Below are 72,089 nucleotides of genomic sequence, written 5' to 3'. Positions count from 1 at the left end.
ACCTATCAAGGGAATGATGAATTCTGACAAATATATTCACTTATTGGAAACCAGAATCGTACCCCAGCTGCAAAAATCATTTACAGATGGCAGAGGTGTGTTCCAACAAGACCTGGCACCATGCCATACGTCTCGAAAAACTACAGAATTCTTCAACAAGAAGAATATTCAGGTACTCCCCTGGCCAGGCAACTCACCCGACATCAACCCCATTGAGAACTTGTGGTCAATTTGCAAAAGAAGAATGCAAAAAAAATGGATTGTTCTACAAAGGAGAAGATGATTTCTGCCCTCATTGGTGTATGGTTTCGCGATGAAGAAATGAAGAATATTTGTGGGAAATTAGTGGAATCCATGCCAAATCGTCTCAGAGCTGTTATTAGGAACAAGGGAGGCCACATAGATTACTGAGGTATGTCTTAGATCCTTTTTTTTTTATCCCGTTTGAGTGTTTTTGCATAAGTAATTACGTTGTTCGGATTAATTTGCACGCTACTGTATATATATGTATATTTATATTTCAATTCATATTGTACCTGAGTTTTTGAATGTACTTTACTCCCAGAAAAGTATGCATTTCATATGCTAGGAAGATGAGCTGACAACAAGGTGGAAGTTTTCTTGGAAAATCATGAAACTTAATAAGGCTTCCGCATTGTGTTTCAACTTCCGATAGAGGTAGAATAGGTCACTGTCCTCATATTTCCATCTCTTCCTGAAGTGTTTGTGCAAAGGTTTTCCCTATTCTACCTGGTTTACAGTTAGAAAATAACAGTACTATTGTGCTTTTAAGTAAGCAATTTCCGAGAGAGAAATATTGTCGGAATTTTTAGTATGAGTTTGTATTAACAAAATAATAATTAATATCAACTACAACCGATTAATTTAATCGACTCCATTATTCGATTAAATATTTTTGATCGATTAATCTTACAACAGAAATTGATCGATTAATCGATTAAATCCCACAACACTAGATGATATTATCATTATGATTAGTGTGTAAAGATGAATTTGGGAAGAAGTATATTGCAATATTTTCCAAAAGAAGGAAAGAAAAATATAAAAGAGCATCAAATTAGTCGACATTGGAGATCAAACTCTGATCATTCAAAATACAAAAACAATGATGATTGACTACTCCATATATATAGTGATTCACGAGGATTTACAGTCCCTTACGGAACTTATTTCCGAAGACATTCTGAGAAAAAAAAAAAAAGTCATATAAACATTTGTCCTATTCTCAATATTTTCAGAGTTACGCTAATTTGAAGTTGTTAGTAAAATACCATTATTATTGAGTTTTAAGGGTAAAAGGATATTATTAATAGAGAATGAACTATTCAGGAGTATCATTTCTTTAATATTACAGACCGATTATTTAGCCCTGACAGCTCAGCGACGCGAAAGAGGGGAAGTAATAGGAGTAGTGGGGAGAGCTGCGGAGTAGATATAAGAGCGAGCGGTCGGTAAAGGAATGAAGTACAGCTTAATTGTAATTGTAAAAAAAAAGCATTACAAATGGAGAATGAACTATTCAGGAGTATCATTTCTTTAATTACAGACCGATTATTTAGTCCTGACAGCTCAGCGACGCGAAAGAGGGGCAGTAATAGGAGTAGTAGGGAGAGCTCCGGTAAAGGAATGTAGTACAACTTGTACTAGAAACATACTACTTTACTGCACGCATGACGTCCGATCGCTCCAAAGGGAAGCGAGTGACTAATTCAAACATCCCTCGGCGTAACTAAATGGACTCTCCTGACCCAGGCGCACAACTCCGGCGACTGTCAGGACTAAATAATCGTACTGTAGTTAATATTTTGAAGTTAAAAATGTGTTGTGAATTCCATAGTTGCTTCATATAGAATTTTTTTTTTCGACTTTTAACTACAAAATTACATTTTCTTTCGCATTTATCACAGCAATTGTTACAAATCACACCACTCTTGTAAATTCTTAAGACTGTACATTAGGATGCATAATTAAACTCTAGGGGCCATATTCATAGACGTTCTTAGCACGGGATTCCGGTGGATAATCAGCGAACTAACATTTTACGTATTCATAAACTAGTGTTAGCGATATGATATGATATGAATCCTGTACAAGTAATCACTCGATAGCCAGGGCTAGTTTAGCACGCTCGTAGCGCGGGCTAGCGAAATGTCTATGCATAGCACCCTAAAGAATCAAGTTCCTAAAGTCGTATGATATGTAACATTTTTTTTGTGGTGAGTGCGTAAGAATGATGTAATTTTTAGTTAAAAATTGAAAAACAAAATCTGTACAAAGCAATTAACAACACATTTTTAGCTTCAGAACACTAGCCACTTAAAGAAATGAAACTTCCGAATAATTGATTCTCTATTTGTAATATTTTTTTACCCTTAAAATTAAAGAAAAAAGGTATTTTACTATCAACTTCAAATTAGTGTAACTCTGAAAATATTGAGATTAGTACAAATGTTTATATGCCTTTTTTGCTCAGAATGTCTTCGGAAATGAGCTCCGTATGTGATGGTAAATCCTCGTGAGTCACCCTGTAAGTTCAAATCGTCAATCGCGATCATTAATGAATCTGTCTGTTTACATGCACACTGCACTTCATGCTTCCACCCCGCACCACCACTTCTCCGCTGTGTTGACGTCTGAACAGTCAGTAGGCTACTTGTTCACTGCTGAGGTATATGGCAGCTTACGATGTCGCTCTCCAAACCAAGAAGAAATGTTTTTTTTTTTTTTTTTATATAACGACACACTCAACTGCGCCGGTGTGCCGGAATTTTGTCCCGCAGAAGTTCTTTTACATGCCAGTAAATCTACTGACATGAGCCTGTCGCATTTGTTGTTGTTGTTTAGTCAACTGTCCAAAGACAGGTCTGAACCTCACAAGTGGTATCAAGGCACTATTATGAGGCAACTAGGCCAGGAGGTAATGGGATAGTGTTCACTTCATTTTCCCGCTCCATTGCACATATCATCTACTGCCAAAACTCTGCTGTAGGAGGTTACTAAACCTTACCATTGCGCTGGAGGCGGAGTCTTCCTCTATTAATCTGAACCATTTTCGCTCTGATTGACAAGTCATCTGATGCATCACTGCTGTCACTAAAACTTCTAATGAAATTATTCTGTCAGTTTCACTGTCTATTACATTAACACTACAAAAATATTGTTCTTAGTTATTTTTAACGTGATCTACACATTTCTTCCACTTGTATTTTCCATATTCTGCGTAAAGGCGGAGACAGAATCGTTCCTTTACGTTAAATGGGATTTTTGTTACGAAAATCCAATTAAAAAACTGGGGACAACTGATTGAACATTTTAGTCTGGCCCTTAAGTAAATGAAACCAATAAAAAAAAATGCTTATTTTAAAGCACTGTTGGGTTTTGAAGATAAACAATGTTTATGTCCGCGCGCTCTACGTGATGGACCGTGAGCAGTCAGACATAAACTTTTAATAAGTGATAATATCTTGTAGATTCATTCTATTAACATGGGGTTTTTTCAACATAAAGTATAATGTATTTAGACGATTTCATACACTGCAACTACCCACTTATCTTTTCAAGGAAAAAAGTTATCGTTGATTGATTTTCTACTTCAAAAACATATTTCCCCATACTACAATAGTACAAAACAAACCTCAATTAAGATGTCTTACATTTGTTATATTACGGCGACTCAAACATTCTTAAAATTCTCCAAACAATACTCTTCAACATGCTTTTTTTCCTTATTAGAATCTGATTACTACTTTTTGAGTTATTATTAAGTATATAAAATGCGAAAATATTCTACTTCATTGAAAGTCTACGTGAGTAACGCCTTCTCCCGTTATTGGTTGACAATTAGGAAGGAGGTGGTGAATAGTGTATTGTGTCACTCTTTAAGATTGATGCATGCGCAGATCAACGGAGTTTTGTAAGTTGTTCCCCTATAGCTACATAGGCTATTACGCTAGTCAGACTTCAGATGCATACAAAGAATTGTTCTTTTTCTGGCACATATCGTCAAGTGACATGTACTGCCTGATAATGATGTACATGTCAGCCAGAACCTCAATCAGAGGGAACTGTCGCATTTAAAGACAATTAAATACCATCGACTTGGGCCGGGATCGAACCTGCAACCTTGAGCACAGAAATTCAGTACTATTCCGACTGAGCCATCCGGGCCGACAAGAGGAAATTTCACGCACAGTGGGAAGAAGAGTGGGAACTCTTCTCCCGTTCACCATTCCTTCCTGTGCATCCTTCAGTAAGCAGTTTCTTCTCAGCCAGTGACCCAACCAATTTCTTTTCCTCTTCTTGATCAGTTTCAACATCATTCTTCCTTCATCCACTCTTTCCAACACAGCTTCCTTTCTTATTCTGTCTATCCACTTCACACGTTCCATTCTTTTCCATAGCCACATTTCAAATGATTCTATTCGCTTCTCTTCACTTCGTCGTAATGTCCATGTTTCTACACCATACAATGCCACACACTATACAAAGCATTTCACTAGTCTCTTCCTTAGTTCTTTTTCCAGAGGTCCGCAGAAGATGCTCCTTTTTCTGTTAAAAGCTTCCTTGGCCATTGCTATCCTCCTTTTGACTTCCTGGCAGCAGCTCATGTTACTGCTTTTACTACACCCCCAGGTATTTGAAGCTGTGCACTTGCTCTACTGTCTCATTTAGGATTCGCAAGTTTATCTCCTGTATTTTTATTTGCATTTATCTTCATCCCATAGGCTACTGTTCACAGCTGTCATTTAGCTCCAGTAGCATATCCTTTAGTATCATTTCTTCTTCTGCTAACAACGCCATATCATCAGAAAATCTTGTGCACTTTATTCTTCTTCCTCCTACTATCACTCCTCCCATGTTCTGAAAACACTTCTTTACTAAATCCTCCAAGTAGATGTTGAACAGGGTAGGTGATAAAATACACATTCCTTGAAGTACTCCTCTCCCAATTTCAGTTCCTTCTGATATTTCTTGTTGTTATTATTATTATTATTATTATTATTATTATTATTATTATTTTACTAATCGTGGGTGCTTGATCGTTTGTCGTTATCCCATATGAAGCCAGCTGTGTAACCAGACCAGAGTGTTGCCTAGGGTGCGCCGTAGGAGGCTGGTCTACGCTACACCAGCGATGAGATGAGGTGATTATGGAGATTGGTTGGGATGCCACGGGGGAACCGGAGCTCCCGGAAAAAAAAACTCCTGTGTTACCTGGACCACGGGTTTGCTCAACACAAGTTATAAACCGATGGTTCGCCGGGAATCGAACCCTGGTCCACAGGATTATAAGTCCAACGTTCTAGCCATTAGACCACCGTGGCGGATTATTATTATTATTATTATTATTATTATTATTATTATTATTATTATTATTATTATTATTATTTCAGTACATGGCATTGTGACTTTACCCTCTTTGGTGATATCTGGTATTTGTTGGCAACACTGAAGAGACGGCAAAATTAGCCTTTTAGGAACTACCCTTCGGTGATCCTCACTATACAGTAACAAAATGTATTCCGTTAACCATTACCGATATCCAGTGCTTCAACGCTGTTATTCTTGTGTGCGGGGTTCAATAAATGTATTTTTCAGTATTTCAATGACTTCTACGAGTATAGACGGTGTTACTGAAGTGCGAATTTTTGTAAGCCTGGAATCAGAAATTGGCCATTGATGTTATCCATACTGTAGATTTACGACATAAAGTATCTCAATGAAGGGTCCCCAGCCAAAACTGATCTGCCGTTTCTCTTTCAAGTCAAAATTCAACGCTGATAGTTATCATCCTTGCTTATCATTTTATCATGGAGGATACTGAATTCCGTATTACAAGCGCTACCATTTCAGAAGTAGAATTTCTTAACACTACCTATCTAGCAGAATTGAGAAAATCGTTGTCGATGATAGTGGAAGGTTTTGAACTACTCGTAATTAACCAATTCATTGATCCAAAATACTGCCAGTTTTCCTAGCTGTATCCATTTTGATTTTAGTTTCGTGCTTAGTCTGATAGGTTAATGTAAGAGTGCAAACAGTATTTAAAATCATCATGCGAGTCATAAGGGAAACCCCGGCGAGAGCTGGACACCTGCCAAAATGCGGAACTCAGGCCATGACCACAACGTCTGAACATTGATTAATTGTGATGAGTTCTGCAAAAATTACGTAAATTATATACGACCTTTGAAACCTCACATATATCTTTCAGAAAATTAACGTAAATGAATTCAGACAATAATGAGAACTCTGCTATAATTTAACAACATGGATAAGGCGAATGGAAGTTCCAGAATCAGTTCATCTTTGAACTTCACTTGATGAATCGAAGCATTGCATCAATTCCAGGAACTTGAATTTTCGATTTTAGCCTCTTATTTCACTCTTCATATTTCATTGTGCTGATATCTTCTGTAATATAATATATTTCCAAGAAATGGTCTGCCTAGGCATCCTGGGTTGCCAGAAACACAGAATAATACACATACAAGAATAATAACGATTGCAGTAAATATTTGAGTCAAATTAAATGTGAACTTAGAGTTTAAATTTAAGAACTAATAAAATTGTACATATATTTGTAACAAACACACTAACGAATGAAAAAGGGGGGGATTATGATATTTCGTATAAGTGAATTTTCAGAATTGCCACAGACCCTTTAATGCTTGAAGTAATTATTTTAGGAATGATATCATAGATTCCAAGTGTTTTGTTAGTGTTCACAGTTGATCGTGGGATGGTGCCCCTCGCTCCGATCATTGAGCCATGTACTTCCCAGATGCCGTCCATCTGATATTTTTCACGGAAAATACGGAATAGTAGGCTCACAAATTTGTTTTTCTTTGTTGACCTCAGATGGTTGGGTCTTATTCTTCTCAAATCTAACAGTTGTGTTCATTATAAAACCTTTACTAGAAGTCTTGTCTAGAGCCACGATGTCCGCTCTTCTAATCCCGCCGCCTTCAGTCGCAACGCAGTGCACCTCTTCATGGACCTCGAAGGATATTTTTCTAAGGGCCTGTGCTATTAGTTTTCGGATGTTATGATGGCGCGAATTTCTCAGGAGTTCTCCATGTTGGCAGGATCCTAGGACGTGTGCTAAGGTTTCAGTCTCGTTGCAGTATCTGCAACGTAAACCGTCCAAGGATCTCCCATGAAGACTTCTCACTGGTGCTACGTTAGCATTCATCTTAATGATATTGTAAACATGAGTTTCAGTAATAAAATAAAAGAGAGAGAACATGAAAAAGTTAACAAGTTTATGAATTATGAGGGGAAACGCTTCATCACTGCACAGTGAACTGCCACCATTTTGAATTTGTAAAAAAAAAAGTACAAATATGTTTTTTAAATCGTAAAAATATTTTTTTTCATATAGCAGAAGGATAATGTTTTACACATAACAATTTTCACTATTGTACAAAATACAGTAATGGAAGAAAAAATGTTGAATATTTCCAAAAATTGTACTACTGTAAGCTGTACCTAACCCCTTAATATGGTTTGGAACGGACCTTCTCATATCTTCATATCTCGTTGCATTTTTAATGAACTATGTTGCTGAATTCCGTTACTGTTAACGCGAGGTGTTAAATGACTTGAGAGTCGGGTCTCACATACATCGCCGACACAAACACGACCTCTTTGATGAAGCGAATTAACCGTAAGTTGTTAAAGAAGATTTCCTGGAAGACGAAACAAAGAGAACTGGTTTGAGGGAGACGGCAGTGAGAAGCAACAGTCTGAACAGACAGAATCATCGAGCGCTCCTACAATCTGGATTCCAGGATCTGCGGAGCTGGAACTTGCTTACGGCCAATGAGATTTTATTGCGCTGTTATGAAAGGTCGGTTCATTTTTCATTTGTATTAATGACTCGTCGACATCAATAACTGATTACTGTGGTCATCGATAATTGAGATATTATGATTATAAGTTGAAAGCTACAGGCTTGGGATTTCCTAAGACAGAAAATACGAAGACTTCGTTACTCATGCTACGTAGTAACTAATATTTTCTCTCTTAATTTATTTCAATTGAAGGGACTGGTCAGCTGTGAAACGTTTATTGAGAACCGTATAGAACAGAACAACATTTAAAAAAATGCAATGATATGAAACGAAGCAGAATAAACAGATTTTAAAATACCAGGTAGGAATAAGGTTAAGTGAGATATGGTCCACTTTGCAATATGTCCTTTCTACGAAAATGTCCAACCTTTAGAAATGCCCACATAGAAAATCCGTCCATGCCATAAAAATGTCCTTACCTGAAAAAGTCCACTGTCAGTAAGTCCTCTTCTTAAAAATGTCCACGAATAAATTCGTCCATTTCCCTAAAATGTCCGACAAGGAAAACTGCAAGGAAAGTGCCGAGAAATTGATTATAATTTCAGATATGCTATACTTATTACATATCTAATACAAAAGCTACATCTGTTGTTCATCTTGAGGGTCACTATATAATGGTATGATGTCGCTCTAAGATATCGAAAAAATTCATTCCTATCTTTGTAATCTTGGTAATTATCGACAATGGTGAAAATTCTCGTTTGATTATTGATATACCGTTTATTTACTGGCCACTTAATATTTGTATGCCCACCAAGAACCTGGGTTACTAAATGTTCTATTTCCAATTGCTGTTGTTGCAAATGGCTAATGAATCGCCAAATGTTCACGTGATGTGCCACCACAAGTCGTTGGAATTGAGAGTGGAATCCTTCAACTACATTATTCGTACGCTGTCTGCCATTAATTACTAATTCATAGACGTTCCATTTCTCAGGAGAAAATATATGGGGAACTGCTCGCCTTCGTCTTCTTGCCGGATGACCAGTAATATATGTAATTTCAATGTAAGATGCTAAGTCCAAGATATCGACCACAAATCTCTCATTTAATAAATCCTAAACAAATTGCAAGTCATTTAGCGGAATAAACGGCATTCCCATAATTTCCTGTATTTGGTTTCTTACTTCAGGGTTCTCAATATCCAAATATTATGCCCTCAGATCCCTGTTGATTACATTTCTCCATATTGCTTGATTGAAGTGAAAAAGACACCCACTCACCACTGCCTGAGGGAATGCCAGTCGACAAGCATTCAGTGCTATAGCAAGGAAACACTATTGTTATTCCCAACAGATTATTACAGTTAGTAACTCATCTCTGTTGAACAACTTTGTATGTTGGACCTTTTTGTATGGACCTTTCGTATGGTGAACCTTTTCGTATGATGGGCTTTATAAAATGGTGGACCATATAGATGTTGGGCTTTTTCACTCCATGGACAAATTATATGTAGGACTTTAAATGTTGGACTATTTAGTTTGTGGACATTTTTTTGTGGACCTTTTGTACTTCTGGACATTTTGTTATGGACCTTATAACCTGGAAGCCGGAATAAAAACGAGAAAAGATCCACAGAGAACTAATCGGAACAGAAGAGAGCCGAAGAGAGAAGAACGTAATGGAGTAATGGCTTGAGTAGAAAGAATAGATCAAAACAAAAAGTATTAGAATATGACGGAAAACAGAATAAAACAAAATAAGAAAAACGAAGACATACTTGTATAGTAGACATTCGAACCTCCAGAGGAGCAGAGTGTAATTCTAACCATTATTTGGTAATTGAAGAATTAAGAGAAAGACTATTGGTAGCCAAGCGAGTAGAGCAACAAGTTAATATTATGAGATTAAATATTCCGAAATTAAAAGACGAGGAAAATAAGCAACTAGAGATGAACGAAACTAACTGCCGATCTCGCTCGCTGTGTTCGTTGCATTTGTCTTTCGAGTCTCGACTCGTCATTCTCGTGCGCTTCGAGTCTCTCTCATCATTCTCGAAATAGCATTTGGTCGGCGTGAAAAGATTTCGTAACTTTGAATAACATACATCATTGAAATAAATAACATTATAAATGTTTAAACGAGACAAAAAGACAAAACAGAACAGTATCTTAGTTATCAAAATGTTCTGGTTCTATTATATTATATTACGTATGGTTATATAAATAGAAAAAAATAAATTATTTCAATTAAATCTGCATTTCTAAGAAACATAAAACATAACATTAATATCTTTTTACTTGAGATTACACACTTGATCTCATATATATATATATATATATATATATATATATATATATATATATATATATAATAAGGGCTAGTAATTAAATAAAGACTGGGGAACGGATTATTATATACTGAAAGGTAGAGATGTTTCAAATAGGCTATTTGATTGTTTATACATGCATAACAGTTGCCACAGTAGATAAAAGTTCAGTCAGGTATAAACAACTGTGGCGATTCAAGGCTGCTTGACTCGGGAACTTCGGGAGTCATCAATATCGAGTCTCGGAACACTCACAAGCAGTCTTTACGTCAAGGACGCGACGTAATTGTCGTGCGGGTTTTCGGCTTTGCGGGCGCTATTAGTCTCGCTTTCTCGATCGTTGTTCATCTCTGTAAGCAACATTATCAGGTCGAAATTTCAAATAGGTTTGCTACTGTAGGAAGTTCCGACGAAGTTGAGGACTGAGTTAGATGTTAATAGCGTGTGGAAAAATATCAGAGATAATATCAAAATTGCAGTTAAGCAGAGCATAGATTATTATGGAACTAAGAAAAAATACCGTAGTTTGATGAATATTGTTGCATGGTAGTGGAAAGAAGGAAACAGGGAAAATTGAAATTCTTACAGGATCCAATCCAGGCGAATAGATATAATTATTTCAATGAAAGACAAGAAGCAAGTCGTACACTTAGGAACAAAAAGAGAGATTACTTGAAGGAAAAACTGAATGAGGAAGAAACAAATAGATAGAATAAAAACATTGGAGATTTATATAAGGGCATAAAGGAATTTAAGAGAGGATATCAGGCAAGGGTGATAAAGGATGAGAATGATGACTTGCTTGCAGACTCTCATTCCATCCTGAACAGATGGAAAAACTATTTTGGGCAACTGTTACTAAATGTACATAGGCCAAATATTAATCATCGAGACGAAATTGAAATGCAAATTGCTGAGCCATTTACACCCGAACCCACGTTTTCTGAAGTCGAAATTGCGATAGAAAAGCTGAAAAAGTACAAGTCTCCAGGTATCGATCAAATTCCAGCAGAATTAATACAAGAGGATGGAAGCGCATTATCTAACGAAATTTATAATTGTACTTGCTGTTTGGGAAAAGTAAATTGTACAAGAAAAATAGAAGGAGTCCAAAATTGTACTTATCTTTAGCCCAGGGATGTCGAACAGCGCTCTCCAGCTGTGAAATGAAGAGCCTTCACTCCTCCCTTACCGTGCTACGGTTGAACACAGATAGCAGGCAGACCGGGAGTAAACAAAAGCGAAACTGCGGCGGCTGGTACTTCGATAACTTTTATATATCTTACTAATTGATTAGGAGCTCATTTTAGATTTGCACTTGATAAACTCTGATGAACAAAGAATGTAGACCTACATGAGGATGAATGTTGCTGCCAATAATAATAATAATAATAATAATAATAATAATAATAATAATAAATAATAATAATAATAATAATAATGGCGTTTTATCTACTGGGTCATTCCATGAATGTTGTTCGTTAGTGACGGAAATAAATAAATAAATAATAATAATAATAATAATAATAATAATAATAATAATAATAATAATAATAGTAATAATAATACATTATGTTTAAAATATCAACTTTGTGTGTATGTGTTGTAGCAGTGCAACTTCAAGTTCAGAAACGTAAACTGTTTTGATGTATAAAATTAATTAATTTTAGCGTGACTTGAAATTTGTTCATAGTTTTTGTTATAGAGACAATCTTTCACAAATTCTCCGTCAGTGAATAGCTTTGAAGACGTTGCAATAATTTCACAAATTTTATAGCTAGCACGAACCAAGCTTGTTCTACTAACACCCGATTATTATTATTATTATTATTATTATTATTATTATTATTATTATTATTATTATTATTATTATTATGGAAGGTTTTCTGAATTCAATCTTGATTTTAATTCCTCTATAGGCTTTTCACGAGCGGAACTGGGTAAATTTTCTGGTCCATAAGCTTCAGCATGTGTTGAATTAAAATGCCTTTTAATATTATGATGGTTTAGGTATCCAAATTCCTTTCTACATATTAAGTAATGTGTCTTTCCGTCCTTTAAAATAAAGAAATATTTATCTGTCTACTCACTATTGAATCGTCGTTCCATATCCATACCCGCCGCCAGAGTTGATAAACACACTGCGTACAGAACACCGCTACAGCAACTCAGGTTGACCGTACTGACGTTTGAGCTCTGCTATGGTAGGAAACAGTACTAATCGTTTCACAGTTTGAGAGCGCTGTTCGACATCCCTGCTTTAGCCTATGTGGCGTCGTACAAAATTTTGTCCAATCTTCTTTTGAGAAGATTAACTCCGTATATAGATGAAATTATTGGGGATCATCAGTGTAGTTTTAGGCGTAATAGATGGACTACTAATCAAATTTTTTGTATTCGACAGATATTGAAGAAAAAATAGGAGTATAAGGGTACACTACATCAGTTATTCATAGATTTAAAAAAAAGCATATGACTTGGTTAAAAGAGGTTTTATATTCTTATTGAATTTGGTATTCCAAGAAACTAGTTCGATTAATTAAAATGTGTCTCAGTGAAACGTACAGCAGTCTCCGTATAAGCCAGTTTCTGTCGGATGCTTTTCCAGTTCACTGCGGATTAAAGTAAGAAGATACACTGTCACCTTACTTTTTAACTTTGATCTAGAATATGCCATTAGGAAAGTCCAGGATAACAGAAAGGGTTTGGATTTGAACGGTTACATCAATTGTTTGTTCATAGGTTGACATGAATATGTTATGAGAGGGAAAACGCGGGAATTTTACTTGAAGCAAGTAAAGAGATAGGTTTGGAAGTAAATCCCGATAAGACAAAGTATGTGATTATGTCTCGTAACCAGAACATAGTACGAAATGAAAGCATTAAATCCAGACGTTTGAGATGGGGAGGGCATGTAGCACATATGGGCGAATACAGAAATGCATATAGAGTGTTAGTTGGGAGGCCGGAGGAAAAAAGACCTTCAATGCTAATGTAAGATCTATAGAATACAATAAATGAAATTAAATGAGAAAAACTTGATTTAAAACCTTCTCAAGGAGGGGAAATCAGCACTTTCAATCTCTGTTTCCCTTCTTGGAACGTCTTCCTAAATGACACAGGCTCTAATATTCTTTGTCAGGATTTTGGATGGGGATCTGCCTGCGATGAAACTACGTAAAAGCTGGATAAATGTCTGTCTCTCCATCTTATATCGGTGGCTGATACAGTTAATACTTAAATGTAGTTATTTAAAATAAATTTTTTAATGTTTGTTGTTAAAACATTTTACATTTTTCAATTTCATTGTAATTGTTAGTTTTTAATATGTATGCATTTACACTGTTTATATACTTATATATACATATTTCTAATATATGAATGGTGTAATTGCATTCATTAAATTAACGTTTAAAATATTATAATTGTATTGTCTGTGATCATTACACTTAATCTCAGGACTCTGTAAAACTATATTTCAACGTTATTCAAACAAAAATAATCGTTGGTACAGTTTAAGAATCGAACCCGCTTTATTCTGCAGAATACGTAGAAGACTTAGCGTTTGAACTATTGATACGCAGAAAACTTTCATTTCTGCGCGGAGTGTCGATCTAGTCATAAAGGTTCAAATGTCGATTTAACTACACGATTTATGTACACTGTGTTCCATTCAAACCTCCCTGATTTCAATTAATCATTCCTAACAAGGTATGAGGATTTATGAAATGAGACTGGTACTAAAAGAAAGAGCAACTCAAAGAAATTGTATTTCACTTGTTTGAAGTTGATTGTTTTGTCACTACGTTGCGCAACAATCGCAAAAGCAAAAATGACGGCTCCACAGCAACGCGGGCAAACGGTGGTGTGATATGTGGAGACGAAATCCGTGATTTCAACGCTACGAAATTACAGAGTTGTCGGAGGCACATTGAATTGCCTTGATGCTTGGCGAATGAATTTACTCGGGTTTCTCTGAAATCCCGCTCGAATTTCTTCCACCTTTTCTTCTGTCACGGAATTCCGAGCTCCACCAAATTGTTTTAGGACACTGCTGGTCGTAAGCAACTTATTGACCCAGAGCTTAATTGATTTTGCATCAGGTGCAACTCTTCTGTACACTCGTCTGTAATTTCGTTGCGTTGAAATCACGAATTTCGTCTCCGCATATCACACCACCGTTTGCCCGCGTTGTTGTGGAGTCGCCATTTGAGATTGTTGAGCTACGTAGTGACAAAACAATCAACTTCAAACAAATGAAATACAAATTCTTTGGTTTAGCTTTCTTTTAGTACCAATCTCATTTCATAAATCCGCATACCTTATTAGCAATGATTAATTGAAATCAGGGAGGGTTGAATGGAACACCTTGTATATATTTAGGCCTATCTATTATTTACGTCATAGCCTATTACCATAAATTTTGTAGTTTTTGAAGTGAATTTCGGAATGATGCTAGCAACAAATCAAATAGCCTGAATTTAAGTAATTCAAATATTCGTTATCTTGTGTATCAGTGCTCTGGTCTCCGATCATGCGCAGTGTCTTGCATCTGAGACAATATTCTACATTTGAGGAAATTCTTACAAAATAATTGTTTATGAGTAGTAAAAAATATGATTTTGTAAGTTTTGATACCTGAAAAATCCAAAAACAGAAAAATTAGTATATAGTGTCATAGACTACTTACGCATTCTTTTCAAAAATAAAAACCTAATTTTGAAAACATGTTAAAAATATTTTTTACATCCCTACGCCTCGTATAACTTTTGTATATAGAGTTTCTTTTCAAAACTAAAAGTAGAAAAGTTACAAGCAGTGTCCATACTTTCTATTTACTTTCTATGTAGCTACTGTACATAGATAATTTTTCTCCCCATGGCGAGGTTTTTCACTGCAAACTCAACATTCTCCAATCTTTCCTATTTTCTGCCTTCTTCTTAATCTCCACATATGATCCACATGTCTTAATGCCGTCTATCATCTGATATCTTCTTCTGCCCCGAACTCTACTCTCGTTCATCATTTCTTCCACTGCATCCTTCAGTAGACAGTTTCTTCTCAGCCAGTGACCCAACCAATACCTTTTCCTCTTCCTGAGCAGTTTCAGCATCAATCGTTCTTCACCCGCTCTTTCTAACGCAGCTTTATTTCTTATTCTGTCTGTCCATTTCACACGCTCCATTCTTCTCCATATTCACATTTAAAATGCTTCTATTCGTTTCTCTTCATTTCGTCGTAATGTCCATGTTTCTGCTCCATACAATGCCACACTCCACACAAAGCAGTTCACTAGTCTCTTCGTTAGTTCTTTTTCCAGAGGTCCGCTGAAGATGCCCTTTTTTCTAGCAAAAGCTTCCATTGCCATTGCTATCCTCCTTTTGACTTCCTAACTGAAGCTCATGTTACTGCTTAAAAAGTGATATCAAAAACTGTTTCCTTGCATTTTAAACTATGTCCTAATTGTGCCTATACAGTGTAAAATACTACGATGGCAACTAAAACTTACCATTAAGCAAGCCTATATGGTATAGTCAAAAAACAAGGTACAATAAAAATGTAAGGAAAAAGTTTTTGAAGTCACTGTAGTACATCCCAATGTTTTGGTTTATTTCTAATATAGAATTATAGTTGGACTCCGCTGGGTAGATGGGTAGTTGGGTATGTTTAATGTGGTATAATACTTCTTGGGTTTATTTCTTTTGTTACCAATTGGTTGCACTCCAAAAAGGAAAAATTTAATAAATTTGAGTATTGTGAAGGTTTATTTTTTTAGTTTGTCTACCCCTGTTCAACTCTTTCAACATGAACGTATTTTTTCCTTCACACTAATGAAACTATGATTTATACATGCAGCCGGAACAATGGTATAAGACAATGGTCTTCAAACTTTGTTCCATGAAATCTGTGTTCCTTGAATGATAGCCTACTCTGGGGTGCCGCAAGTTATTTCGGCGACTTGGACTCAAGGTGAAAGTTCTGTTAAGTGATTCGTTGAATAGGATATATTGCACGAGTATCACTATTGCGAGTTGAACAGTGGAATGTACCCAATATAGTCACTGGACTGGAAGTCTATTTCAGTATTGTTTGTGCCGGTATTATACAGTTTTTTAAAAAAGTATCCAATATTTTAGGAGGTGATAATATGCATCAAAACAAGGAAAAAATGTCTAATAAACATGGGTCCTACAACACATACTTTCGAGATCTGAATACTAGTTCATAGGAGGTGCTCAATGTGACGTCCATTTATGGCAATTCATTTTTCTGCCCTACAATACAGCAGACTACCAGATAATCATACCGTAGTTGACACCCCTGGCATGGAATACTGATACGTCGCAAGGAATAGTGAAAAGAAAAGTTTGTTTGCGGATATGAGCGGGGTTCAGCAGAGATGGAGTTGTGAATGTTCGTAATCAGCATGTGTGGGCTGATGGAACTTCCCATGCAATGGAAGAAATAAGGCATTAGCACCGATTCTCAATCAACGTACGGGCAGGTGTTTTTGGTGATAGATTAAGGGCCATACATACTAACAGAGATTAACTGGGGTTCGTTATCAGGACTTTCTTATTAAAATATTGCCTACCTTGCTGGAGTATGTGCCATGTCAGCAAAGACTACAGATGTGGTTCATGCATTATGGCAACCAGTACATTTTTTCCGCAATGAGCGTGAACACCTGACGCTGACATTTAAGGACCGCTGGATTGATTTGGGTTGCCCCACACCTTGGCCTGCTCGTTCCCCAAACCTAAATACCGTAGTCTTTTGGTTATGAAGAACAACCAAGTCAGTTTCAAAGAGTGCGTGATTCCTTACGCCATAGGGCAGAGGAATGCACTGCCATGAATGGACGTCACATTGAGCACCTCCTGTGAACAAGTGTTCAGATCTCAGAAACTATTTGATGTAGAACCCATGTTTATGAGACTTTTTTTTGTTTTGATGCATACTAACACCTCCTAAAATATGGAATATTTTTAACGCAATTAGGACAATTACAATTGATTCATCATATTTTTTGTCAAATATTTGCGAAAACTATGGATGCAATATGTTTGTGTTAATCATGAATCGAAAGAAAAACTCTGAAAGTTTACTCTTCCACTGTTGTAACTCTGAGACGTGCAGACAGACGGCAGCAGAAGCAAGTTTTCAAAATTTGGAATATCAGAACTCATTTTCCTTTGTTACCATACAGCGTGAGTTCCGGAGACAATACCCTGAAACTTCACCACCAGGTCACCAAAACATTATGCGATGGCATTGTCAATTTAAGGCAACTGGTACCGTGAGTAAAGGTAAAAAGCAGCGGACGCCCAAGCGTTGCTAATAGAAACGTGGAGCGAGTGAGGGCGAGTTTCATTCGCAGCCCTCAGAAATCAACATACCACGCCAGCCGGGAACTTGATATTCCGCAACTGACTGTATGGAAAATTTTACGAACCTGATTGCGAATGAAACCGTACCGCATATACGAGTTGTTACTGCAAAAGCTAAAACCGGAAGACCTTTGTAACATTCCAAGTACCAAATCTCAAAACCTTATTCCTTTGCTGTGGTCGTGCCAGAGAATCAGTCCCATTCCGAGGCTTATTTGAAGGTTTCGTAACAAGCTGTTTTTTACGGTGACGGGTTGTCATATCTTCGCCCAACCCCCAAGCTGAAGGACCACCCCTCATCAGCTGTCCTCGACTGCTTATCAATATATTCACAGCTACCCTCCATAAAATTGGCCCTATCACTTTGATTTAACCCAAATCACATTTATATCTATGAAAATAATGATTTACTTCCACCCAGTAAAAAAAAGGCATTTTGCCAATATCAAGGCTCTAGTAATAACATTGTCTGAATTTATTCCGCGCTCACCTAAAAAAACATTTAATTCTTTAAACAATTCCAGATCTTGTTCTACCATTGCCGGGACTACGTCGGTTGCCACACAAACCAACTTTTTCAAATGAAGACAAAATTTTTGGCTTACTTGACTTACCGCCTGAAAGATGTCGTCACCAGTAGTTCGGCCATTTAAAGATGCCAGTCGAGGAACTCCTCAATAACACTGAAGTTGTCATCCGCACCTCTTAAGAATACTAGGTTACCAATTGAGCAGTATCTTTTATATCTCAACTGAAATTTAAGATTTTAACTGCTCTTCCAAATCCTCACCTAGTTCACCATTTAAGGGGTTAGAGATAAATAGGTACAATAGTGGCAAAAAAACAGAACCGACCCTTGTAGCTGATTTCAGAGTCTTGTTCACTCCAGAGCACGATAGACTGGTAACTAAGACTTTCGTGGTTCGAATCCTGCCTGGGAATGAAACTTTTTTTGTTCCTTATTCAAAGTTATTCCCAATACTTTTCGATTGCTGGTAAAATTCATGTTCTGGGAATAATAAGTTAATTAAATAGTAAAATATTGCAGCAATCGAAAAGTATTGGGAATAAATTTGAATAAGGAACAAAAAAAAGTTTTCTACCCAGGCAGGATTCGAACCACGAAAGTCTTAGTTACCAGTCTATCGTGCTCTGGAGCCAACAAGGCTCTGAATTCAGCTACAAGGGTCGGTTCAGTTTTTTTGCCACTACTGTACTTACTAAGAAGGTACGTATTAAGAAATAATATAACAGCAAATGACTCGATAAAACACTATCCTATAAAAAAAACGCCACTATAAGAAACGCTGAAAAACCGAAAGAAAATAAATTAACACACTAGATTGACTGCACATGTTTAACATAAAATTATAACACAAAAACTAAAATTCGTAGCATTCAAGTGACGATGTCAGTGGACGTTATACACACCCCTGATTCCGCCTGCGAAACCATGAAATACCTCCCACACGTCTGTACTGATATTTGAGCTGCCTAAACTGCTTAAATCAGACACTTTCTATTAAAACTCTGTGTGACTACAACACACAGAGTCATACATACACTGCAGTTTATTTCTAAAATTATTTTTATTTCGATGCTGAGACGAGTAGTGGGGCAGATATTACCGGTAGAGGCCGCAGGGTTACAGCTGGTAAATGAATACACATGACGTTTGGTTAATTTGTGGGCGGGAGGCACATCAGATGTACTCATCAGCTCGCCGGATCACGGATTTTCCCTACGCATCTTCGCAGAACTATTATGCAGACTGTTATACTTTTACTACGTCATACTGCTTTTGACCAATAAACCGGTACGAAAGAACGTGTTTCAACCAGTCATGCTGCTTATCGCTACAATTTTATCAGCTAATTATATACTGCATATCGTCGTTGTTCCTGCAATAATTCCTATGCGCAAAATATACAGGGACATCATTTTATTTTTACTTCAATTTTTTATTGTACCTGAGTTTTTGAATGTACTTCACTCCCACCCCTTCTACTAATGAAGTTCAACCGTCCTCCACACAGATCCAAGACCGCATATACAGTCACAGTAGCCTTATGGTCATAGTAAACAGTACGTTCCAAAAATATGTTCGCCTTTTCCAGTGACGTAAGAGGTTTCAATGTTGCATCATTTTTCATTTGCCTACGTCGCATCCTGGTTTCCCCCACCTGCTTCTATTCGCCTCTCTGTAAATGCTAGTGGCTGAGCTGTCTTAGCTCTTTTCTGAGAACATTAATTTCTGTTAGGAATTGGACGTCTACGTAATATTATACCCATACAATTGTTTAAAATAACTTAAATAAAAGGGCCTCGTTAAGTAATTAACTGTCACGTGATTTCCTCCCTTTCTACGACGCTGCGACGTAACCACTTGGATGGTCAGTAGATAGCATGTCTGAGTAATTTTATCTTTTCGGATCGGGCAGAAGTGAAGATTGAATTTACAGTACTTAACGTCTCTTTTATAGAGTAGGTACAGAATTATTTCAACATGAGTTACTGATACGAAGTACGAACCTGGTAATTGGAATTACGTACAATAGTCTATAGTACGATAATATGCACATTACAACTGAAGCCTGTATCGAAATGAACGGCCACCATTTTAAAAAATGTGTATAAATATCCATATTATGATTATTTTTCAATTTAACTTCATTCTTTATAGTGTACGCTCTTGTGCTGTAGGCAGTATAATATACACTGCATAATGAATACGTCCACATGGAAAGCTCAGTTCGTGAGTAAAAGCACTCATTGTTAATACAGTACTGTATTTTGATTAAACAAAAAGCTAATGAAAATTATCAAACTCGAAATCGCGATATTTCCTAGTTTACGTAAATGGATGAACTACTTTTCTTCCTTCCTATACATAGTAAAGTGATTTGTTTGTATATCACGCCAGTATCATCCAACTCCAGTCGTGGAAAGGGGTAGAAAACGGTGTTTCCGGTTCTTAATCGTTGATCCAAAGGTATAGCCAGGTTAATATTAGAAATGTTAGTAAAAATAAAATGATGTCCCTGTACAATTTTTCAGTAGGAGGAAAAAACATACTTACTATTCTACGGCAGCCGTACATAGAAGACTGTGAATTCTTACATTTTCAAAAGAAAGAAATATAGTTACATATAGGAGGTTTTATTATTTGCTGTATCACTATTTAAGGTATTTAATAGAGCAAAAATCAGAAAATCGATAAATATGTCACATAGGAGTTACTGCAGGAACGACGACGATATTGTATTGACGCTCTCAATACGCAAGATGCGCGTAGGCAAGAAAAAATAATGGTAACGGACATTATTACGAATTAGGTGCCCACTTAAAGGTTCCACGTTAAATAATGTCTGTAGAATATGTTTTCTTTTAATTAAGCAACAAACTTTATGCAGTTTACACCAATGATAGCCTACAGAGTAAAATAGAATATCATGTAAATATTTATTTATTTACTTATTTATTTATTATTTATTTATTTATTTATTATTTATTTATTTACAGATTTATTTATCTATTTATTTACCTATCTATCTATCTATCTATCTATCTATCTATCTATCTATCTATCTATCTATCTATCTATCTATCTATCTATCTATCTATCTATCTATCTATCTATCTATCTATCTGTCTGTCTGTCTGTCTGTCTGTCTGTCTGTCTGTCTGTCTGTCTGTCTGTCTGTCTGTCTGTCTGTCTGTCTGTCTGTCTGTCTGTTCCAAATTTCTTAATGAGACAGGTGCCCGTTAAACTTGTAACAAATACTGCTTGTAAGTAGATGAATCATGCGCTGGTTCTTCGCGTGGTTATGCAGTAAAACTCGTCTTCGGTTAAACTGCCTCTTTTTGAAATAAGCATTTACAATTCACGTGACTTCATTGTCGCAGGCGTTTAAATACATTCGATTTTCGTTATACGAAATCAGAGCTCACTATCAGGAAGTATCCAATGTCGTCGCAGAAATTTCATGACCTCAAATTATTTTCGTATTTCTTGGAAATAATTATTTTTATCGCAGAGAAAATTGTGAAATTAGATAATGGATCGGGAAAAACAAGAAAAGATGTTAATAGGCGGAGAGAGATCCGTTTCCTTGAGGGGAGGGGCAAAGAAAAACCATAGAATCCCGATATACCGAGGTTATGGGGAACATCATTTACCGCCTCCCCTGTTATAGCTTGACCGTGGTACAGTATATCGGAATATGATCATTTAATAAAAGTATTTTCGGGGTGCATGTTTCGGACCGAGTTGTATAGGGCTTCAACTGTAGGTCTACTACAAATTATAATAGAGCATAACCATAGACAGAGTTATGGTAGGGTATGGTGAAGCACTGCTCCCCCCCAAATTTATCTGAATTCTTTTTTCTATTAACATTACAATATACTGAAGACATTAATTCGCCAATTTAAGCACAGAAACTTGATCATAAACAAAAGCAAGAAACGTTTTTTGCATTCAATATTTTCTAATGTTAATAGAAAAAAAAAGAGTTCAGACAAGTTTGGAGTGGCCCCATGACACCCCCCTCCCCCCAATAACTCCGTCTATGATGTTAATATATACATTTAGGCCTAAAGACAGTATTAAAAATGAAATTATATTTGCGTTTAAAGGAAGAAACCCTCAAAGTATGCATTTATGCGAAATGCAATTCGCTTCATTCGAACGTAAAAACTATGATAGACAAAGATCCATTTTCAGGTTTCAATATGCCAAATCAGTAAAAACATGGAATTATACGAAGTTCCGCGATCTAGTCATAAATTTGCGGCATATTAATGAATTGTGTTTCTGAATAAGAGAGCTTCAGACAAAATTTACTGCGCATTTCTCACCTCAACATATCACACTATGATAGTAGCTTATTGGACCTAAAGTGCGTCCATCATTTCTGGTTACATTATGAAATATTAGTCAAATACACATTTGATGCCATTCAATTTATAAGAATCGTTTTATGTAGCATAGCAAACTCTTCGACATATACAAATATTTCTCTCATTATTTTTTGCACTTTTTGCTCTGTTGTTACAAGAAATATACAAAAGTTGTGATGTAACGTACACGACCTAGTCTCACGGATTTTGCTATTCGGTGTAATGTGATAATGGATGTAATTTTCAAGGAATTAGGTATGGAAATTGTGAGATTATGCATGTAAAACTGTTCCTCGAATTCAGTATTATATGAGGATGGGAAATCATCTAATGCCTCACTCACGAACGTAACTAATAATAATCGACTTTTTACAAGGTATTCAGTTCTAGAGAAAAGGTGTGGCTAGTCTATTTAGTAACAAGAATTTCATAATTTCGTTTCTAGTTTAATCTCATCAGTAGAGCCCGGATGTTAGGCAAAGCGCCTTTTTTAAACTGAGTATGAAAGACGTATTAGAGATAAACATGTTCCCACACATTTGGGGAGGATAGGCCCAATTTTTATTTGACCTTTTTTGTCTATTTTAGCTCCCGTTGCCTATTTTAAGGTTAAATGATTTTTTAGCCTTTTTACTTCGTTATTGTATATTTTCTATATTTTTAATGCATTTAAAATAAACCGCACATAGAGTATATCAAAAAATAAAAAAGAACGGTTGTACAGATTAAAAATATATATTCACCTCACACAAATATTTGCTGAGAATCTTATTCTCCAGCAATACATGTTTCCAAGAAGTCGTAAACTTTTCTCCCCCACCAATTCCATCACTTAACAAAGATGTTTGAACAGTATAACCCTCATTGCTCAGGTCACTTTGGGTTTACCAGCGAAAGAAAGATGATGAGGGAAGTATTAAAAGCAAGTCTCCAGGTCCCGTTACTGTTGTTTCTTGCACGCACAAGTCACGCGTACTTTGAAGTCTCTAATACCTTCTCACACCCCTCTTTTTGAGACAATACACAGGCGGTTTTTCCCGATTCCTGAAAGAAAGTAGAGACAGTCTTTCTGAAATAAATTGTTTTAAGTTTGCTCCAATCACTTCAGTAGAAGTAGAAAGATCTTTTTCCACCATGAAAAACGTTCTCTCTGACAGGCGGCTCACTATGACAGTTTACAACTTAAAAAAGCATCGTGTTGTGACATGTAAACAAGGAAAGTGAGTACCGCATGGGATAGTTTATTAAGTATTTGTCTGTTTTTTTGTATGATTCCATGAATAACAAATGCCTATTTCACTGCCTATTTTGACTATTTTTAGTGCCTATATGCCTGTCTATTTTAACCAAAATAAATGCCTAAACTTCCGGGCTCTACTCATCAGTATTAGAAATATTCAACTCTCAATCTTTCACTGCAACAATTTATTACTTTGAACCAATTTACATTAAACTACTAGTACTCTGTAACATAGCTGGATAGTTACATAGTAAATCCACATGTAGGCCTAATTCAGAATTTCATTGCCTCAATAAATAACATTGTTATATTAATTTTTTCTTGGGAGAGTTCAGAATTTTCTTTTCAATGTTAGAATTTTCATATTCAGGCGAATATGCCCAAAGATTTTCAGCCATTCTCTGCAGTATATACGGTAAGATATCCCCTTCACATCCATGAAGACATTTAGGGAGGGCATGGAGGTAGAGCTCCATGCTTTCTTGACATCGATACTAGAATGGGATGGTGTGGTCGGCACCACGCTCCGACTGCCTTTCACCCTCTGGAAAGACCCGGTACTCAATTTGAAAGGAGACTGAGTGAACTTCGGGCCTCTAGAAGTTTGGCAACGAGAAAACCGTTTCTATCTAGAACAGGGAAGCAAAACTGTGCTACAATTGTGGCACACGTCACAAGCCGGAACACGTGACTCATCCCTTCCTTTCACCCCCACACGTCATTGGATATGATAGGGGGAGAGGAAATACGTATTCACTGTGCTTGCGGAAGTCACAGATACGTAATTCAAGGTCAGATGACTGTGGACGGGGAACAAACTCTTTCCCATGCTTCCACCCCTGTCTTTCCCAGTTCTGCATCCCTGATCTAGAATCTCGCATTTGGTAAGAATATGTCTCACAGTCTCGAATTTTTAAGTTTTGTGTAGGAAGAACTTTCTAGAGTTGAATTGGAACTGAGTTGTTAATTTACCTTAATTGACTAGTTTCGGCTTCCTGTCAGCCATCTTCAGAATTAGTGAGATCCTTGCTTGTTTCCGATTTATTCTGGTGTTGCTTTGGTGATGGGTGCGTTTGTGTTCGCTAGTACGGAGTCAATTTTCCTGAACCGGCCTAGTTGTTAAGGTAATTACTCGAATTTCTATTTCACGTCATCTTTGTGTTTGAACAAGAGATTCTTCATTAAGTAACATTTGTTTTTATTTAGCGTTTTAATATATCGATGCTTCATCGGCAGCGAATAGCGCAGAAGAGGTGTCATTTAGGGGAGCCGGGATGGGGGGAGCAATTGTTTCTCCACCGAGTTTAACATTGAAAAAAGAATAAATAATTGAGTAGTACTGCTAAAGAAAAAAATGTGAGAACTGTACCTTTTAGTATTAAAATATTCCACGTCTATAAATGCTTAAGGCAGGGTTCCAGGGGTTCACGTAGCCCCATGGAGTGTGTCGCGAAATTTTGGAATTCAAAAATAAATTTTATGCGAACCAGAAAGTCTCTTTTTGCAATGAAGTCTTTGATATGGTACATTTTATTTTGAGACAGACTTTACCAATGAAACGTGAACACCTGCAACAATGCCCAGTTCAGTAGAGTATAGGCACCATGCAAGCTCCTCTGGTGGCGACTGTTGTTATTAACTGCAGGACAGCAGCGATAGAGTTGTGCTTGAAGCATATGAATATACTTAACATCTGAGGTTAAACGAATAGAAATATGGATGATCCTAAAAAGCGGAAAGGTAATGTAAATTGTAGTGATGGGCGAAGTTGTTCTTTTCCCGGAACAGTTCCGACTGTTCCGGTTCCGAAAAAATACTATGTTCCAAATAACAGTTCCGAAATAACAGTCACCAGTGGTGATGAGTCGGAGTCGTTGAGTCGTTCAAACGAACGGTACAGTACCCTCCCTCTTCACCATGCTGCTCACACTGGAGCACTCATAGGCATGACATAGTACACATTCTTATCTATAGATGGCACTGCAATGCACATTCGAATCGATTTTGGAAAATTGCTGTGCATGCGGACAGAACTAAAAAGCTTAATATTAGTAATTACACAGTTGTTGACTACAAGGACAGAATACAACACTTTGTTTTCGTACATAAAGTTATAAAGACATGGTAGCCAACTAAAAAAAAATATCATAACATTTAAAACATATGGTATGTAATTTCTGTTCTCTCTATTACATAATAAAAAAAAACAAATCATTAATTTTTATTTTTACTTTTCTTAATGCACAGTTATAATAATAATAATAATAATAATAATAATAATAATAATAATAATAATAGTAATAATAATAATAATAATAATAATACTAATAATAATATATATTACAATTTCATAAATAAAAAAAGATATATATTGGCAGTACTGAAACCTGGAAACCCCGCAGTGGGTTAGTAAAATGTTGGAATCGCATCTTTACCAAAGTGTAATTTAAACTTCGCTCTCCAAATCAGTACTTATATGGGTAGTTTCCAACAAATAATGCTACAACATTTTTGTCGTTCTTTGATAACAGAGAAGATAGCACAAAAACTTGTGCTTGTCAGACTTAACCTCAACAAACGACATACAGACATTGTAACTAAACCACTCATTACCATTTACGACTTTAACCTTTGTATAGAATCAGCTGATCAATGAATTAATAATAGTATGCGTACTTTATGACTTTGTAGAATGTTTATAAAACAGAAATAGTCAACTAATGGTGAAATAAACCATAAAGCGGGAATGAATATTACAGATTATTAAATACTTACTATAACATTACAGATGATTGGCCAGTCTTACAAATGTTGATATTAAAGTTCGCGCCACCGCAAGGATTTCAATTTCCATGCGCCCCCCTCCAACCACGTGAGAGTTTCAAGTACCAACTTCATCCAACGAAGTTCCAAGTATAACATAAAGAACAACGAGAACAGTGTAACTGCAGCTGTCGTTAGTTCATCGGAACAAGCTCCGACGTTCCGACTGTTATCTCGGAGTCGGAACATACCTTGTGCAACGCGATACTGCGAGCCCGCAATAACTGGGCAAGTGAGCAGCTCGGAGTCGGAACACTGTTATTTCGGAACAGGAGGTTCCGACCTACTGTTCATTTTTGCAACAGTTCCGAGGGAGTCGGAACATACCTTGTGCAACGCGGTACTGCGAGCCCGCAACAGCTGAGCAAGTGAGCAGCTCGGAGTCGGAACACTGTTATTTCGGAACAGGAGGTTCCGACCTACTGTTCATTTTTGCAACAGTTCCGAGACCGGAACAGTTCCAAAATAACTGTTGTGTTATTTTTTACCCATCTCTAGTAAATTGCTGTGTTCTTGAGTGTAGTAATGCTTATAGGAACACACCAACCGATATTGTTTTTATTCATTCCCAAAACTAAAAAACTGAAATGCAACGACGCTAATTGTGGATCCAAGCAGTACGCAGACGAAAGTAAATAAGGCTACACTGCTTGTAATCATAGTATTATTATATACTAGGCCTGATATAAAAAATAGAATGCATATCGTATTATGTTTATAAATAACCATTAAGTTATCAACGACAGGAATTTATCATTTAAATTTCAAAAAGTACATAATTACTGAGTTCTTTACATATAATATATGTAATATTATACATAACTATATTATATTACGTATAATATTACCAACAATAAATAACAATATACTTATTTTAAATGTATTCATATCGATATTTAATTCTTGATTTCCAGTGTTGATGGTTCACCTTGGAAACCAACACCCGCAACAAGAATTTGCAGTATTCATTTTATTGGGTACGAGACCAGGACACCCCCAAAACTAGCATACCGTTCCCAGTATTTTTCTAAAAGATTACAAGAAAAAGACTGCCTCATCTCAACTAGCTCCGCAAAGATACGAAAGAGACGCAAAAAGAGGAAGAAAAGTTGAAAATTTAAGTTTTATGGAAGGCGAATGCTCAACAAGTGTTATTTATAAAAATTAAGTAGCCATGCAGGCAGAAGTAAATGAAACCATTCTTAGTAATTTTGTTTTTTCTTTCACAATTGAATTGTGTGAATTGTCTTCTCAAGTGTCTATTCCATTACATGCCGAACTGAAGTCAGATAAGAAATGTTATGACAAGAGTTCAGGAACAGATGATATGTTTAATGAAATGTAAGGTTTCCGAGATTATTCTACAATAAAATATGAGACAGAACTACCAGACTTAATGGGAGTGGCAATTGTGGTTTTGAATATATTGTTAAAATTGCTGCCAATTGAAACACAGTCATAGCCGTAGAATCATAATAAGAAATATTTCCAATTCTATCATTTAACCCAAAAATAGCTACCATAGATAGTCGAAACGCCCCAAGATGTAGACCATACATATTCTTTTTTTTTTCCACTTTTATTAGTGGATTTCACATCGAAAGCTTTCGAAAAATTCTGTCCAAGAGTAAGATTAGTAAAGAAAATCGTCTACTCATATTTTCAAATTAAAATGAAAACTGGATTGCCGTATTCTGCGATGAGGGTGATGTTCGGAGTTAATCGTGCAATTATAATTATGATGTATTTTTACCGCCACTTTAATATTGTTGACATCCACAATGGTTACTGTAATTTTGGGTTTTGGCCTAGCAGAGAAAGTATTCAGGAAACAATGCCTGCAATATTGAAAAATGTAGAGTGACAATTAATTGTTAAGAAGTGGAACAGCCACCCAACGTGGATCAGATGGTGGCCTTGAAATCTAAATCTACCGTGGCATATCGAGTGACACATTCATAACAACTGATTGCGGATTATTGACTTTATTAGAAGGTGGTGATGAAGTCAGGTTTTCCCGGAATAATAACAAACCTCTCCGATAAAGGGATAATTGTTGTTACTCCACCGTATCTGCATGATGGTAAATTAACAGCTGAAGAAGTCGAAATTACTTACAGCGTTGCCAGTGTTCGAATTCATGGTGAGAGGTGCATTCAGCGTATTAAAATAATTATACAGTATAACATTTTACACAAACTATCAATTTGAACTGCTTCCGCATGTTGATCTTGTTGTTTATTTAACTGTCCAAAGAGAAGTCTGAACCTCACAAGTGATACCAACAAGGCACCACTTATGAGGCAACTAGGCCAGAATATCATGGGGTAGGGTGACCAGTTCCTTTTCCCTTCCTTTGCATATATCGCCGACTAGCTACATATTACACTAGTCAGACTTCATATGCATACAAACAATTATTCATCTTCCTCTGACACATATCGTTAAGTGAGATGTACAGCCTGATAACAGATGTACATATCAGCCAGAACCTCAATCAGAGGTAGTATGTTGATGATATTGTTCATATGTGTTGTGTTTTAGAGAATTAGCAGTCACCCATTATTCAGGAAGTGTAATTAAGACTACTTTTAGAATTAAATCACATTAAAATACGTAATTTATAGAGACATTATACACGCATAAATATTTCACACGTCATGACATCAAATATAAGTATATCAATGTTTTCGTAATATGACTGCTCACCCTCATTCAATGGTCTGAAATCTGATTTAAATGCCAAATAACTTCACTGATATTTCAGGAACTTTGTAGTTAACATTTTACACTCCTCTAGCAGTACTGAACTTTCCATTGAGTCTATAAAATAATTAAAGACTGGAGATTGCTGGGTTTGCAGTGAAAGACCTGCCTTTGGGCAGAACACTATGAATCAATGAATCCCTTCTTACTAATATTACAACTTTTTATCGGCAGAAAGCCGCATGTAATTTCTATATCACACATGACTAGTGAATGACTGCGAGCCTGTAGTTAATTAGGAATTGAGACACTGCGCGGCGCCACCAGTACGATTTTGAGACCCATGCACGGTGCCTATAGAGCATAGAGCAAGTCTGTGCAACCCACCAAGCGCAGACTTCACATTCATTTAAATAGGCGAGTTTTCAAAAACGATAATACTATTTTTTATCGGACATTCACATAGATAGGCTGGGATTTTTGACATATACCTTTGTTTTTTTTTCTAATGCTACTCAAGTTGCTGCTTGTTCTTTTACAGTTTTCGATTCCGTGTTAATATCAACCTATATACAACACTGGATGTCCGAAACTACATAGAAGTTGTGTGTTTTTTTTTCTGGCTGAACGGGATTACGGAACCTTTTTGTTATATTTTTCATCATGGAACCGAAATATGTGTGAATAACTATGTTTTTAATATAATCTTTCTTTGAATTCCGCTTAGATTTTGAAAATGTTAGTTGGACGAAAAGGAGGTTAAAAACGACAAAATTCCCGTGCAGTGAACAGTAATCATCTCCCCGTCCGCTATAAAATATTCCGGTTAATAATAATAATAATAATAATAATAATAATAATAATAATAATAATAATAATGTGTCGCGATATCGTGGGCGTTCAGTAAAGTGATCGTCAGTCATTAAAGGTTGGGAACCACTGACTTAAGGAATAAAAAATGAGTTAGTTCATGACTACCCAAATGAAACTAAAGCGTTAACCTTTGCCTTTGGTACATTAGTGGTTGTTACCTTTTGTAAATAAAAGTACTTGTTTTGTTATTTGAAATTAAAATCCCTTTATCAATAAAATTGTTCACGTCTATGTCATGTTAACAGTAAGTAAATTACGTACGGTGTCATATAAGTAGGATAAAACTAGACCTATGTGTGGATACTGGAAATATAGGCCAGTGCAATATGGGGTAAACTTGACCATAAAACAGAACAGAAAACTATTTTTTGTGACTTAAAATAATAACTAATAGGTCTACTTAATAAATGGAGAAGGAATATTAACTTTGAAAATATGTTGACTTCATCTCATATCATGGTTAAACGCTTTTTATGGTCATGTTTACCCCATTTATGGTATGGTATGGAAAATAGTTAATTTCAGAGGAAATAGAGAGGGAGTACGTCACGCGATATACCTCATAAGGTCTTCCCAAGAAAATTTACTTCCCACCCAAGCAAAAACTGAACTGACGTCCCGCCATTTAGTGCGCAAGTTATTCAAATATAAGTAGATAACCAAATGAAAGTATGATTTTTTGTTCCATTGCCCCAAAGAGAGAGATGGACCTGGGCCCTCGCGATTGACTCTACTACTCGATGGACAGATGTAACTAGCGCATTCTGTTAGATCTTTTAGTACCTACTACAATAAAGTAGCTGCCGATCTCTCTTTACCGATCTGATCATGTTCTAATATACGTTCTTAGGATAGCCTAATGTATTTGCTTTTCGTTTATTAAATTCACAGGTCTTCTAACCGTTATAAGACCTTTGGTCCACTACGTTTCGTCCACTTTTTTTTTGTCCACTGACACATTTGTCCAGTTCATGATTCAGCCAGTAAGTTTTGTCCCCTGACCTTTTAGTCCATTTTCATGCTTCGTTCATTACGTTTTCGTCCACTATGGCAAAAAAAAATAGATGACATGAAACATAATTAATTTGGTGAAAAAGTAAGTTATTAAATTTAAATGTGCTGTTGATGTACATACTGTTTATGTTCTAAATATGATTAATCATCATTTTCTTTTTCCTGAAGGACTTCAGGAGGGTTAATTTTTAAAATATATGAAATTCCTCTCAGATATGTTTCCATCCGGCCGTCGTTCTTGTAATCTTCATACTCTATAACCATTTCCCTGATGCGTTCATGATTATTGACATATGTCTGACTTAATGGTGCACGGACTCGCGTGTGTCCTCCCAACAGTTGAGTAATCACCTGCTCATTTGATTCCTGTTCATCCAGTAAGATTTCAAAAAACTTCCAAATGCTGGGATGATGAACAGCCATGATATTTTTAAATTTACTATGTCAACTTTCGACGGGATTATTAATCCTCTGTTCTCACTCAAGATTGCTTCGTACACATTCCATAATGATGTTTCCGGTGTTGTAATTCTGCAATGCTTGAAAAAAGTGGCATAAGTCAGTTTCCACAAAATGTTTTTATTAATTTCTTGACGACGTACGGACCATCTGCTTGCTTGGGAAAAGAGACATAAGTATTTCTCCCATTACAATAATTCATACAGAAGAAAATCAAATCGACATAAACCAGTATGAAGACAGTTTCTTTCCTTCTCCTGTAAAAGTTATACATTTTTTACTTGTGCCACTTTTCCCTAGCACTACAGGATTGTAGGTGGGAAACACAAATATATATTCTAAGATGGAAGAAAGGTTATGGACATAAAAGTTGTGGACAAAATGTATGGATGGACGTAAATTGTATGGACCAATCAGTTGTGGATAAGAGAACGTGGACGAAAGGCAATGGACGAAACAAATTGTGGACAAAAGGTAATGGACGAAAGGCCTGCAAACCCTTCTATCTTGTTGTTGGATAAAGTTTCGGTTGATTGTCAACCCTTCCTCTTCGATGGTGTAGTACATTATTATTTTTGGTATCTGATTGGTAGATAAGTTTAGTCAACACGAATGCATCCGACTGAAAATAAATTTGTTTCAGCCTGGTAGATCACTTTTATTTGAATGCAGAGACTACCACAACGGAGTAGTGACTGTATTTTCACAAGAGAGTATAATTTAGTTTAGTAAATTTGTAATGGCTTTTAATGGTTATACCTTTAAAGTTACTATTCATTAAGATTATCTTGTGTATTTAAAGAATCAACATCAATATTTTCTTTTTTATGTTCGTCACTAACATTTTCTTGAAAAACTCACCACACTAATAAAGAAAGTAAACATAACTCGTTATTGTAATGTAGCTGGAGTCTGAAATGCACGTATAAAAGGAGTTACTTGAAAATAATTTTTTAATTTCCATTCTCAAAATTTTTGGTCAGTTTCCTAAAGCAGTTTTAAATTGAACGCAGTTTAATAGTAATAAATATAATTATCAACTAATATTGGTTGATAAAATCTCCAGTTATGTTCGATAAAGGCTTTTCTGTATTCTGCCAGATTTTCTTCGATGCTGAACAATTTATGCAGTTGAAAGAATCGTTAAATGAAATGCTTCAACTAAAACTGCAATAGATTTTCAGTGTTAAAAAGTTTATTTATAATACAGATTCATTTATAAGGAAGAATCCATTACTACCGATTATGCAGAGTGAATCAAAAATTCTGGAACCATATAAATATCTTTCATATGCTTGATTTTCGATTATTATAGATGTCACCAGTATTTGTAAGACGAAATGCTCTACCAGTGTCACATTCGATTATAGCCCTCAACTATCTCAAAAGCCGCCATTTTGGATGCAACTTTGAAATGTTAAATGGAAAGAGGATCTGGAGAGAACATTTTGTAGCATTTCCGGAGTGACTTTAGCACAGTCTTCAATGTTACGGTTTTATAAATGTTCCACATTCTCAATTTTCTCTTCATATATCAAGCTCTTTATATAATCCCACAAGAAAAAATCAAGGGGTGTTAAACCTGGAGACCTGGCCGGTCATTTTACTGGTTCACGCCGATCAATCCAGTGTCCAGGGAACTGTTCGTCCAGTCTGTTGCAACATTTCTGTGACTTAACCCACCAGAATAAAGAATGACATCAGTTCTTCTCTCTTTCGATAATGCCATCACGAAAATCAAGAAATTTGTTATAGGAAAGCATCAAATAATCACAACAATGCATTGAAACTGTCACAGGTTAATCAAACAGTAAAGCAAGGAAAGTTAATTACCAAAATTGCATAAAAATACCTTTTGCAAAGCCTCCTTAGTACTGTACCATGTTACAAAATATCTGTAGATGCAGTAACTAATGTTTGTGTCATTATTACAGTTATCTTTAAATAAATTGTAAACGATTAGAGATATCTTAAAACGGATTGCACCATTGTTTTTTAAAGAAAATTTCACATGATTTTAAGTACCTACATGACCCCCTTTCCATTTAAAATTTCAAAGTTGCATCCAAAATGGCGCCTTTTGAGATAGCTGAGGTCTAGAATCGAATGTGTCACTGGTAGAGCATTTGGTCTTACAAATACTGGTACACCTATAGTAATCGAAAATGAAGCATATGGATGATATTTATATGGTTCCAGACTTTTGATTCACCCTGTAGAACTACGGTAAGGCGATGAGGAAGACTAGCAGAGTTAGGTGAATGAAGTCTGGAGACGGATGATGTCACTATGCTAGATTTGGATGTCTTTAGTGAAAATGGCTGTTTTCCTGACATTCATAATATGCTTACTATTATGCGTTTCGAAATTTCCAACATCCAGTGACATATTAACTTCATTTTATTTAGGAAATATTAATTTATAATTACATCTACTCACTCACTCAACCACCCAATGGCGCTACAGCTAAGATTTGAGCCTTGGCTTCCCGCAGTTTCTGCATCCATTCCTATTTTGCACCGGCAGTTTCCAATTTCGACAATGGAGCAAGTTGGCAGCATCTTCCTTGACTCCATCTTCCCATCTCTTTCTCGGTATTCCATGTCTTTGGGTTGCAGAGAAATTTGGCCTGAGAACTTTCTTAAGTATTCGATCAAGAGGAAGTCATTGTACAGGGTGTCCGATTCAAGCCGTTCATAAATTGTTTTAGGCATCACGCACAACACGACTAAGAGTGGACACATAATACTTTTCGTCGTTGAAATTCTCTACTCGCAGCGCTTGTATTTTAGTTTAAGTAGTGATTGAGAACGGCTAAAATAATGAATAGGCAGGTTCGGTGGACTAATAAATTGATACATTAATTCATACGATGTGGCTGAGTGAAGAAACAAACATTTATAATATGCGGATCTCTCGAGGATAGTTCATAGATCTTCTAGAGTGTTGTGTTCGTATGAATGTTCCGACTGCCTGAGAGGGTTTCATATTCGGTCATTCCTTTCGTACTTTTTAATTTCGAACTTCGCTTCTAGGTGATTCTGGAATATTCTAATTAATACTATTTTAAAATGGAAATACGCAATCCATCGCAACAAAATATCAACAAGAATATTCCACAGCAGTAGTTATAAAGGATCGAATTCTACCGTCGGTAATCATTCACGGTTTGAATATCGTAAGCTCGTAACAGCAAAAGTGAAAGATAGCGAGAGAAGAATTAAACGTAAGATGTTCCAGCGAGCAAACTAAGTCGACAACTTCCAACTCCATGAGGGTTTTATCGATCTCGTATATCTTAGACCATAATTATGGTCTGTTACAGTCTGAATCCAAAAATTGGCAGGGGGTGGGGGATGAAATCTAAAATGCAATTAAGCCTGGTTTCAGACTTCCCCTCAATATCTAAATTGATGCTTTTTTTTGTTTAAATTGAATTCAATTTCAATACTTAGTTATTTAGTTATTTATGATATTCTTATTGAATTTGGTATTCCCAAGAAACTAGTTCGATTAACTAAAATGTGTCTCAGTGAAACATACAGCAGAGTCCGTATAGGTCAGTTTCTATCTGATGCTTTTCCAATTCACTGCGGGCTGAAGCAGGGAGATGCACTATCACCTTTACTTTTTAACTTCGCTCTAGAATATGCCATTAGGAAAGTTCAGGATAACAGGCAGGGTTTGGAATTGAACGGGTTACATCAGCTTCTTGTCGATGTGGATGACGTGAATATGTTAGGAGAAAATACACAAACGATTAGGAAAAACACGGAAATTTTACTTGAAGCAAGTAAAGCGATCGGTTTGGAAGTAAATCCCGAAAAGACAAAGTATATGATTATGTCTCGTGACCTGAATATTGTACGAAATGGAAATATAAAAATTGGAGATTTATCCTTCGAAGAGGTGGGAAAATTCAAATATGTTGGAGCAACAGTAACAAATATAAATGACGCTCGGGAGGAAATTAAACGCAGAATAAATATGGGAAATGCGTGTTATTATTCGGTTGAGAAGCTCTTATCATCCAGTCTGCTGTCCAAAAATCTGAAAGTTAGAATTTATAAAACAGTTATATTACCGGTAGTTCTATATGGTTGTGAAACTTGGACTCTCACTCTGAGAGAGGAACATAGGTTAAGGGTGTTTGAGAATAAGGTGCTTAGGAAAATATTTGGGGCTAAGCGGGATGAAGTTACAGGAGAATGGAGAAAGTTACACAACACAGAACTGCACGCATTGTATTCTTCACCTAACATAATTAGGAACTTAAAATCCAGACGTTTGAGATGGGCAGGGCATGTAGCACGTATGGGCGAATCCAGAAATGCATATAGAGTGTTAGTTGGGAGACCGGAGGGAAAAAGACCTTTGGGGAGGCCGACACGTAGATGGGAGGATAATATTAAAATGGATTTGAGGGAGGTGGGGTGTGATGATAGAGACTGGATTAATCTTGCACAGGATAGGGACCGATGGCGGGCTTATGTGAGGGCGGCAATGAAACTTTGGGTTCCTTAAAAGCCAGTTGTAAGTAAGTAAGTTATTTATACTGGGAACTTTTGAAATGAAAGGCCTGTATAATACAATTTTTTTATGTCTACTACACAATAAGAATATATCAATTTAAATTTACAGTTTTTCATTATTTATAAAATCCATACATAACTTTTTTAAATTTAAATTGACATTATTGGGATATTTAAATATAAATTTGTTACATATTCTTGGGCCTTGGGTACAAATCGTGTGAAATAAGCGTATGGTCTGTTAAGATTTCTGTTGTGGGTAAAATATCGATAGTAGTTATGTTGGTTTCACATTAAGCCCTTGACTTGGACAAGATACATAAGAAGAAATAACTTTAAACTCTTTTGAAATTTAGTTGGGCCTTGTTCATTCTCTTTCACTTCGGTAATTCTTGCTGCAAGTAAAAAAAATCAGGCTGACATTTTATAACCACACAAAATCTTGACAATTTTCCTCTTTTTCCGCTTTCCTTGAAAACCTGTGCTCTTAAAGTAACATACACAGACAATTTGTTTACATGATCTATCAAAACCGCTATGCTTAATTAAATATTCAAAAGCCGAAGCTCGGTTAAAAATAGGATTTAAGTAAAAATAGAATACAATTTCATTCACAAAACAAAACGAAGCTATCACATTACAGGCCTCGAAAGGTGCTCAGGGTAACTGGATATTAAGGCTCTCACCTCACGAGACACTCGGCAATTGCCTTACTCTATAGGCATCCAACAATACGTAGAAGTGAAGCGTGTAAACTACTCGTAAAATAAGCGAGTACGTTAAAAACCAGTAAGAGGTCCTATTTTCGGTTCATATTTGCCGAGTCCCCGTAGAACCGAAGTTCGCTTCACGTTTGTTCAATCCCTTGCTTTTGTTCGGTGCCTTTCTCCTGCGTCTTTATGCTTTAGCTGCATAAGGATGTCAGGCGCATATCTTGCAAAGTTACACATATTAATGAGTATACATTTTTTTATTACAAGTAATATGATTAAACATTCACAAAAATATACGTATAAGTAAATAAAAAAAAATATTTTTTTAAGAACGCATATGTTCATAGTATCGACAGAACATCCTTCTACTCTTTATCTTTTACCGTCTCTGCAGCTCATCTCTGGAACTCTCTACCATAACATGTCAGAGACTGTCGGACATTGTCTAGTTTCAAAAATAAACTAAAATTGCACTTTTTCAATTCAGATTTCTTTCAATTATAAGCACTTTTTCTGCGATAGTTTTGTAAAAAATATATATTGCTTTTCATTATATTACAAAGTATTTTACTTCCTTTTTTCTATTATTATGATATTATTCTAATGTTGTTTAGTGTCGATTTTGTTATACTATTATTTTTTTATATGTTAGTATTCTGTTCTTTTTTTTGTTAAATTTTCACTGTTTATATACTTTGTGACCATGTAGAGTGTAAGAGTATAAATAAATTATTATTATTATTATTATTATTATTATTATTATTATTACTGGAATTTTACTGAAAGCAAGTAAAGAGATAGGTTTGGAAGTAAATCCCGAAAAGACAAAGTATATGATTATGTCTCATGACGAGAATATTGTACGAAATGGAAATACAAAAATTGGAAATTTATCTTTTCAAGAGGTGGAGAAGTTGAAATATCTTGGAGCAACAGTAAAAAATATAAATGATACTCGGGAGAAGTACACAAATATAACCGTGGGTATACTAACACAAAGAGAGATGTGAGCCATTGAGCCTTTCAATATGGATACTCTTCTACAGAGCTGGTCCTTTCAATATGGATAGGTATTCTTCTACAGAGCTGGTCATTCTTGTATTTTGTGACTTCAACCTCAAACAAAATGCTGTCAACTCTTTTGCAATCCTCTGTGCTAATGCCAGTCATGAAATTCTCACATGCCTCTAGAAGTGTTAAGTGCTGTAAGTGGACACATACTGAAATTTTGAAAGTCCATATTTTTAAGGATCCACTATAGTGAAATTAAAACTTCCATATTTTTAAAGCTAGATACAACAAATTTTTATGACTGATAGATCTGGTTAATAATGACAAATGTGCACAATTTCATCTGCCTGTTATAGAGGAAAAAAGAGCATCACTTTAAATATTGCAATAATTTTTAATATTTTATCTTTTGAAGATGTTTCGAGAGAGTAATGAAATCAGGTAAGCAAATTCAGTAAATATATTTAAGGAATAATTACATAATTATTTTTTGGTACAGTGTCTATGTTCATCTATGACAGTATATCTTCGATTGTATTATCAATTGTAGTGGTATAGACCACGCAAACAGGGAATACCGACGGAAGGAATGCGAATCAAACAATGCGATAAGGAAGAGCGGGCGACAGGAAAGGTCACGAGATAGCTTGAATGATGTTCAAGAGTACAGTCGAAAGAGAAATGACATCGATAGAATCAGTCTTGCGTTGTGATAGTTACATTACGACTTTAGTTTGTTCCATTGCATGTGAATACGTGTCTTGTATCGCACGGTATTATTATTTCACTCATAAACATATGTTGCGCGTTTAATTAGCTTCGAATTGTTCTCTTGCTACGTTCTTTATTTCCACAGCGATGTCCTCATTTGTTCAGCTTCTTGGAAGACATAGTACTTCCATCGGCCCGTACCTCTCGCCCTCTTGGCGTGCCCACATATACATGTCAGAACAGACAGCAATGCCACCATTGCTTTTCGGCCTAGATCATATAAATGTAACAGATATATCGGGGTTATAGACTTTGAGGTTAACAACTTTTGTCAGGTTTACTACGCTGCCATCTAGTTGTTACATAAGGAGTCACGTCATAATAGGCTTACCCATTTGAATTGCATTAGCGACTGTGCTGCCATCTCGTGTTCGTTTACGGCGGACGGGTGGCGATCCTGGCGGTTGTTCTCTTCAAAGTGCTGCCGATTTTAACGTAGCGAGGAGTTATCTGTTACATATATGATCTAGGCTTTTCGGTAATCGTTCCTTGCGCAAGCTATAGTAGTAGAAGTAGTAGTAGAAGTAGAAGTAACACTTGTAGCATTACTGACGATATATGAATAATATTAGTGACTGCAGTTGTGAAGCAGTAGGGCAGGCGGTAGCATCGCGGTTAAGGAGTAAAACTGCAAGCCGTAAGGACACGGATTCGATTACCGACGGGGTCATAGACTTCCTCCATTGATCTAATCCTTCCGCCTGCACTATTGCTTTGGAGTTCACCCAGCCTCTAAAAGAAATGAGTACCAGGGGCATTTCCAAATATTTTTTTACGTCTCTCATTCCAATTTTTTAGCTCTCTTTCGTTCTGATTTCTTGCCTGACCCATGGGTTACCATCTTGAAGGAAACTGGATCGACAGTGAAGAAAAAGTCTCAAGGAAGAAGAAGAACCATGAGTACTCCAGTCAACATTGCTGCATTTTGGTTTGCTGCTCCGCCCTATGAACTATGTACGTCGCAGAAGACGAGTATGTACGCTTGAATGGTAGTCACTTAAAGGACGTCCTTTTCAAAAAATAAATGGCATTATATGAACTTTCCACAAACGATTAGGGAAAACGCGGAAATTCTAGTTGAAGCAAGTAAAGCGATAGGGTTGGAAGTAAATCCCGAAAAGACAAAGTATATGATTATGTCTCGTGACCAGAATATTCTACGAAATGGAACTATAAAAATTGGAGATTTATCTTTCGAAGAGGTGGAAAAATTCAAATATCTTGCAGCAACAGTAACAAATAAAATGACACTCGGAAGGAAATTAAACGCGGAATAAATATGGGAAATGCCTGTTAGTATTCGGTTGAGAAGCTTTTGTCATCCAGTCTTCTGTCAAAAAATCTAAAAGTTAGAATTTATAAAACAGTTATATTACCGGTTGTTCTCTATGGTTGTGAAACTTGGACTCTCACTTTGAGAGAGGAATAGAGATTAAGGGTGTTTGAGAATAAGGTTCTTAGGAAAATATTTGGAGCTAAGAGGGATGAAGTTACAGGAGAATGGAGAAAGTTACACAATGCAGAGCTGCACGCATTGTATTCTTCACCTGACATAATTAGGAACATAAAATCCAGACGTTTGAGATGGGCAGGACATGTAGCACGTATGTGCGAATCCAGAAATGGATATAGAGTGTTAGTTGGGAGGCCGGAGGGAAAAAGACCTTTGGGGAGGCCGAGATGTAGATGAGAAGATAATATTAAAATGGATTTGAGGGAGGTGGGATATGATGGTAGAGACTGGATTAATCTTGCTCGGGATAGGGATCAATGGCGGGCTTATGTGAGGGCGGCAATGAACCTCCGGGTTCCTTAAAAGCCAGTAAGTAAGTAAGTAAGTAAGTAAGTAAGTAAGTAAGTAAGTAAGTAAGTAAGTAAGTAAGTAAGTAATATGAACTTTATGATCTCATGTATGTCACTTTGAAAAAATAAATTCTTCAGTTAATAAACAATTTATTAAAATAATCGCCCGTTCCCTAGCGGACTCAGTATAAGAGGGGAAATTGCAAGCATCCGGAAATAGAACTTGTGCGTGTAAGTAACAATTTCATGAAAATATGTCAGGAATGCATGGACGCAGATGGAAATCACTTTGAAAAACTCTTGTAACACAGGTTAATAATCATATTATTAAATAAAAATAATTATTTGCATGCTATTATTAACCAAATTTATATGAGTAAAAATACGCGAAAGTTAAGGATAGATAATGACGCAATCTACGCCGGCCATGCAAGCATGTCTGATGCACGTGATCTCGGCTGGGGTCATAGCAGAAAGCTCTTCATTGTTTAAAGGTTATTCTGTACCTAAATGAAATCACTTTTTTTTTCTTTTACGGAGAAGAGACCCGACGGTTTGCTATGCATCCTGAATGATAGGGTAGCCGAACGCCCGCCCTATTGTACAAGTGCAGCACGCCGCACCGTGAACTTAACCTGGGCTATCAACGAGTTAGAAAGAGAAGAATATAGAGTGGCCATGTTGTCCTGTACAGCGCTCTTTGCGGTGCCACCGCGACACACGGCAGTTATGAACTAAGCGCCCACCGTTGTAAAAATTCGTCTGCTTGCAATGTTGTGTATACGGAGGCAGAGCTACGAAAAAAACAAAGAAAAAACATGCCTGTTGTATGTGCTGCACATAAATGCAATGTCAAAAGGAAAAAGACAACTGGTTTATCACATTTCATGTAAATTTTATGAAGTTAAGTCCATAGTTTTGTTAATTAGCTGCATTTCTTTTCATGCATAAATGTGTAACAACGCCCGGCATACCATGCGGTGTGTACAGTATTTTTCTTTTCTTGCAGATTCCCTTTGAAGAAAAAGGAACTGTTGAAACAGTGGGTAATAAATATGAAACGAGACAAATGGTGTCTCTCCGAGCTGTTAATTTCTAGAAGTTCTTTCAGTACTCCATCAAAACACTTGTTTATAATTTATGATGCAGTTTCACACAACCTATTGTTCAAGTCCCTAAATTATTTACTGTGGTTTTGGTGAACTGCATTTTCTTGAGAAAAAAAATGAAATTAACACTGTATTTATTATATCATAAGCTGTACGTTTCGTAGGTGAGGATCTGAAGTTCATGTTGTTCTGTAAATGTGCAAGAAAACCAGCAATTATTTGTACTGCCTTGTCAACAACTGCCTCCTACTACTTGTCATGTACATATATTTGTCTTCTGAATGTGGAGAGCATAGGAAGCTGTGTTTCGTGGAATGCCATTTAACCCTTGTTGTGTTTTTTATCCACTGATTCAACAAATCTTTGTTTTCTAAAGGAAAAGTGTAGGTTTCTCTGTTGTATATACCTAATGCGTAAGTAATTGCAGTGTATTATTATTATTATTATTATTATTATTATTATTATTATTATTATTATTATTATTATATTATATTATATTATATTATATTATATTATATTATATTATATTATATTATATTATATTATATTATATTATTATATTTCAAATATTACAATCTAAAGGCTACCCACAGCACATTATCAGAATGATTAAGAGTTTATATTATGCCTCAAGAATTACCGTAAATACTGGAAAACATTTAACTCGAGAAATTGAAACAAATATAGGCTTAAGACAAGGGTGTAGTTTATCACCGACACTGTTTAATATTTATGCTGACGAAATTGTTCGACAATGGAAAATTTTAGTAGATCCTGGAATTTTAATTGATAGAGGAATAAAAATTAATATTCTGGTATTTGCCGATGATATGATTGTAATACAAGATACTGAAACAAAACTACAAAAAGCAGTATATGAACTGAATAAAATATGCCAGAAGCATAACTTTAACATATCAAATACAAAAACAAAAGTAGTGGCACTTCAAGGCAAAAATACTGTAAGATCTAAGATTGAAATAGATAATAAAGCAGTAGAACAAGTAACAAATTTTAAGTACCTGGGATGTGATGTGAGTTACAAAAAGGATAATGATATAAAAATAAAATTACAATCATTCCAAACAGTATGTGGCACAATTAATAGAACTTTGAAGAATAAAAGCAAAAAGGAAACAAAAATGAAATTCTACAATGTAATGGCAGTCCCTACTCTTTTATATGGAAGTGAAAGTTGGGTTACAACAAAACCTGAAGTTAGCAAAATACAAGCGGCAGAGATGAGATTCTTGCGAAAAGTAAAAGGATGCACGAGATTGGATAGAATTAGAAATGAAGATATTAGGCAGGAACTAGGAGTATACCCACTTATTGATAAAATAGACAATTACAGACAAGATTGTAAATTACATGTAGAGAGAATGGACGACTACAGACTTCCCAAGAAAGCAATAAATTATAAACCAAAAGGACGAAGAGATCAGGGACGACCGATGAAAAGATGGAGTGACCTTTGAAGCCGGAACGGGCAATTGCCCATACCATGAAGTGAAGAAGAAGAAGAAGAAGAAGATATTTGTAATTATTGAAAAGTGTTTTTCTCTTACATTTAATATGTAATTAATATATTTTCTGAAGAAAAAACCTTCAAGTGTTGAGTGCTTTCTCAATGAACAGAATTATGTAATATCAATATCCTTTATTTCTGTTCCTTGTGTCCGTCCTGCTTATAGAGAAGACGATGAGCTGTAGCTTAGGCGTATTTCGAAGACAAACGATAAACCAAATAAATGGTTCACTAGTAATATACTTAAACTAAATACGGATAAAACCGCTACAATTCCGTTTCAAACCCAGTGAAAAACAAATAGCAATAAAATATTAAAATTGTGTTTCGACACCGGCATCCTTTATTTCTGCTCCTTGTGTCCTTACTGCTTATAGAAGAAGACGATGAGCTGTAGCTTATAAAAAGTAGGCCTATTTCAAAGACAAATTATTAATCAAATAAATGGTTCACTAGTAATAAAGTTAAACTAAATACGGATAAAACCGCTACAATTCCGTTTCAAACCCAGTGATGGCAATAAAGTATTAAAATTGTATTTCGACACTCTCATCCAAAATAACGCAAAACTCTTGGGTAGGCCGTATTGTTGTTAGTATTTTGACTGGACGGACATGAAAGAACATAATTGAGCACCTACATGCAATAATGGGGTAAGTATGAATATATTTCGTAACTACTTACCCCATTATTGCACGTGGGTGCTCAATTAACATTAATAATAATAATAATAATAATAATAATAATAATAATAATAATAATAATAATCTGTGGTGCCACAGCCCTTGAAAAGCTCAGACAGACCAGCCGGCTGTTGGCCTCACGTTCACATTTCGATAATAATTATACTCTACCGTAACAAAAAAAACTAAAAGCGTGTTTGGTCATGTTTTACCACGGTCGACTTTATGATATGATATGAACCAATCGTTAGCCGAGACAGAATCATTTTTCCCTCACTTCATATCAAGTTTGACTTGATCATACTTGATGAAACAGTTTGTCAGAGCATTGAATACTGATTGTAATTGTTTGCAACATATAGTTTCAGCCTTTTCTGCTTTGTAAGATCAATGGACCTCAAATTCGTGCCCTTGTACGTGACGAGGAATTAATCAAGAAGATGAATAACAGGAGAAGACAGCATGACTGTTTTTCATGACAGCTATAAAAACTTTTTCTGTAACAGTAACAAAAAGCCGGACAACTATGAGTTGAATCCACTAGATTCAAAACCCCCTAAAGACCATTTTGTTCATAATTGAGTTACGCCCACATATTGCTTGCAGAGAATGAATTATAATGATTTATATAGTTTGAATTAAGAAAGCCACTAAATTTAAAGCAAAAGGTTTGTTAATTATCACTGTCAGGTTGAAAACTCCCTCAATTTTTCACTACTCATCCTACTCATCCTTCAGTTTGTGAAAGTAGATATAGGGGATTTTGAATCTATAGGATTCAGTTGTCCGCCAATGTTATTCATACTGTCGTATATTTCCGCAAATAAGATAGTCTTCAGATAATACGAGGTATGAATTTGAAGCACAATATTATGGTTTTGCTTAGATCTGTCCTTTAAAATACCCTCAAACTATCAACTGTCATGGGAAAAAGTGAAAGTGTAAACAGTGATAAAATCCTTAAAAGAAATATGGAATTTCTAACGCGATAGATATCACAGAGGACGATTTGTTATGGACTGGTGATGGCGAAGTAGAAACCGACTCGTCACATTCAGAATGGGACTTATATGCAGTGTTGCCATACCTACTGATTAAGCAGGAGATTTCCTGTTTGTCCATTGAATCCACTGCTCTACTTCTTTTTTTTTTTTGTCAAAAGTCCGAATTTCTCCTTTGTTTTTGGCATGCTGCAGTAACCTGGTTCTATGTCCGGATTTTCAATTTATTACACATTATATTATGTCACCATGTCTTACTTTTGCATATTATACACAAGTCAAACAAAGTCTTCATTTGTCTCCCCAACGAGCTAGAAGTAAGAATTTTCTTCTAGCTCATTGTGTCTCCCTGCTCATAACGCATCGCTGCAATGATGCTTAAAGGAGCAAGAACACGTGGAACAGTGAGAGTAAAGTGTAGGTAATGGTATTTTTGTGTTGCATATCGTGCACAGTGATCTTTTAAAATGATTGAAAGTGTCCCAGCAAGAAAGAAGAGTAAATACTCCTTCCCAGAATTATAAATCAGAGTGGGAAAATTATGAACAGTTTAAAGGGTAGTTATGCAGAAACAGAAAAAGGGATAATTTTTCTTCTGTTATAATCGCAGCTAATGTAGTACTGTATTTAATGTCTTTGAAATAAATCTCGTTCTATCGAAAATCGTTTGTCAATATACGAAAAACTCCTGATTAATACATTTTAATGCGAAACATTGCCAATGAGATATTACTGTGTACAGTACGATTATTTAGTCCTGATAGTCGCCGGCGATGTGCGCCTTGGTCAGGCGAGTCCATTTAGTTACGTCAAGGGGTGTTTGGGTCATTCACTCTCTTGCCTTCGAAGCGATCGGATGTCGTGCATGCGGTAGAGCGGTATGTTTGAAGTGCAATTAAGCTGAACTGCATTCCTTTACCGACCGCTCGCCCTTATCTCTACTACGGAACTCTCCCCACTCCTGCTATTACTTCCCCTCTTTCGCGTCGCTGAGCTGTCAGGAATAAATAAGCGGTCTGTAAAAACAAAATTGTATGGCTTATTTACATACGCTGAGTAAAGATGACAGTAATATTTAGCAAAATTGTTCCATTTCATTTATTAGGGATGTACTATATAGTAATACAACAGTATCATCTTTCTTACAGTATACACTGTTTTGTAATTAATATTATAATACGAAGATAAAATTCATGTTTAATTAATCTACTGCAACCTCCTGTTTTTTTTTCGATTGTTTTCTCCTGATTTTCGTGAGTATGTCGTGGCAACACTGCCTATATGATGGCGCTGTCAACAGTGAAAGTTAGGATATATTTTACGAGCTCTTTGCCTCAGACAACGAATGTGATCTGTTGTTTTTTTTTATAATGGTTTTAATGTAGAATTGTAATATCTATTTTTCTTTTATCTGCCATATAAGACGACCCTGGTTTTGTGGATTTATTATGCAAACTTACATGCCACGTAGTGGATTAGCAGATTAGGAAGTGGAAGAAAGCTATGACAAGATAGAAGAGGTAGTTGAGAAGGAGAAGAAGGGAGCTGCGTAATCCTAATGGGCGACTGGAATGCAGTAGTAGGAGAAGGACAAGATGGACGAACAGTTGGAAAATGTGGATTGGGAAAAAGAAATGACAGAGGAGAATCTTTGGTGAATATCTGTAAGAGAAATGCAGTGAATGTTGAAAATACACTATTCCAGCAACATAAACGAAGAAGATACATCTGGACATGCCCAAGGTACGAACTCAGATATCAGATTAGACTACATACTGGTGCAGGAAATATTCCGAAATTGCTTAAAAAATGCATATTAACTCAGACCATGTCCTGTTGGTAATCGAAGTAGAGATTTTCGTCTGAAGAAGATAAGAGGAAAACAGGTGGCGAAGAAATTTTCAAGAGAAAGCTGCTACATTAAAATCCACACCTGAGAATAGCAATGGATACTGGACTCGTCTAAAAAGCTGTATAAAGATACCAGCAGGAGAAACAATAGACTACAGAGAAGGTGTGGAAATGAAGAAACCTTGAGTCACAGGGAAAATGGACGAAAGGAGAAAATGGAAACAAATACAAAGAAGACTTCACTATGAACCTATTTCATGTGAACTCCGTTGAATATTTCTACTGAAAAAATTAATTTCAAGTCAATGATGTGTGATACAAATTATAACCAATGATTCATTTTTATTTAAAAACAAAATAAGTCAATTTGTAATCTCTAACTTACTTTAATGAGTCTCCGATCAACAGCGTCCACGACCTGGCCTTATGTATGTACCACTACTTGTAGTTATCCTGTTTAGCCAAAGAAGGACGCATTAATCTTTCCATTTTACAATATTTATTGTGTTGGTAGGTAAAGTTTTACTCAGAAATTTTATGTAAGTGACATCTTAGAAATTTGTTATAGGCTTAAACATGAATTAATTAAAATATCGAGTGTCCTAAATAAGGCAAGTCACGGAAAATTGGAAAAATACTTTCTGCCATTAATAAAACTGGCATCATGCATCATTCTTTGTTTCACCCGCTCGCCACGATGAGGCACAGGATATGAGCGGGGCCTGAAACAAAAGAAACAAAATAAAACAAAAAAAATTGTATTAGTGAATATACAAAAGTAGTTTGATTTCTATTAATACCATTTGAGCACTACCTCCATTTTTCCTTCACTTACATTTACTCTCCCTTCATAAATCAGGATCCTCAGTCTGGTGGCTTCTGAATGCTGCATATAAAGTTGTAAGAATTATAACAAAAGGGGAAAACCAAATATTGCAATGTGTTCAAGATGTAAATCGGATAATTTCATAAATAGACACAAAATATTTATATTTTATTTGCAAATAATTTATTATTATATTTAGGAATTGGTTGAGTCACTGGCTGAAAAGAAACTGGCTACTGAAGGATGCACTGAAAGGAATGGTGAACGGGAGAAAAGTTGGGGGCAGAAGAAGATAGCAGATGATAGACGACATTATGATATGTGGATCGTTTGAGGAAACTAAGAGGAAGGCAGAAAAGAGGAAAGATTGGAAAATGCTGGGTTTGCAATGAAAGACCTGCCCATGGGCAGAGCACTTATATATATACACACACACACACACACACACACACACACACACACAATATTTATACATATTATAAAAAACCATCACGATGGTCCAGTGGCTAGAGCGCTGGACCCAATCCTGTGAACCCAGGTTCGATCTCCGGCATAAGCACGCATCCATTAACACAGGTATTCTCCGGAAGCTCCTGTTCCTCCCACAACCTCTTCTCAAAGTGGGTGTAGTGAAGCCCAGTCTTCTATGGCGCACCGTGGACGACTGTCTGTAAATTGGTCTACACAACTGGCTTTATATGATGAAACATATTGATAAACGCACAACAATTTAACAGAACCCATCTACATAGAGAAGTATTCATTCTATGCTAAAAATATATCAAGAAAATTTTAAACTAATTTATGCTGAGAAGGAAAAGTAAATAAATATAATAAAAACTTATTGAGAAAAAAAGAACACTTATTTTAAATATTCACGTTATTTTTACATTCACTCTTTAGAGAGGGAATTTCAGTATTTTATAGGGCAACTTTTACTTTTAATTACAACATCAGTTCTACGGGGAATAGATTCTTCTTCTTCTTTTTCTTTGGTTCTACAGCCGGGTTCCAGCCTTGACCGCCCCAACGATGCTTTTCCATGTCCTTCTATCTAACATCTTTGTTTTCCATCCTCTAACACCTGCTGCTATTATATCCTCCTCCACTTCATCCAGCCATCTTAGCTGAGGTCTCCCTACTTTTCTGGTGCCAAAAGGTATAGTGAGAGTCAATTTCTTGCAAGGATCGTTTTCATCCTTCCTACAGATATGGCCCAGCCACCTGACTCTCCTAGCTTTAATTTCTCTGCAAACATCTGGTGCTTTAAAAAGTTGGCATAATTCATAGTTATATCTTTTCCTCCAACTGCCTTCATCGTTTACTGGTCCGTATATCGTCCTCAGAACCTTTCTCTCAAATATACTCAGCCTACAATTGTCGGCACTGCCAACTGCCCAGGTTTCAGATCCATACAGCAAGACTGGTCTTATTAATGTTTTATATAATTTGCACTTAGTGTTGAGGCTGATATCATGGGAATAGATTCTACTAATTCTAATTTCTTTGGCAGTCATAGCTCAAAGTAAGATGCTCTTCTTCATTAGACTTAAGTAGAAGAAAAATACATCAGTTCGCTTTTCATATAGTTTAAGGTGTAATCGAAAATCATCTTTTGTTGCAGGATTTGGACAGTTTTTAATTTTCTCCTTCATTCGTAAACATGTTGAACAGCAATCAGTTGCAGGACTAGCAAAGCTCCTAGTCATGAGGTTTCTTGTACTCATCCCACATAGCTGAAGTGCTTAAATGGCTGGTTCACATTTTTTGATCTGCAGTAGTGACTCTGAGATGGTTATTTCTCAATTAATATTTTCACTGATTGTCTCTTATGGGCAAATTTGTTATTTCGAAAAATGCCACCTCTTATTTTTTTTTTACCAAACACCTTGCTTGAGAAATTTGTTACATAAATTTTGAAGACGAGACCTTCCTATTTGAAGTGCTTCTAGGAACAGAATTATTTCTACAGAGCGGTCTATGACATTCTCTACGGCAAGCGGGCCCAGCGTCAGTCAGCGCTTGTCATTCCCGGTGAACGGGGTCCGCTACAGTCGCACGCTACAGTCTTTCTCTCTCTGTTCCTGCTTTCTATCTCTTTCCCTGCCTTCAAGGACACGTTGCAACAGATAGCTGCTCTTCTGTTGTCTATGAGCTCTGTTGACGTTTGAATTGATGTACGTACGTCTTAGATGAAGAATGAAGATTGTGGCTTAGTATGGCATCACAAAAGTTTACAAGCCACAGTTATTAAGCCACAATCTTCATCTAAGACATAGGTACATCAATACAAACGTCAACAGAACTCATAGACAACTGAAGAGCAGCTATCTGTTGCAATGTGGCCATGTGCTATGTCCTTGAAGGCAGGCAAAGGGAGAGAAAGCAGGGACAGAGAAAGAAAGACTGTAGCGTGCGACTGTGGCCGACCCCGTTCACCGGGAATGACAAGCGCTGACACCGTGCCGGGCTCACTTGCTGCCGAGTGTTGTAGAGAATGTCATAGACCGCTCTGTACATACCTGAGTGAACATTATCCTCTCTTCATATTTACTCGGTAACATTTTACTGATACAGACTTACTGAAAGAATTCTTGCGAGATCGTTTGCGTTTTGGTGACAGCATCGTCACATACTTCAGAACCATTTCATTTTGCATGTAGATCTGGCTCCTGGAAGAACTTCTGATTGATTAATCTCACATCCTGTAATGTAAATTCAAAGCATCTGAATATTGAACTTGTGGATGCTGACAATTTGGGGGTCTTGGGAAACGTTTGCAGTGTATCTGAAACAATATACAGTAATATTGTAAAATTACACGCGTAACAGAAACGATAATAAACTAAGCAAGCTATCATAGAGCATAAAATAAATTATTTATACTAATATTTGAGTACAGTAGGCAGTAACTGAACATAGCTAACCTCATTCGTTTCGCCTTGTTTCCTTTCAAGGATTGTTCATTTCTCGTCTTTTTTCTAGCTCTGTCGGGAACAGCAGATTTTACTTCATTGTTTGAGGTTGCCACTCTATTTTCTTCATTCATGATTACTGTCAATTCACTGTATTAAATGGCAACTATTAAAACTCCAATCGTATCTACAAAAGCACTTTTCCTGTTAACAATAATCAGTACATAGCTGTTCTTCAATGCTGAAAACATTACAACATTATTTTTAAAATTCTCTTCAAATCATTAAAATAACATGGTACCACAACAAAGAAGAAATAGCATGAATTATAAACAAAGGAATCATTTATTGGACAGTAATTACTTTGGTTGCAGATGTAATAGTGGTAGCAGAGGATTTATGATTGAACAAAACACATTTTACATATTTGAGGAATTAATACATTATGTAACTGTATAGTAGGAGGACAAAACATTCCTTGCATCTGCACCTAATTTCTCCAATCGTTTTCTACCATGGACAGAACAGAACACTTTTAGTCGCTTTATTTGTAGCTTTATCGATAGAGAAGATAATAAGGAACAACATGTCGCAAAAAACCAACAAAATATTATCAGTGGACATAACACGTTTTGAAAAGAACAACTAAAAATGTACTAAATACTCCTTCGGAATTTAAATAAGAATTGCCACGTTATTAATAATATAATGCTGCAAACAAAAGTACACGCAAATAATATGCATAAAATAAAATCTTATAATGTAATACCAATTAAACTTATAATCCCAGGATAGAACTGGCTTTTCTTAAGAAACGCTTCGATGATCACTATATCTTAGGTTGCAGATTGACAATTCATGCTATGTCTATATTTAACGCCAACTTCATTACAAATCACATTGCAGTGAAGTTTCTATGTTATTGTATCTTACTGGACTCAAAATCAAAGTATTTTGAAATAATCACACTGAAAAATTATCTACTAAACGCACCTTCCGAAATTAAATTTCGCATAAGTTCTACAAGAATGCCACGTTATTAAAAATACTGCGCTGGAAATAAAAGTACCCGCAAATAATATGCATGGAATAAAACTTTATAATGTAATACGAATTATACTTCGAATTCCAACATAGCACTGGCCTTTTTGATGATACGTTTCGATGACCACTAAATTTATATGTTAGGCTATAGATTGAGGATTCATGACATATCTTTCTTGAATTAACGCGATGTTTCTTTACAAATCATATTGTAACAAGAGATTCTACGTTATTGTTCCTTTCTGTACCGAAAATCAAAGTTTTTTTTTTTTAATACATACACTGAAAATAAACTTGTACTGCATACACGTTTCGAATTAAATTATCGCACAAGTTCTGAAGAATTGCTAATATTCATAGGAAAAAAAAAAACATCACAATTTAATCCGAAATCAAATTCCAATCTTAAATATAGAAAACATATTAAAAAACAGAACTTGCCTTTCTGATAACACGTTTCGATGATCACTAACTTATATATTAGGCTGCAGACTGAGGATTCATGCCATGTCCTTCTTCAAGTAACCGGAGACTTCATTACAAATCATATTCTAAGAAGAGATTGTATCTTACAGTACTGAAAATCAAAGTATTTTGAAATAATCATACCGAAAAATTATGCACTAAATGCTTCTTCCGAAATTATATATCGCATAGGTTCTACAAGATTGTCACGTTATTAATCATATTATGCTGGAAAGAAACGTAGGGCCTACACGCAAATAATATACATGAAACAAAACCTTATAATGTACGGTAATATGAATGAAACATCGAGGCTGACGAGAAGTGGAATAACGCAAGTAGGAGACAGTTCAGGGAGTAGTGATGAAGGAAGAGGGGAAAACAAGGTGAAAAAACAGTAGGACTTAAGGAAATGGTGTGGAGGGGGAATAAATCGTGAGAAAAGAAAACTAAGACCTAAAATTTAGCAATGTGGTAAAGTGAGTAGTGAAAAGTGCAAATAATTAGAGATGTTGAATGAGGGGAAATGTGTCATACAGGAGGGGGTTACAGTATTTTTGGTATAATAATGGGTTAGGAGTAAACTTGTGGAAGAATTGATGACAAACAAGAAAAGACTAGTGAAAGAATTGCAGTAATAAATTAAAAATAAGTAATTTCCTAAATGACTTGTACGTGAGGCGTGTAAAACGGTGAGTCGGCACAGTATACTAATAATGTGAAGTGCCGCCTCATCAAAAAGTGTATTGTTTGAAGACAAATATACATTCATTCACATTCAGTATGAATGCTGCTAGATAAATTAGATTATTATGGAATTAAAGGTGTTGCACACCAATGGTTTCACTCATTCATACTCCATCGGCAAGTCTATCGTGCTATCAAAAAGGAGTGCGTTATATGGCAGTAAAAATTTTTAATAGCCTCCCTATCGATATAAAAAATGAAACTCAAAACATAAAATTATTTAGGGCCAAATTAAAGAAGTACCTAATTTCTCACGCCTTCTATTCTGTAAGTGAATTCATGACATTCAATAACACTTCATGAAATTGATACTAAAACTGTGTGTTGCACTAGTAGACTATATTGTAAATCTCGTCTGTATATATTTCATCTAGACTGTGACTATAAATTAAGATTTTATAATAGTATTAAGTTTTTTGACTTGTTCCATATTCTAGCTGTAAGCATGTATGAATACCATGGAATGTTAATAAATACAATACAATACAATACAATACAATACAATGAAACTTCTAATCTTAGATATAGGACTACTTAGAATATAAATTAAAAGCGATCCTGATGAAACGTTTTGATGATCACTACACGCTATACTGTAGATTGAGGATTCATATCATATGTCTTGAATTAACGTGTTTCTTCTTTACAAATCACATTGTAGTAAGAGATTGTACGTTATGTCTATTGTTCCCTACAGTTCTGAAAATCAAAGCATTTTGAAATATTTACACAGAAAATAATTTAATTATCGCAAATGTTTGATAGGAATTGCCACGTTATTAACCATATTTTGCTGAAAACACAAGTAAGTCTACATGGAAATAATGTGCATAGAATAAAACCTTATTAATTTAATGTGAATTAACTTCTAATATTAGATACCGGTATATAAATGTTTCGATGATCAGTATAGGCCTACTGCATATTAGGCTGTAGACTGAGGATTCATGCCATGTCTTGCTTGAAGTAAGCGAAGGCTTGATTACAAATCACATTGTAGGAATAATTGATATTTTATTGTCCCTTGCTGTATTTTTGAAGTACATTGAAAGTAAAGTTTTACTAAATACCCCTTCCGAATTTTAGTATCTCACAAGTTATATAATTATTGCCACGTTATTAATCATATTGTGCTGGAAGTAACATACATACATAGCATATAGCCTTTGTTAATTTAATGCCAATTAAATTTCTAACCTTAGATTATTTAATAAAAAGGATGCAACTGATCTTTCTGATGAAAAGTTTCATTGATCACTAAACGTTAGGCTGCAGACTGAGGATCCATGCCATGTCTTGCTTGAATTATCTGAAGACTTGATTACGGATCACATTGTAGGCTATACCTACGTCACAGCGTTACTTTTAGATATTTGTTACAGATGCAGATTGATCCTGCTCACATTTCACGCGCTTTGTTAACCACTAATCAAGTCACAATTAGCACGATATTAAATGCATCGATAAAATAATGTCCATAACCGTAAAGGTAATTGGTAACCATGAAAACGTAACAACAATATCATTTCGTCATACTGTGTTGTGTATTTCAGCGCTCTACACTTTGGATAAGCCGAGACATAAATGGGAGGGTAATATTAAAATGGATTTGAGAGAGGTGGGATATGATGCTACGGACTGGATTAATTTACCTCAGGATAGGGACGGATGGTGGCTTATGTGAGGGCCGGTTTCTGTGAAAGTAAGTAGGCTAACAATTTAAACAAGGCGAATTCTTTCTGTGCGATTTCACCGAATGGAATGTATCGAATAGAAATTATACAAACGTACGTACCTATATGAATATATCATATGCTTGAAATATGAAATTTTCTTATTTAGGTCTGATATATGGATACGATTTAATAATTTGAAATCTCAAGCAGGTAACTTGTCCCGACCGGGAATCGAACCCGGGCCACCTGGTTTCGCGGCCAGACGTGCTAATCCTTACTCCACAGATGTGGACTGAGATGATAGTTTGTATATTCCTGTTAAGTTGTATTTATTTGTGGGTCTTGTCTGTGTGTTAAGATGTTTTTTTGATGATTTTGTAGTGTGTTCAAGCAACTAAAATACAACATTGCATACAGAACATTTTACAAAAACATCTTAACACACAGACAAGACACACAAATAAATAAAACTTAACAGGTGTATACAAACTATCATGCAACAGTTGCAATGACTTTTACATTAGACAGACCAGAAGACCATTTCAAAGACATCAAATGAAATCATTTAACTCATAGCCCATATAATAAGGTAAAGTTTCCTTTTTTTGTATCAGATATAAAAGGCATTCTCTTTAATTCCAAATTCAAGACAGTTGATTTTTTATTTCATGTAGGCTGTAATTTCTACGGATTAAGTAGAAACAGATTACATAAATTTACATGAAGTAATAAAAATTTAAAAGGCATGATGGGGCCGATAAGCTAACAAATAACAATTAAAGTTTTATCATACACCGTCAATGCTTATCCATTTAACAAATTTATTGGTTTTACAATAATTTGTTACATTTATTTGATTTTGAACGTTTTCGGCTTTATTAAGCCATCTTCAGCAGCTAGATTTTCACATATATCGGTTATGCATTAACTCAAGTAGATTGTGAGAGTAAAGAGGCGGGGAATAAAAACTATTCTCTTTTTTCTACCCTTTCTTTCTCTCTTTTCCTCCTTTCTTCTCACTTTCTGCTATCTTTATGACAACACATATATAAGCTATTTATACGGCAATTTTAAAGATACTATGAAAAGATATGTCGTAGATGACGTCAGAAGGTAGATAGATAGATAGATAGATAGATAGATAGATAGATAGATAGATAGATAGATAGATAGATAGATAGATAGATAGATAGATAGATAGATAGATAGATAGATAGATAGATAGATAGGCAGGCAGGCAGGCAGGCAGGCAGGCAGGCAGGCAGGCAGGCAGGCAGGCAGGCAGGCAGGCAGGCAGGCAGGCAGACAGACAGACAGACAGACAGACAGACAGACAGACAGATAGATAGTTTTGCAAAAACATGTGAAACATGTATGGCATCGCCATATACAATTTAAAATACATGATATCATACAATGGATACAAATTAAGATACATGAATATTAAAAAAACTCATCGACATCATACAATGGATTTGCCAATAATATAGTCCTAATTCGTGTCCTAAACACTCGGAATGGAAGATTCCTTATATCAACAGGTAGACTATTAAATAATTTAAAAGCAAAGAATAGAAAACTGTTTTGAGTAATACTGTATTTACATTTGTCAATATACAGTATAAATTTGTATTATTTCTTGTAGAATATTTATGAACAGAAGTACATGCTATGTAATTATTAATGTTATTCCGAATGTAAAGGAGACAGGCCAATACATACATAGACGGCAATGTCAAAATGTGTGACCTTATAAAAAGAGGTTTACAATGAGTCGTATTTGATACTCCATGAATTAATTTTAAAGCCTTCTTTTGTAATATGAAAAGAGCTTGAGCAGAAGTATGGTGACCCCAAAGAATAATACCATAATTTAAATGGCTTTGTATATGGCTATGAAATATTGTAAACAATACCTTGTTAGGTAAATTATTCCCTAACAACCTTAACATATATAGGCCTTTATTTATTTTCTTAGCAACATAGTCAACATGAGTTTTCCATCCCATTCTAGGCTCAAGAAAGATGCCCAGAAACCTAACAGCAGTATTACTAACAGTAGTAAGACGATTAATACCAAAGTTTAATTTAACAGTTTTGTTAGAATTAATCATAAGGTTATTCGCACTACACCAATCAACAACCCTACTTGATACATCAGCAAGTTCCATAGACAATATGTCACTCTTTTTATGAATAGTATTAACGGCTAAATCATCCGCAAACATGAAAGACTCAGAACATCCACCCACATATCGCCATGTTTTTTTTTTTTTTTTTTTTTTCAAAATTGATGATTTCGTTATATATTTATAGAGTTATGCCATTAAATTAAGCGTATATATTATTTAGTACTCACCATTCTGTTTTATTCATCATCCACTTCGAATACTCCTTCACTAGTACAAGCTTTGGAGTTAACTTCTGCTTCCTGTATCCTGGGTAAACTTTGGCGATGTCTTTCAAGAATGTGGGTATTGTTTTGGAAGGCGTACCGTATTCAAACCATATGATCCTTTCAGAAATACAGATATGTTGAAGTTCGATTTTTTAAAAGTTTACCCTTTTTGTATTTCCTCATAACAATATGAGATTCATCGAAATCTACTATCTGTCTTGGCCCACCGATAGGAGTCGAATTATTTGTTGGTATTACCACAGTCTAGTATATACAGTCACGAAGCTTGAGTTTTGATGATGCCTGTGAGAAAACATTGCAGTTTTCAGATGAGGGCGCTCGTGTGTCGTGAATGCGATCCTCTCAGTCTCGATGCGTGTCGAATCAGCTGGAGAAATATTGGTACAGTCTGACAATAAAAACATCAACAGCTGTTATAATCAAATAAAATTACCAATACCATAATTGAATTTACTTTTTCTGTCATATATACGGACAGTACCTTATTCCAGAAATAGCTGTATGCCCGACGCAGAGCCCTCAATTTCATCTGCATTATCAGTTGAACTGCCTTCGTCTGTGCTACCTGGCCTATCATAATACATCTCATCTTCATCACACTCTTTATCACTACTCACGTGTATTACTGTCCTTTCAACTTCCTCTTACATTAACGCGTCACGATGCCAATATTCGTCCCCGATATGTTTAACAGTTTGGCAGCATTTTATCCAGTCTTTGGTGGTTTTGCATTATCTAACACAACAATGCGAGAACAAGGTTCTTAGGAAAATGTTTGGGGCTAAGAGGGATGAAGTTACAGGAGAATGGAGAAAGTTACACAACACAGAGCTGCATGCATTGTATTCTTCTCCTGACATAATTAGGACCATAAAATCCAGACGTTTGAGATGGGCAGGACATGTAGCACGTATGGGCGAATCCAGAAATGCATATAGAGTGTTAGTTGGGAGGCCGGAGGGAAAAAGACCTTTGGGGAGGCCGAGACGTAGATGGGAAGATAATATTAAAATGGATTTGAGGGAGGTAGGATATGATGATAGAGACTGGATTAATCTTGCTCAGGATAGGGACCAATGGCGGGCTTATGTGAGGGCGGCAATGAACCTCCGAGTTCCTTAAAAGCCAGTAAGTAAGTAAGTAAGTAAGTAAGTAAGTAAGTAAGTAAGTAACACAACAATGCACTCTGACGGAAGATTTGGTATGAGACGTTCCTTTAACCAGTTATTATAATTTTCGCCGTTCATTTCATCACGATAATTTGCAGATTAAGATTTGGAGTCATATATCAACTCGGCCCCTTCGATGAATTCCATTTCACCACCAGCGTGAACAACAATAGCCTTATGCCCAACACTTTGGTTTACATGCACACCTTGCACTTCATCATGCTGTCAACACTTTTATACGGTGTAATGAGTATGGACCCATGTTTCATCTGTATAAACAATTGGCTTCTTTGGCCCCTTTTCGTTTTGTTTTAGCATTATCAGGTATGCTGCACGACGTGCAACAATGTCCGACAGCTCCATTAAAACATATCGTATGTTTTTGCATTTCTTAAATTTGTATCCCATGGATTTCAGCAGTCTCCAGAATGTATCTTTTCCTTAATAGCATTCATAAGCTTGCTTAGGGTCGGAATTTCTTTATCTCTGCTCATAAAACTCTAAAAAGTTCTGCGGATAACACATTTTTCAAAATCATCAAGTACAATTTTTTTTGGATGTGGGCGGCTTTTACCAGAAGTTGGAAATTGTCCTCCAATGCGCTTTGCTTCCTCACCTCCTTAGCTGTAATATGTTTTGTTCTTTCACTCTTCCCCACCGCCGTTGCTGTTCTTTTCACAGCGTTCGTTAATGGAATAATAAGACCTTTCTTTTTCTCTTTACAAAATTTTAGCACATTGTATATAATCTTCTGCTATGCGTGACGAGTGTCTCGGCAGAGTTTCCATTCGCTACACACTTCCGATACCGACTAGCAGAATGAACGAACTGAACTGAGGCATTTCTTTACTGCAGCGCTCTGCGTAGTACGTCAGAACTGGGTGACGTAATGCGGTATCGATCGCATGTTTATGTCCAAGCTTACTCTACCTGCCGTCTGTAATGATTCTTCAGACTTCATCCGAACCGTACTAATAATATTGCTGTATCATTACCAGTGGCGTAGCGTCAATGTAAGCTAAAAAGCTCAGCTTCCCCAGTTAATAATAATTTCATAACAAACCTGCAGTTTATGAACAAAATTATTTATTAATCTTAATACAATTTATATTTACGCGTTAAATATTGTGATACGGCAGCTCAGGATGATTTGTGATGCAGCAGTAAACATGAAGCCTGCACACACCAGCTTCCAATCCCCTCATTCTTCTGTGTAACCCTACCCGCAGATTTTCCATCCCTTTCTAACAAAACTACCCTGGTCGCAAGGCTCGCAAGAAGCTAGCTTTAACATTGAAAATAATTTAGTTTCCGAGTTATCCCTTTCGTGAGTTGTGTTTAGTTGAAGTGTTAGTGTGCATTTTGACTGATATAATAAATAATGAGTGAAATAACTGTTGCTGACACTAATTTACTTGAATTTGTAGGACAATTCCATTATCAAGACTGTCTTATGAACAAAAGTGTGATTTAAAAACAAACGACCGACTCCCTTGCTATCAATGAAGGACACAACCAAGACAGACGCATAACTTACGTAATTACTAATACTGTATTTATTGACCGTTAATATTGTGATTTCTCTAAATATGACAGGGGGTAAGTTAATGCTAAATTATACGTCTATTTGTTAGAGATAGTCTATGTGTAAACCATGAAATCATATTTTACTACGTACCATTTGAGGTGATGCCTTATTGGTATTACCTACGAGGTTCCAACCAATCTTGGACTGCTGATTTGACATTGACTACTATTTATTTTAAGACTATATTTTTCCAATACGTTATCTCATATGTACATGGAAGACAATTTGAGTTAGCTTCCCCTGCTCAAAATTTCATGCTACGCCACTGATCATTACTGCTGCAATTTAGTGCTATAGCTCGCGCAAGAAACGATTACCGAAAAGCAATGGTGGCGTTGCTGTCTGTTTTGACGTGTGTATGTAGGCACGCCGAGAGTGGAGAGGTGCGAGCCGACGGAAGTACTGTCTCTTCCAAGAAGATGAACAAATGAGGACATCGCTGTGGAAATAAAGAACGTAGCAAGAGAACAATTCGAAGCTAATTAAACGCGCAACATATGTTTACGAATGAAATAATAATGCCGTGCGATACAAGACACACATTCACATGCAATGGAACAAACTAAAGTCGTAATGTAACTATCACAACGCAAGACTGATTCTATCGATGTCATTTCTCTTCCGACTGTACTCTTGAATATCATTCAAGTTATCTCGTGACCTTTCCTCTCGCCCGCTCTTCCTTATCGCATTGTTTGATTCGCATTCCTTCCGTCGTCGGTAATCCGTACTTGCGTGACCTATACTACTGCTATACCACCACTGTAACTACCACCACCACTATTGATAAAACAGTCCACGATATAGGACGAGACATATACTCAAAGATGAATATACAAATTGTATAAAAAATAAGTTATGTAATTATTCGTTAAATATTTCAATGTACTTGCTTATCTGCTCTTCATTACTCTCTCCAAACTTCTTAAAAGTGATAAAATACGGACATGTCACTTGGGTTATATAGCATCCGGTCCCCCAGCTTCAAGCTAACTCTCTCTGTGGGCCGTATGAATGTGTATTATATATTTTAATGAAATATATTAGTTATAAAGAAATGTATTATAAGCCCATATAGTGGCTCAGAACTAGCCTAATGCTTATTTTGAAAATAATTATGTTATTTTAATGTTACAACAATAATGTTTAAAGTAATGAGCGTATTCTGTATCAACTTTTTCGATTACTACTTAGATTTCCCCTACCAATTAGACTAACCACCACGTTCAATATTATCTGCAGTTACAGTAATATAAATACTACAAGAATAGTATTGATATATAAAAGGAGTATTCAGATTTAGTTACGTAAATGACTTTCATTATAATTTCCACGCTAGAGGCTCGGTTAAATTTCAGCGAGACCAAATAGGCCTAGTAACTGTAGTGTCGGAATAAGGTGAATTGGCAAATTCTCGAGGTGCTTTCATATTCCCTGAAATAATTTGTATATTATTTTCGTAATATTTAACCGTTTTTAAATGAAACATTCAATTTGAAAATGAGTAATTGAATACAAATATAAAATTTCCTTTAGTTTCTATCCATGGAATTAAATATTCGTAAAATTGAAACTCGTACTGCACGGTAATGTACCAATAACTCATATGTAAAAGGTTTAGTAAAGTTCAGAAGTAGATAGAACAGTACTGATATTTATGAAATCGAATTAGCTTTAATTATACCCTAAAATCAATTATGACTTTAAAACAGTTCCTGTTCAAAGCACGCTTGTCCACAAGCCAACGCAAACTTACATTAGTGTGTAACTGTTGAACATTAAGTACAAACTAAACAATAATAACATATATTATAGGATAGTTATCGTAACCTAACAAATTCATTGAATGAATATCAACCCGGACACCGTCGGCCGTTCTTGAAATATCCAACCCGTATTCTAGTTCCTGCCCGATGTCTTGTAACATTGGTTGCGTCAACACTGTTCACTGCATTAGTTGTAACTTCCTTCAGTGCTCCTGATTCTAGAAATCCTTTACATAGTCCCACAGGAAAAGATATTGGTCCTTCAAGTCCAATCCAACGCAATGGGAGAAAGTTACCAACATCAGTACTTCACTATGGTGGCATGTCGTTTTGTTGACAATGTTGGGTTGCAAACTCATCACCTGATGTACGAAGTAGAAGTGAAATATACGCAGATACGTTCACTTTCTTATCGTATAGTCGATAAAGTAATAAAACTGGCTATAATAAAGTTTTGTAGTTTCGAAACATTCGTTGCACTGTCATTATGGATCCCACTGTTGGTGTAGCAAACGAAGCATTATCACTTTTCTTGATCACTAACCACTTCCACATAAAACACATTACACAGGAAAACCAAGTACAGTACAATAAATGCAACGCTTATATCTTCAGATGGGCGAGTGTTATAATGTTTATTTCCTCTGCAATATAATATCAAGTAGATGTATTACGCACTTAACATATTAGACTACATAATTAAATATTTGCATTGGCTTATGAACACTGTACTTTAATAACATGTGATAGATTAATATTTTAATTTCCCTTGTCAAAATGTTAAATATCAGTAATTCAATTTAATTATTAAGAGTGGTATATATTAACTTCGGATTATTATAAGAAAAATGAAAATCAATACGTCTATTCCTAACAAGGAGAGAGTATAGCGAGAAGCTGCATTAAGTCCATAGCAGCTTACGTATGAAGTGAGCTGTCATGGAACGGGTATCATCAGCTGCAGCTGATTCTTTGTGGCCGGTTAATACGGCCCAAATGACTATTTAAAAATTCTGAAACAAATTAAATAAAACAGTAAAAATGCTCATTTCAAACCTCCTGTTTGTGTTCTTCCAGATAGGAAAGAGTGGGAGGGAGATCACCTTAACCAATTCCCAAGTCTGTTGTAGTTCAGAACAGACAGCGGTACTGGACCAGGGCTTTACGGTGTAACATCCAGGGTTAGAACACCTATCACCGTTGGTCAATATTCTACGGTTTTGCAGGCTGGATTGTTTGTGATATGAGCTTGCGCTCATGAAAATCTAAATAGATCATGCGAAGGCCTGAATATCTTTATTTACTCTGGTAGCCAGGCTACACAGGTGAGCCCCCGGCGTAGCTAAGGCGCTTGCCTGCCGATCCGGAGTCGCGCTGGGGTGCGGGTTCGATTCCCGCTTGGGCTGATTACCTGGTTGGGTTTTTTCGAGGTTTTCCCCAACTATAAGGCAAATGTTAAGTAATCTACCGCGAATCTCGTCCTCATCTCGCCAAAACATACAAAAATCCGATAACTATGAGACCTAATGTAAAATAGTATTAACGCACCTAATTACAAATTACGCAAATTTCTCCAGAAATTCTTAAAATATACATTACAACTCGAAAACAAATACACTATAATTAATACAAAACAATTAGTAAATAATTTGAAAGAAATAAAGATTAATAACAATACACGAATGATGTCCTTAGACATAGAAAATTTGTGTACAAACATCTCATTTAATGAAACGTTAGACATTATTCAAAATAAATTAGAGAAAATTAGCATACAAAAAACAAAAATCGAGCAAATTATGACACTTCTAAAAACAGCAATAAAACAAAATTATTTCCATTTCAACGACAAAATTTATAAACAAAACAAATGATTAGCCATGGGAATCCCGCTATCAGAATTATTTAGAGAAATATTTCTACAGCATCTAGAAGGCGAAACAATAGACGATATAATACAAAACCATAACATAAAATTGTACATAAGTTACGTAGATCACACTTTGATCATTTATGATAACGTAAAAATAGATGATCATATATTAAAGTCTTTCAATAGTCTTCACAATAGTTTAAAGTTTACTCAAGAAAATGAATTAAATAAATCCTTAAATTTCTTGGACATTACATTAATAAAACAGAAAACAAAATTTTCTTTTGACATTTACAGAAAACCAGGCCACACAAACCATTGCATTTCATCTAATTCAATACACCCCATTACACATAAGCTCAGCATGTTCAATTTTCTAATTGAGAGATTAATGTACTGTACATACCATTAACTAAGAAAATTATAAAAAAGTATATAGTGAAATATTACAAATGGCTAATGAGAATGGATATAATACAAAAATGATAAAAATTAATTCAGGAATAAAAGAAAGACTAACAAAACAAAAAAGTTTACACCTCATGTCGCTAAAAAAGAGAAAAGGCAAAAGGCAAATGCAGCACTCATATATATTAAATATAGTCCACAAACATAATAACAAGCTCAAAAAACCTAACTAATGGACTTCTAAAATATAACAAATTACATAATAATAGCATTTACAGATACTGTATCTGACTTCAAGACTAACCGCTGAAAGTCAAAATATGCTATTCATTTGATGATACTGGCCATGGACTAGGACATAATAAAGACACTGAAAATTTTAAATACATATGCAGTTATTAAATTAATAAATAATGCCGAACAATTCTAAATAACTAATAGTACATTATGCAACGAGCCTATAATGAAGGTAATTAAGAAGTGAGTATGGATATTTATGAAACGAGCGCAAGCGAGTTTCATAATTTTCATACGAGCTTCTTAATTACCATTATAGGCGAGTTTCATACGACTTTTTATGCTCGACCATATTTCTAACTTGATATTATTAATTTTTGAGCAATGTCCCGTATGTTGTGGGATGTGCGCAGACGCGAAAGTATTGATTTTTTCCGAGGAACAGATGTCCACATTCACCTTGCTAGGCCATAAGAACCTACAGAGATAACATTGAAAGTAAATTAGACATTGAAAAACTAGATGACAAATTGAATTTATTTGAATATTATTTACAATTAACGCTAATTATTATAGTAACAGAACATAACCTTCTGCGACAGTATTGGATTTCCAGCCTCCGTGACTTTTCGCTAATTCTCTTTCGATTGCATATCCGAGAATAATCGATACTTGCGGTTTTATAACGGTAGAAAGCTGACCTGTCATTGGCTGAACAGTTGTAACCTGAGTCGTCATTGGCTGAAAGACCTGACCTTTAATGAGTAGGTGTACTTTAATGACATGCATTAAAGGTCTGCTACCAGGTGTATAATTACTACATTTCGGCATGGTCGAGCATAAAGAATATTTAAAACACGGTACCATAAATTAACGAAAATCTTATTCATAATCAAAATCCATTATACACTCTTTAAGTATACAAAACATAATCCCTTACTTCACCCAATAACAATTAATATTACTACGCGGATATAATATATGAGCCATATGCAATACGTAATTTTTGGTAAGTAGACGCACGAGCCAGTAGCTACACTTTGCTTCCGATTATCAACATGCAAGTAGTTATATAAAATACAATCCAATTATGAAATTTTATTTCATTAGTCAATTACCAATTTTCATAAATTTAAAATATTTGTTACAGATAAATTGAGTACACGATAGTATCACATGGATACTGAGAACATCTCATTTATCCTAACTGGCACAATGATTACAGCATTTAACTCCAGCAAGCAAGCAAGCAAGCCAAGCAAGCAAGCAAGCCAGGCAGGCAGGCAGGCAGGCCTAGCAAACAAGCAAGGCAGGCCAGGCACGGCAGGTTACGGCAAAGCAGGGCAGGGCAAAGCCAGCCAATACAAGGGCAAGCAAGAGCAAGCAAGGGCAAGGGCAAGCACAACGGCAGGGCAGGGTAAGGCAGGGCAGGGCAAGGCAGGGCAAGGAAGGGCAGGGAAAGGCAGGCAGGGCAGGCCAGGAGAAGGCAGGGCAGGACAGGGCAAGGCTGGGCAGGCCAGGGCAAGGCCGGACAGGGTAGGGCAAGGCCGGGTAGGGCAGGGCAAGGCCGGGCAGGGCAGGACAAGAGTAGGCAGGCCAGGGCAATGGCAGGCCAGGGCAATGGCAGGCCAAGGCAGGCAGGGCAGGGCAAGGCAGGGCAAGGCAGGCAGGGCAGGGCAGGCCAAGGCAGGCAGGGCAGAGCAAGGCCGGGCAGGGCAGGGCAGGGCAGAGCAGGGCAAGGCAGGGCAGGGCAGGGCAAGGCAGGGCAGGGCAAGGCAGGGCAGGGCAAGGCAGGGCAGGGCAGTGCACGGCAAGGCAGGGCAGGGCAGGGCAGGGCACGGTCAGGCAGGACAGGACAGGCAAGGCAAGGCAGGGTAAGGCAAGGTAGGGCAGGGCACGGGTAGGCAGGGCATGACAGGGCAGGCAAGGCAGGGCAAGGCCAGGGCAGGGAACGGAAAGCAGGGCAGGCCAGGGCAAGGCAGGGCAAGGCGGGCAGGCCAGGGTAAGGCAGGGCAAGGCCAGGCAGGGTAGTGCAAACCCGGGCAGGGCAGGGGCAGGCAGGACATGGCAAGGCAAGGCAGGGCAGGGCAGGGCAAGAGCGTGCAGGGCATGGCAAGGCAAGGCAAGGCATGGCACGGCACGGCACGGCACGGCAAGGCAAGGCAAGGCAGGGAGGGGCAGGCAGGGCAGGGCAAGGCCGGGCAGGGCAGGGCACGGCAAGGCAGGGCAGGGCAAGGGCAGACATGGCAGGCCAAGGCAGGCAGGGCAGGGCAAGGCTGGCAGGGCAGGGCAAGGCAGGGCAGGGCAAGGGCAGACATGGCAGGCCAAGGCAGGCAGGGCAGGGCAAGGCTGGCAGGGAAAGGCAGGGCAGGCAGGGTAGGGCAAGGCAGGCAGGGCAGGGCAAGGCAGGGCAGGGCAAGGCAGGCAGGGCAGGGCAAGGCAGGCAGGGCAGGGCAGGGCAGGGCAGACATGGCAGGCCAAGGCAGGCAGGGCAGGGCAAGGCTGACAGGGCAAGGCTGGCAGGGCAGGGCAAGGCAGGCAGGGCAAGGGCAGACATGGCAGGCCAAGGCAGGCAGAGCAGGGCAAGGCTGGCAGGGCAGGGCAGGGCAGGGCAAGGCAGGCAGGGCAGGGCAAGGCAGGGCAGGGCAAGGCAGGCAGGGCAAGGCAGGGCAGGGCAAGGCAGGCAGGCAGGGCAGGGCAAGGCAGGGCAGGGCAGGCAGGGCAGGGCAGACATGGCAGGCCAAGGCAGGCAGGGCAGGGCAAGGCTGGGAGGGCAAGGCTGGCAGAGCAGGGCAGAGCAAGGCAGGGCAGGGCAGGGCAGGGCAAGGCAGGCAGGCAGGCAGGCAGGGCAAGGCAGGGCAGGGCAGGACAGGGCAGACATGGCAGGCCAAGGCAGGCAGGGCAGGGCAAGGCTGGCAGGGCAGGGCAAGGCAGGCAGGGCAAGGGCAGACATGGCAGGCCAAGGCAGACAGGGCAGGGCAAGGCTGGCAGGGCAGGGCAAGGCAGGCAGGGCAGGGCAAGGCATGGCAGGGCAGGGCAAGGCAGGGCAGGGCAGGGCAGGCAAGGGCAGGGCAGACATGGCAGGCCAAGGCAGGCAGGGCAGGGCAGGGCAAGGATGGCAGGGCAGAGCAAGGCAGGCAGGGCAGGCCAAGGCAGGCAGGGCAGGGCAAGGCTGGCAGGACAGGGCAAGGCAGGCAGGGCAAGGGCAGACATGGCAGGCCAAGGCAGGCAGGGCAGGGTAAGGCTGGCAGGGCAGGGCAAGGCAGGGCAGGGCAGGGCAGGGCAGGGCAAGGCAGGCAGGGCAAGGCAGGGGCAGACATGGCAGTTCAAGGCTGGCAGGGCAGGGCAAGGCTGGCAGGGCAGGACAAGGCAGGGCAAGCAAGCAGCTGGTTTATACACATGGCTTAATATACCGAAATAATTTTATAATTTGTAGTTATTGAGATTATGATTTTTATTGCTATTATTATAGTTATCGTTACTACTATTATTATTTATTAGCATCACTTTCAAACCACTGCTAGTAAAGCCTACAAGCTGCAGCTGCATTTTGCCGTGTTTCACCATAGAGCAGAACAATGTCAGTGCACTCTGCATTTGTAAATGCACCAGGAACACCGCTGTTCTTATAATTAGTAATAGAACGACGTAAATGAAGCGGGTTCATTACCCTGTTACTAGTAGTAATACTTGACATTTGAACCACTATGACAGACGCGGGCAAACTGGCAATCATGATTATATCTGGTAGCGGGGGGAGTTCTGACGTCACGTTCCTCCCACTAACTTCCACCCCCTCTGTAAGCGACCCTTAGTCGATGTGACGGATTGCCTTTGCGATGTTGAATACTCATAAACGCCCATTCCAAGTAGATTAGGAAGAAATATTCTTGTGTTGTGCTCATGGAGAAAACGTGATATGTTTACTATGCAACAAAATCGTTATAGGAACGCACAGAAGCAATATACACAGATATTATAAACACGTTATAAGAATCATAGCTTAATTACGGGTAAATAATCGTAGTTTGAAATTTAATACCTACACAATAAGCTAAAATAATAATATTAGCTAGATCATTTTTCTGTTTTCACAATTAAAAAAAAACATTTCGCTCTATCTTGTTTATTTCTCTCTGTTTCAATTTATAGGGCCGGAACGTACGGAGCAGCTTGAAAAATTAAAAACCCAAGTATTAAATAACCAGAATAGGGAGGAGGCGAATACTATGACTCAACAACAAAAGGAAATTCTTACCAGTGACATAGTTGTATGGGAAGTCGTAAAATCATTGAAACCTTTGTTAAAACATGTTGAATAAGTATGGCGAGTGTTATGTCTCTGAACAAATGAAACAATATGAAAACATTAATTTGTCTCATCATATTAACTATAGGGATAGGAATAGAAGATACTTCAAACCTGGTGGATGAGTAATTAAAATCTAGTATTTCCCAATTCATAGTGTATTCATTAACTTTAGATGAAAGTTCGGACATTGCTCAGTCAGCATGGATCTTAAGGTAATTATCATTTATTTTTATATCAACTTCATGTAATAAAATGTGTACAATGAATTTAATTGTAAAACATTGATAAGAGCTTGCTTAACACACGGTAGAGATAATGTGTGCTCATAACTGATATTATGTTTCCTTTGAAGTTCGCTACTGCACATGAAAGGGGTAAAGTACATTCCCCTACCACACAAACTCTGCTCTGTGTGGCGGGTTGCATCTCAAGATCTGCCCTAGGACACTCGAGTCGAACGCTCGCATTTGTTTCGACATCCGTTCCCTAAGCCTCTGAACTAGGCAACTGTTTAGCGTGTTACTCACGAAGGGAAGTCTAGTTCAACAAAATACGGCGCAGATGGGCCACCTGGTAGCTATGCCACACTAGCGTGAACAATGCTCTTTGTACATACGAAAATATCCGAAATTGAAATGAGGTGGTTACTTAAACAATACTTGCACTGCAAGAAACTCCTTTCAATTTCACAAAAAGTGATAGATGCATAGGAATAACATGAAATGTTACTGATTTACCATGATGAAATCGTCTGAAATGTGTCTTACAGTGGAAAGCCATTGTCTTCATTTCAAATAAGGATCTATTAATTCTTGATAAAATTATTATATTCCATGTGTATCATTCTGTGATACATTGACTCGGCAACAAAACATTCAGCTGGCGCTTCAATACACAAATGATTCCTTATAATAATTATTTTTAAGGGGCTATTATTATTAAATTATTACAGAAAATAAACGATACATTTTGATGACGATTTGAAATATAATTTACTTCACTTCAATATAATTGCTGTCAGCGAGATGATATTTGGCGAGATGAGGTCTGAGATTCGTCATTTTATTGCCTGATAATCGTCTTACAGTAGGTATAAACCTCTGAAAGATAGCAAACAGATAATCAACCCAAGAAGCGGTAATCGAACCCACGCATGAGCGCAACTCCGATTTTTAAATTTAGTTTAACGATAGATTCAATTAAGGTGATGGAATTTTCCGGTACTTACATAATCTTATTTCATGACCTGCGTAACATTAACATGAATTGGTGATACCTGATTATACAGTAACACGTCCAGTAACACGTCCAGTAACAGCTGTCTGCACTTTAGTCCATCCTGTAACCGCTGTAGTAAAGTCAACTTCAACTGGAAGAACTTAGAACTGATGCAGCCCAGTACCTATGCTGCCAACTTGAAATGTATACAATTTTAATGAAGGGAATGTGCAGTTGAATAATAATATATATTAAAGATCCAGTTATTTTTAAATAAAAAAACTGATTTGGTAATGATACATTAGGCTACTACAGGGTTGCCGGACTGAAGCTTTTTTGGTGCTCGAGGCTCTCTCTAGAGCCGCGTACTGAAAGGTGAGGTGTCTTCGGTTCTTGTAGCCAACAGAGTGCGACCATGGAACTGCGAGCGGAGACGAATCTAAATACTGGCTGTAGGGTTCGGACAGAAGATTACGCGAAACCATGGAATTCATGGTGGGAAAAAGTAGTGGTGAAGATCACAAGCTAAACGCAACCTCCTCTATTGCCTAGAATGCAGTACATAAGCTGAGAAATATAAACAAATTGCATTCATTGTGTTCAACGGAGAAGAGTTGATATAATCTTACTATGCTTATTGTATGCTACTACTCTTGTGTATATTTTAGGTTAATGTATTTAAATTGAACCATGGTTAATAGTGTATTCTTTACGTTTAACATCTGAAATCTAATAAATTATGAGTGAAGAGCGTAGACCCTAATAAAAATCATCCTCCACGTAAAAGATGCAAGGCACAGTTTTCAGGCAAGAACTATTTCCTACGTTAGGTACATTGGTTGCAAATGTGTTTTCACTGTTCGCGACGACTTATATTTGTGAAGCTGCATTTTTATTAATGAAATATCATAACCCACAGTCAATTACCAATTTATAACGCAAATCGTCTTAGCTGCATTTAGATTGGCAACAGCCAATAGAATTTGAATATATCAGACCCCTAACTGCCCATTGTGCAACTCAAACCAAGAAATGGATTCGGAACACCTCAAAATCTGTGCTTCAGTGGCTGACCATGACAATATCTTTGAAACATATTGGAGTACAAGAGGTCAAATGACTTTGTCAAACGTCTGGCATATAAAACAACAACATTAATGAAATTAACGAAGACTCACATTCGTAGCAGAATGTCTGATAAACATTCACGAAGTTGTTATGAAGGGAACGCACTGTCAACTTTCTACGAAAGCAGTTTCTTCCTCGAAAATGTAAGATGTAAATGAATCTATTTGATGCACAAAGTACGTTTATTATTCCAATAAGCATTTTTCCCTTCAACCGAAAACACTCGCTGCATTTTTCTCACATAAATTCATTCCTGGGGGGGGGGGATAGCTTGTTGAAACAGAGCCGACTAATCTTTCAACATCACGGGTTCGCAGGCTACCCCTACCCTCGCGCTGGTGAGAACCATTCGGCTATCTTCGATCAACGCTGCTACATCCTTGACAGCAACTATAACATTATAGCGACTATGCCGGGAGCCTCAGTTCGGCACCCCTGGGCTACTGGATTGCAAAAACTTAAAGTTAGTATATTGACTAATTATGTGGCAATAAAATTTTCGAGAAAATAGTACTAAGAGAATAATTATGAAGAAAGTACAATAATATAGAATTTAGCTAAATAAAAATTCTTCAATGGAAGCGTGTGAAACTGAGGGCAATTCTAGCTACAGAACTACCATGGCACGAGAAGGCAATAACAGAATGCAGTTAATTCTCGGTTAGCAAGTTGCGGTGTTCACAGTCAGTAATTCAGACAGCGGAGAACTTCTGTAACCCTGTAATATGACAAAATATTTAATATTATCTGGAAAATGAAATCTTGACTTAACAACATTGAAACATTATACTAATTTTATAATATGATGCTGATGCTGCTGTCACTATTACCACTACTATAAATTTTTGCTGCTTTCTGTTTGCTTTTACAATGAAACGACTTAAGAGCCATGATCAGTTAGTTCACACTTTTCAATTTCCCGAAATAAAAATACAATAACTTTTTAATAAAAATAAGGTTTCCTGCACTCATCTTAATGTATTAGTGCGCTGTGATTTCCGAAAACGTTTATACAACTTCTCACAAACTGTGTGTTTAATAATATATATATTTTTTAATTTCCACTTTAGACCAATGACTCTCATTTCCGTCTCCTGGGGCATCATCAGGTAATACATAACAATATAAAATATTAACTCTATAGTGCATATGAAAATGTGTTTATATAATTGCGAAGACGAAGATCAAATTAAGAGAGGTTGTTACCATCATATCCTCAATTATATTTTAAGAATTACTTGCCCAGGTGTGATAACAATGCATTATATTAGTGAACAATGATTAATTAAATTTTGTAAAAATTAATAAAATATTGCCATAATGGGAGCGAGATTATTTTAAACTGTCATAAATTGTGACTGTTGATGTTGCATAACTTCCCCCACGATAATCTTTGTAAAACTTTGGATAACATAATTATTGAAACAGAAGCATTACTACAGAATTATACACATATTAATAAGGAATATCTTAGATATCAAGCAGTCAAAATAATGAAGATTATGAAAGTAATCCCAAGACAATAAAACAATTCAAGAAGGTAAATGAAATTAAGGAAAACTCAATAAATTACAACAAAAATGACTTCAAAATAATTTAGTATATGCCAAACCTCATAAAAATGCAGTTGTAAGCGTGAAAAAATATGAATATCTTGACAAAGTCATTGAATTTTTTAATAAAAGTGAAACGAAGGAAATAAAAACTTATCCTGCAAAAATATACCATTATAACAGCACTAA

The sequence above is a fragment of the Periplaneta americana genome, chromosome 6, assembly GCF_040183065.1.
Source record: "Periplaneta americana isolate PAMFEO1 chromosome 6, P.americana_PAMFEO1_priV1, whole genome shotgun sequence".
In the NCBI taxonomy this organism is placed as follows: Eukaryota; Metazoa; Arthropoda; class Insecta; order Blattodea; family Blattidae; genus Periplaneta; species Periplaneta americana.
The sequence above is the reverse complement of the archived record's forward strand: the minus strand, read 5'-3'. Positions refer to the sequence as shown.